Here is a 72,089-nt window from a genome sequence, read left to right on the forward strand (position 1 = left end):
AACAGTTACTTTCAAACCCTTAAACAGATCTCTAACAATCCAACCTCTAACTCCCTAACTCCTCTAACAGAATCAGAACGGAATCCTAACTGAAAGTGCCAACTCAGCCTAACTAACTCTAACAGTTACTAACCGATTTCTCTAACAAACTCAAAACAAAAATTTCAGAAGAGAGAAAGGGGTGAGAATCAAACCTGAAACCTATATATTCTGCTCCTCCTCCATTCAATCATGGACACGCCATTTCCACCAATTCTCATCTTCATCACCTCCATCTTTTTCTCTTCACCACTTCCCCCATCACCTTCATTCATCTTTGCAATTCTACCATCTTCTTCACCATTCATTCATCTTCATCTCCCTTCATCACCTCCAACTCTTTCATTCTTCAATTCACTGCAAAATCATCACCTTCTGAGTAGTCCCACACAATTCTTCATCGATTCATCTTTAAACTCACCCCTCCAATCTTCAAATTCTTCAACGAGCTTCAAGAGTGCCTCACACCGTTCTTCATCTTCATCACTGTAACTTCATGATTCTTCATCGCACATCTCCATCATCTCCGTAGATTCTGCAGAAAAGAGAAAGTGAAAAAAGAAGGGGAAATTCGAATAGAAAAGAAGAAAAAAAAACGAAGAAGAAGGGAACGATTGAATGCGTTTACCGATCGATGTGAAAACGAAACGAATCTGAGAGAGACTCCGATCGAAGAACGAAACTCGAATTGGAGAGATGAGATAAGAGACGAAGTCGGAGAGGCGGAAGAGAGGCAGTTGTGTTGGTTGGTTCACGGAAGCGTTGCCGGAGAGGGATGAGACTCCGGTGCCGTCGCGAATCCACGAAGAAGATGAAAGTGAGCAAAGCGAAGGAACTGATGATGAGAGGAGACGTCGTTGATTCGTAGTGTCATCCACGAATGGCGCCTTGGAATCTCGTCGGAGAGAACTCGCCGTCGCCGCTGTTGAAGGAGAGTGAGGAAGATGAGTCTTCAAGGAAGCTGATGCGTCATATGAGTAAAACCCTAAATCCCTCTTTCATCCATAAATTTATTTAATTAAATTCTTTTTTTTTTATAAAATAGGAAATCTGATAGTTGGATCAACAACTCTGGGCTGTGTACGAATTGCTAGACCCATACCCCTTGAGCCCAATGCACCTCTGTTTGATACAAAAGTTATACAAAAATCACCATTGGGCCAGTTATAGATGGACCCTACGCCTGTTTCTAACCTCACCATTATTTTCAATTTTCACCCCCTGAGCCCATGCTTAAGTGATAGATTTTAGGGTTTTTTACTTAGTTCTTTTTGTTATTACATTTTTTAGATAATAAAAAGCATGTAAAAATCATAATTTTCTCATTAGAATTTTTAGATAATAACAACATCTAGAATCATAATTTTTGTTCGATTTTTAGGTAATAAAAATGACATAGAAAACTCATAAAATAGTAGTATTTTTTAGACTAATTTTGTACTAACACCTGAATAGTTTCTTTTATCATTTCCATGTTATTTTTGTATGATCGTTGTGTGATTTTGTTACTCGCTTTTGGCCATATTTTTGGCCTATCTTGTTTATACCATTTCAATGCTCCCTTTAGAATTTAGTCACCATGTTAACATTAGATGTAGATTTAGATTTGTAAATGACAACTAGATTAGAGGATAGGTTAGTTCCCCTTGTTCATTCTTTTCTTTTTCAACGTTAAAAAACTTAATAATTACTGATAAGGATCATACCGTTTTGTTTTTGTGGTAGGAAAGAAATGATGGGGGCGTAAGCCCCGATGTACGTTCTTTCCTACTTAGCGGAAGAGAAATGATTGAGGCGTAGGCCTCGGTGTATTTCTTAACCGCTATATAGAGAAACGATTGTGGCGTAGGCCTCGATGTGCATTCTCTAAATATTCAAAAAATGTATTTCTTAACCAATTTTTAGAGAAACGATTGTGGCGTAGGCCTCGATGTGCATTCTCTAAATATTCAAAAAAAATGGCATTTCTTAACTAATGTTTGGAGAAACGATTGTGGTGTAGACCTCGATGTGCATTCTCTAAATAGTCAAAAACAAAACTCTTTTTCTTGGTGTGATCTAAGTCGCAAAGTAAATCTCCCTTAAAAAATACTCAACCAGAAAACATTCAAAATGATTAATAAAGGCTTTGACTTAAAACAGAGTAAGGAAGCGATGCGAAGCCCTGTAGAGGGTCTTCGTCATCGTGGAATTACAATAAAAGACACAAACCAAACTTTTGCTTTTCTTTTGCCTTGTTAGGCGCTTAAGAACAAGTTAAGTCCTTTCCAAAAGTAGGCGTATAAGTCTCCAAAGGTCGAGCATCGTGGATTGCGACATTAACCTCTGTTCAACTAAAAAACACAAAACAAATGGAAACTATGGAGCCGAACTACGGTCGCTCTGATTCCTTTTAAGGGATACGTAGGCATTGGGTCGCGGGGCCTAAGCGAGCACACTTGTAAATAATTCCTTCTTTTCCCCGTATTTCTTTTGCATGCATTCATATTTAGGTTTTAGACATAGATACACCCTTTAGATAGAAACAAACATAGGTGGATACCATCGAGTACGATGGGCGTGAGGGGTGCTAACACCTTCCCCTCGCGTAACCGACTCCCGTACCCTATTCTCTGGTCGAAAGACCTTGTTCTTATTCCGAGTTAGGTTTCTGATATTCCTTTCCCTCGATGGGATAAATATATTAGTGGCGACTCTGATTCCATTTTTCGCGGGTAGCGACAGCTGGCGACTCTGCTGGGGATGTGCTAGACCTGTTGCTGGTCCATCCTTAGCGAGTTGATCCTAGCCTGCGTTTGTTTGTTTATTTACTGGGTGTTTATTTGTTCTTATGTCTATACCTTGTACTTGTATATATGTTTGCATGTTTATTCTTCTGCTTGCATATCATGTTTATTTCTGTCTGCACATCATGCATATGGATTATATTCTGTGTTCCTTGGGGTCTTCTGTTCTGTTTTGCAGGTTGGGTGGGATGTTCTATGAGGTAAAAGGCCCAATACCCAGGCCAGAGTGACACATAGGATACCTAGGATAGAGTGGATAGTCATGACGCCGATGAGATGTCAGGTCTTGTCTAGTGCGATCATGAGACCCACGCCCAGTCGAGGTCCAAATGGGGTATCATTGTTGGCATGTAGATGCAACAACATTGGTGCCTCAGGAGGACTGATAACGCTGGTTGCCATTTTGACCTACCCTGACCTAGACTACACCTGTGAGTGGGGAGGGATATACATGACAGGTACCGTTGGTGACCATTCTGTTATGATGGTGACTATTGTTCCTATGGTTCCATGATACAAGGCCGAACCTTTGATCTCATGACATCTAATTTATATCAGTTATTCAGAGAATTGTACAATGGTTACTAAGATTATATGGACCTTGATCCCATGCTTTTGCATTGCATAACATCATTGCTTTATCTACTTCATTTGTGGGGGATTCTAAAGTCTATTTCCAAAAAAAAGAGGAAACGGAAAAAAGTAGAAAAACAAAAAAGATGGAAAAGAAAAAGAAAAGAAAAGATACTATATGCAACAACAAAAAAAGAGAGAATAAAAAATAAATAAAAGTTGACGAAAAGACTTTAGGATCCCTTGGAAATGAAACATGCATTCATACTATCATGCATTTCATATTTCTCTCAGAAGCTTATGGGGGCCCTTTCTACTCAGATTTTGACTTCAACAACAAATTGACTTCTCACCGCTACGTGCTCGAAGATTAATGATGGAACAACTCCGTGAGGACTTAACTCATATGAGGACAGAAATGGGGATTAACCTGAATCAGTGTATGGAGGCTATTCAAGCCCTTGCTTTTAGACACGAAGAATTGAGACAGATTCTTCAGAGGCCAGATACAAATGTTAATCTCAACACAGGAGAAGGTCTTGTGAATCAGAATGTTAGAAACACTGTTGAGATTCCAATTCCTGTTAAGGAGACTTCGCATCATGAGAATAATTCAGAATTTGAAGCCTTCAGGTTCCCGATTGACGAGTTTGAAAAAAGGTTCCACCTCCTGGATGAAAGGTTGAAGGCCATGGAAGGTCGTGACTCCATTGATTTAGATGCTGCTGGTTTGTGCCTAGTTCCTGGTATTAAGATTCCTGCTAAGTTCAAAGTCCCCAACTTCGAGAAGTACAAGGGTACCACGTGTCCGATAGCTCATGTCAAGGCATTTTGCAACAAAATGGCTCCTTATGCTGAGAATGACAAACTGTTAATGCATTTTTTCAGGATAGCCTCAGTGGCACATCTCTTGAGTGGTATAATCAACTCGAAAGAACCGATGTCCAAACTTGGAAAGAACTAGCAGAAGCCTTTGTCAAGCGTTACAAGCACAATAGCAACATGGCGCCGACCAGAATGCAACTCCAAGCTTTGACTCAGAAAACTGACGAATCGTTCAGAGAATATGCCCGAAGATGGAGAGAATTAGCTGCTAAAGTTCAACCTCCACTCTTAGAGAAAGAGCTCATGGATATGTTCAAGGATGTGATGGAAAGTCCGTACTACCAATGTTTGGCTGCATGTAAAGCCTCTGATTTTGCAGAATTGGTACTCGTTGGAGAACGAATGGAGCATGGTATTAAGAATGGTAATGTCCAAGTTTTTGGTACTCCTTCTGAATTCCATAAGCAAATGAATGAAGAGACTAATGCAGTTTCTGATTATGAAGTGGAATCTCCTGATTATTCTCCTGATCATATCTCTTGTCAGGAAACAGTGGCAGTAACTCCTGTTCAGGATGACCCACAAATTTGTGTTGCAACTCTCAATCATCCTCCCACTCAGTTTGGTCAACAGAAGCTTATCCCAAATGATCAATCAGGTCAGTATGTGCCACAAAGGCAGAATTATCAGCAGATTCGTCACCCACATGGTAAACAGAAGCATAGAAGGCCAAAAAGAGTGTATGATCCCATTCCTATGACTCGTGATAAGTCGTTCTCTCACTTGATCAATCTTTCCTTGGTAGAACCAAAGCAGTTGAGGCCTGTTTCTTTCCCGTATCATGAGGGATTTGACCCTGATGTTAGTTGTGGCTACCATGCTGGGGCACCTGGCCATTCGATTGAAGATTGTCAACCATTCAAAGACAAGGTTCAAGACTTGATTGATTCCAAGGCTATCACTTTCATACCCGAGGGACAAGATTGAAGTTCTCCGTTGACTCAGTGGATCTTCTGAAGCAATAAGTCCATACGGAGTCAAGTCTCCTCAACTATGGCAATCATCATTCCATTTCCGTATTCTCATTTCAGTACTTCCTATTTTGTGAAAAGCTATTTCCTTGTTTGAACTGGTTGGTATGATAATATTAAAAGCCCCACAAATTCTCAAGCAACTTTGTCAGAATCTTTTCAAAAAAAGGGAAATCAAGAATGTTTTGTAGAAGCATCTCTCATTCTCAAGGTTCTTATGCTCAGTTGTATCCGTGGAGATTGGTGTTTCAGTTGGTGTTTGAGCTCTCTTCGCAACAAGTAGTCTCTCTAAATTTGGTGACCACGCAAGGTTCCTCCATGTTTGATGGCAAATACTTCTTCAACGAATATGCTTGGGGCTCCCGCATGAGGGATAAGCAAGACGTACTCTTATCTTGAGCGTTGCCTCACTCGCACTGCTCAAATCCCTAAAGTAAAAAAAAAAGGTAAAAAGAAAATAATAATTACAACTCTTGGGTGACTTCGTTGAAGTTTCCTTTTGAAGTAATCTGAAGTGTTTGGAAGGAACTGCAGAAAGTATTCAAGATCGACAAGTCCATACGGAGTCAAGTCTCCTCAACAAGAGCATTCATTTAGCTCTACTGCATTTTCATGTGTAATATTTCTTTGTTTGTTTAAGCATTGCTAGCATGTAAAAATTTGTTAATTTGTGAATGAAAATCATAATGCATTGTTTATGTTTGTCTTGAAGTAATCCTTTCGTTTTCACAAAAAAAAAAAGAAAAGAGTTTTTGGCATTACGATACCAACTTTTACTAATCACTTGCTTAGGCAACGAGCAGAGGGAGAATGATGATGAAAAAATGCAAAATCCCTAATTGTGTGTTTTTGAATAAAATCTTGCTGATGATGTACAGGCATTGTTTCAAATCCCCAAACACCGGAGATATAAGGGAGATAGACCCTCGTTAACCCCTTTGAGCCTTGAAGTAGGAGTTTCTTTTCTGATCAGGAAAAAACCTTTATTTTTAACCCTGGGGCAGGGTAGTGTTCATTTAACTTGATCAAGTGTTCAAAACTCACCGAATGATATGCATCTAAGGATATAACAATGGTTATCCTTCAAAAGGTTGAGGAAATTCAAAATCGTGATGGTTATTCCTCACTTACCAAGAGGTCAAAAGATGACGATACCACAATGGAATGAGGCAGTCGCGATCACTTCCAATGAATCAAAGACAATGTGAGGTCACGCGACTTGTTCAAAAAAGAAGAAGAAAAAAGAAAAAAAAAAGAAAGAAAAAATGATGAAAGAAAAATATAGACATAAAAAGAAAAATAATGGTGAAAATAAAGCAAGAACAAAATCGTGTGACGATAAATCTAAAGAATAAAAGGTGAGCGACTGCCATGTCCGAAATACCTCATTGATTCCTCAACCATTTCAAAAAAATTCCTGGTGAGGGACGAGCACTCATGTTGAGTTAACTGAACTTAGGAGTGGAGAACATCACGAAGGGGGTGGGCACTAAATAATTTTGAGCCTAAAAATCCTTTGTTTCAAAAAACCATGAACCCGGCCAAGTTACAACCCTTAAAAGTCCTAATTGAAGTAGGGTTTATTTCGAAAACGCACTCCAATGAGATAGTGTTTACTGACTCTCAATGAAGCGTAACACATGTATGTTGGTATTGTATGCCCGCTTTGCATTCCATTCACAAGAGGTTGTAACCTCATTGCATAAAAAGTTTTAAACTTCAAGACTAGCATGGGCTTTGCATTAGAATTACCATTCCTAGAATTAACATTCTTTTGCATACAAAAATTTGCTTAAACATCAAGGAAATTTCTATGATGGGAATCCATAAAGAGCTGGATCATTTCAAAGTAAAAAGACTTGAGAACTCCGTAAAGCAAAGAAGCTATCATTTCAGAGATCAAAGCAAGTTGTCTGAATATTCTATTGAGCATGAGCAGTGGATACTCTCTTTGTTTGATTACCCTAAAGGTTTTGAATACCCTTGTGAGTATGGTAAAGTTACTTCCATGATTTGTAGGATCCTAAGGGAAGTAAACAGGAGGAGTCTGATAAGATGCGCATAATCAGGGGCAATCACGACGAGGGATCTCTCTCGTGAGTCCAGCCTATCTGGGGCAATTAATTCGAGGTTTGACCTCTCAAATTCTACCAATCAGGGGCAGTCACGACGAGGAATCTCTCTCGTGAGTTCAGCCTATCTGGGGCAATCAAGTCGAGGAATCTCTCAAAATCCAGTCAACTTGGGGCACGATTTTTTGGGAATCATCATTCACTTGTACTGTGACCATCACATAATGGAGAAGTGTCATAATGATTTCCCCAACAAGTTACTCTCTCCCCAAGCATAGGAGTTTATTTCTCCTGAAAGTCTCTCCTCAAGCATAGGAGTTTATTTCTCCTGGAAAAGTCTTTCCCCGAGTATAGGAGTTTATCTCTCCTCGGATTTGTTCCACTCATCCCATAAAGAGTTCCTTATCCGGATTTCTCATTCCCAAGATGGTAAATTGAGGGAATCTCCTCAAGCTAAAAATTCCCCGAGCTATGGCGCATGGTGAGAAGCCAAAAGTATTCTTCAAGTCAAGAAGAAAGTATATCTTGCAAGTTAAAGTCCAATTCCTATTGGCACCCCCACAGAGTTCTTAACACCAAGAGGATTCTCTCTGATGTCTACCTCTCACAAGGGCAAAGATGAAATATTCCCCGAAGGAACCCCAATGATTTTTGCTTCTCTATCACACTGTTGCCTTTATTTGGCGCTTTGCATATAGTAATCATTGCATTCACATTGCATCTACAAAAATGTGTAGCATTTCCATGAAAATGGAGCATTACGCTAAAGAAAATTCAAACATGCATCAATGCATAAGCCAGTTTGTGCGCGCTCTGAAGGCACAATATAATATATCCCCAGAAGAAGTCACGCCTTTTCCCTCCAGTATGGATGGGATACAAAGTCTTTCTTCATCAAGATCACTGTCTCATTGGTTATTTCCCATTTGCAGAGATCAATCATTTGGATAAACCATACTTTGTGTGTGGCAATCCAAGTGACTGTCATTTTTGAAGAGTACACCCCGCCTTTGGCCTGAGGGATCCATGTAACTCTTATGCTTCGCAAGCATCGATATCTCTTTCTCCAATGATTATTGGCATCTCTTTACAGTCCCGTGGTTATGGGCATCCTTTCAAGGTCTGGTTGTTATCAGCAAAAGTCCTGTTGTTACAGGCATCCTTTGGTCAGTTCTAGTTGTTACTAGTCTGTTCCTTTCAAGTCTCGTGGTTATGGGCATCCTAGTTTGTTCCTTTCAAGTCCGGTGGTTATCGGCATACCCCTTCAGATCCAGTCAAGATTCCAACCATCGAGTTGTGAGTCCTTTGTTTTCCGACCTCGAGTCGTGAGTTTCTGATTTTTGTCGTGAAGATTCCAACCATTGAGTTGTGAGTCCTTTGTTTTCCGACCTCGAGTCGTGAGTTTCTGACTTTTGTCGTGAAGATTCCAACCGTCGAGTTGTGAGTCCTTTGTTTTCCGACCTCGAGTCGTGAGTTTCCGACCTTTCGTCGTAAAGATTCCAACCATTGAGTTGTGAGTCCTTTGTTTTCCGACCTCGAGTCGTGAGTTTCTGATTTTTGTCGTGAAGATTCCAACCGTCGAGTTGTGGGTCCTCTGATTGTCCAACCGTTGATTTGAGAGTTCTGAGATTCCAACCGTTGAGTTGTGAGTTTTGGGGTTTCCGACCTCGAGTCGTGAGTCTTTCAATCTTTGAGTTGTGAGTTCTGAGTTTCCGACTTTTAGTCGTGAGTGTCCTAACCTTCGAGTTGTGGACGTTTGTCGTATACTCCCCAAAAAGTGTTCTGGCAAACTAATCTTTTGCACCTGCCTATTATAGGCATTACAAGGCTTTTTCTTTCCTTCGAGGAAATCCTACGGGAATATTACAGTTACTTGCTGAAGCTTGTTAAGTGGAGGCATCCAAAAAGAAAAAAGAAATGATACAAACATCTGTCACCTGGAGCGCAAATTTTCTGGTACTTTGGTATTTAATCTTCTTCTACCTCGAATGTTCAAAAGGCTAACGCCAATCTCACCTTCAGGTTTAAGACGATTAAATAGGGGCAGCTGTTGCACCCCAAAATTTGCCCATCTCTAACTGGCTTAGGCTTTTGCATCCATATGCACATTTCCATTAGGGCATCTAACATTCATGCATTCATTAATCAAATAACCTGGCATTGGGATTAGGGATTTCGAAAGCATGAGGCGTGTATTGAAATTACAGTCTAATTCTTCTGATGTTTCCAATAGCAAAGTATGAAATCAGGGTTAAGGGTTTATTTCCCTATGGTTGACCAAAGGAATTGTGGTTTGATTCCAGGACCACTGTTGAACCATGGTGCAAGATGAGGGACCTGAAAATCGCATGGTACTTGGGGCATTATTTGTGCTAATAATATGCGAGTTTGGTTTGAATTGATGAATCGAATTGAATTAAAAGAGTTTCGTTGAAGATGTGAGTTTATGGGAATTTGTTCATTATACTTGAGGCGGATTTAATTCCAAGAGTAATCAAGGTGAAATAAAATTCTCGAGCATTTGTATGAGATGCCTTGGTATTCGGGTTACAAGATTTAAAACAATTCACCATTATTCATCTTATATCTAAAGCTTCCTCCTTCTTTCTCATAATCGAATATGACCTTTCGTTTATCATTCAAAATTTCAAGATTGCACCAAGCCATGTCCATACATTCCGATTCAAAATATCCATTCATTTCAAAATCCAAATTCAAATACACAAAAGTCAATATATTACAAAAAGCTCAAAATCCCATTCATGTTCATGGTGAATCATAAAAAGTCAAACTAAAGTTCCATTCCAATAAAAGGGAAGTCAATTACAAGACAAGGAAAAATCCCTACAAGTACAAATATCTTGTTATTGCATTACAAGATTATATCTATTTCCTAGATCCATTTTTCTCCAAGTCTTTGAATCACTCCACCTTGCATAGTGATTGCATCCAATATGTGAATCTCTTCAAAGCCTTTCACTCATCACCGTACATACCATAGCCCTGCATAGTAAAACAAAACAAAACAAAACTTGTCACATTCAAAACCAATTGCAATTATCCTTCAATCATCACTACAAAATCAAAACAATCATAATATTCCCTGCATCTTACACTCCATATTCAAACCGCTCCTGCAAAGAAAATCAGCACACTCATGTTCATACTATTCAGAATTCAACACAAAGAAAATCGGTCCAAGGAAAACCAAAGCCAGTCCATCAATGAATTCAAACAGTCAGCACAAGGCAAAGTTATGCAGAAAATTCAAGCTGACAGTCTGCAATATCTCAATTGGAGTATTCTGTCCCATAGGGTATTCCTCATGTGCAGTTCAGCTTATATCCATTAAAGCACAAAGTTATTCATTCCAAAACCAATCACCGTTTCATTAGCTTTTCTAACTTTCTAACCTTCCCTAACTGTTTTGAACAGAATTCAGTTTCAGTTACAACTAGCTAACCCCCTAACAGTTTCATAATTAACCATTCTTTTAAGCCTAAGCCAATCTCTAACTAACCTCTAAACAGCCCCATTTCAACTTCTAACAAACTTCTAACTGTCATAACTTTCATACAACCGACATAACCACTTTTTTTTAACTAACTTTCAACACATAACAGAAAAAAACAGTTACTTTCAAACCCTTAAACAGATCTCTAACAATCCAACCTCTAACTCCCTAACTCCTCTAACAGAATCAGAACGGAATCCTAACTGAAAGTGCCAACTCAGCCTAACTAACTCTAACAGTTACTAACCGATTTCTCTAACAAACTCAAAACAAAAATTTCAGAAGAGAGAAAGGGGTGAGAATCAAACCTGAAACCTATATATTCTGCTCCTCCTCCATTCAATCATGGACACGCCATTTCCACCAATTCTCATCTTCATCACCTCCATCTTTTTCTCTTCACCACTTCCCCCATCACCTTCATTCATCTTTGCAATTCTACCATCTTCTTCACCATTCATTCATCTTCATCTCCCTTCATCACCTCCAACTCTTTCATTCTTCAATTCACTGCAAAATCATCACCTTCTGAGTAGTCCCACACAATTCTTCATCGATTCATCTTTAAACTCACCCCTCCAATCTTCAAATTCTTCAACGAGCTTCAAGAGTGCCTCACACCGTTCTTCATCTTCATCACTGTAACTTCATGATTCTTCATCGCACATCTCCATCATCTCCGTAGATTCTGCAGAAAAGAGAAAGTGAAAAAAGAAGGGGAAATTCGAATAGAAAAGAAGAAAAAAAAACGAAGAAGAAGGGAACGATTGAATGCGTTTACCGATCGATGTGAAAACGAAACGAATCTGAGAGAGACTCCGATCGAAGAACGAAACTCGAATTGGAGAGATGAGATAAGAGACGAAGTCGGAGAGGCGGAAGAGAGGCAGTTGTGTTGGTTGGTTCACGGAAGCGTTGCCGGAGAGGGATGAGACTCCGGTGCCGTCGCGAATCCACGAAGAAGATGAAAGTGAGCAAAGCGAAGGAACTGATGATGAGAGGAGACGTCGTTGATTCGTAGTGTCATCCACGAATGGCGCCTTGGAATCTCGTCGGAGAGAACTCGCCGTCGCCGCTGTTGAAGGAGAGTGAGGAAGATGAGTCTTCAAGGAAGCTGATGCATCATATGAGTAAAACCCTAAATCCCTCTTTCATCCATAAATTTATTTAATTAAATTCTTTTTTTTTTATAAAATAGGAAATCTGATAGTTGGATCAACAACTCTGGGCTGTGTACGAATTGCTAGACCCATACCCCTTGAGCCCAATGCACCTCTGTTTGATACAAAAGTTATACAAAAATCACCATTGGGCCAGTTATAGATGGACCCTACGCCTGTTTCTAACCTCACCATTATTTTCAATTTTCACCCCCTGAGCCCATGCTTAAGTGATAGATTTTAGGGTTTTTTACTTAGTTCTTTTTGTTATTACATTTTTTAGATAATAAAAAGCATGTAAAAATCATAATTTTCTCATTAGAATTTTTAGATAATAACAACATCTAGAATCATAATTTTTGTTCGATTTTTAGGTAATAAAAATGACATAGAAAACTCATAAAATAGTAGTATTTTTTAGACTAATTTTGTACTAACACCTGAATAGTTTCTTTTATCATTTCCATGTTATTTTTGTATGATCGTTGTGTGATTTTGTTACTCGCTTTTGGCCATATTTTTGGCCTATCTTGTTTATACCATTTCAATGCTCCCTTTAGAATTTAGTCACCATGTTAACATTAGATGTAGATTTAGATTTGTAAATGACAACTAGATTAGAGGATAGGTTAGTTCCCCTTGTTCATTCTTTTCTTTTTCAACGTTAAAAAACTTAATAATTACTGATAAGGATCATACCGTTTTGTTTTTGTGGTAGGAAAGAAATGATGGGGGCGTAAGCCCCGATGTACGTTCTTTCCTACTTAGCGGAAGAGAAATGATTGAGGCGTAGGCCTCGGTGTATTTCTTAACCGCTATATAGAGAAACGATTGTGGCGTAGGCCTCGATGTGCATTCTCTAAATATTCAAAAAATGTATTTCTTAACCAATTTTTAGAGAAACGATTGTGGCGTAGGCCTCGATGTGCATTCTCTAAATATTCAAAAAAAATGGCATTTCTTAACTAATGTTTGGAGAAACGATTGTGGTGTAGACCTCGATGTGCATTCTCTAAATAGTCAAAAACAAAACTCTTTTTCTTGGTGTGATCTAAGTCGCAAAGTAAATCTCCCTTAAAAAATACTCAACCAGAAAACATTCAAAATGATTAATAAAGGCTTTGACTTAAAACAGAGTAAGGAAGCGATGCGAAGCCCTGTAGAGGGTCTTCGTCATCGTGGAATTACAATAAAAGACACAAACCAAACTTTTGCTTTTCTTTTGCCTTGTTAGGCGCTTAAGAACAAGTTAAGTCCTTTCCAAAAGTAGGCGTATAAGTCTCCAAAGGTCGAGCATCGTGGATTGCGACATTAACCTCTGTTCAACTAAAAAACACAAAACAAATGGAAACTATGGAGCCGAACTACGGTCGCTCTGATTCCTTTTAAGGGATACGTAGGCATTGGGTCGCGGGGCCTAAGCGAGCACACTTGTAAATAATTCCTTCTTTTCCCCGTATTTCTTTTGCATGCATTCATATTTAGGTTTTAGACATAGATACACCCTTTAGATAGAAACAAACATAGGTGGATACCATCGAGTACGATGGGCGTGAGGGGTGCTAACACCTTCCCCTCGCGTAACCGACTCCCGTACCCTATTCTCTGGTCGAAAGACCTTGTTCTTATTCCGAGTTAGGTTTCTGATATTCCTTTCCCTCGATGGGATAAATATATTAGTGGCGACTCTGATTCCATTTTTCGCGGTAGCGACAATGGGGCACCTGAAAAGGTCCATATCCCTCTTCCATATGACAGACGAAGAGCGGTCTCTCAAAACTCGTGATTCCCCAAGCAGCTTAGGATGTAAGGAAAGTCGAGCAAAATCATTTCATCCCCAGCAGGGCTATGTTCCAACCCTCAACTCAGTTACCAATAATCTTTGGTACTGTAGGGTTCCAATATCAATTCACGATGATGGCTCAAGATCACAAGCAACGGACCCCAATGATCCCTCTCCGGTTCCACCAAGGGCCTTTATTTGGCACTCTTTGCATATAGAATCCATTGCATATAGCATTTGCATCCTCAAAAGCGTAACATATTCGTCAAAAGCGGAACATTACGCCATAGAAAAAGTCAAACATGCATACAAAGCGTGAGCCAGATAATGCAAATCATCCCTCAATCAAGACAATGATCCATCCCCGCATAAAATGTCCTTACAAACTCCAACTGATATCTGCTACTCCATTACAAATTTCCTCCACCCACGGTGCCGATACTTGGTCTTCTCAATCCCCAGCCTAAGTGTTTTCAATAATCTTCTCTTGCTCCAACCTCATTGTTTATCCTCATCTTTTCCAATTCTTGTGGATCGTAGGTCCGTTGACCTTATCCTCATCTTTTCATTTCTTGTGGATCGTAGGTCCGTTGACCTTATCCTCATCTTTTCATTTCCTGTGGATCGTAGGTCCGTTGACCTTATCTTCATCTTTTCATTTCCTGTGGATCGTAGGTCCGTTGACCTTATCCTCATCTTTCATTTCTTGTGGATCGTAGGTCCGTTGACCTTATCCTCATCCTTTGCGTTCTTGTGGATCGTAGGTCCGTTGACCTTATCCTCATCTTTCATTTCTTGTGGATCGTAGGTCCGTTGACCTTATCCTCATCCTTTTCATTCTTGTGGATCGTAGGTCCGTTGACCTTATCCTCATCTTTTTCACTTCCTGTGGATCGTAGGTCCGTTGACCTTATCCTCATCTTTTTCATTTCCTGTGGATCGTAGGTCCGTTGACCTTATCCTCATCTTTTTCATTTCCTGTGGATCGTAGGTCCGTTGACCTTATCCTCATCTTTTTCACTTCCTGTGGATCGTAGGTCCGTTGACCTTATCCTCATCTTTTTCATTCCCTGTGGATCGTAGGTCCGTTGACCTTATCCTCATCTTTTCATTTCCTGTGGATCGTAGGTCCGTTGACCTTATCCTCCTCTTTTTCATTCTTGTGGATCGTAGATCCTATCATCCTATCAAACCCATATTTTCCAACCACAGTTTCATACAACAATCATTTCCATTGAGAACCTTGTATTGGCACCTTGGCTACGTTACAAGCTATCACCATTCAAATCCAGTTATTCGCTGTATATTTCTCCACCAGAAAATCAAAAATTCTCTTTCCCCAGCAGATATCAAAACAAAAAATAAGGGTAACACTTACACCACCTTCCCTCTAGGACAAATTTCTGGTACTTTGATATTTAATCTCCTTCTACCTCGAATGTTCGAAAGGCTAGCGCCAATCTCACCTTCAGGTTTAAGACGATTAAATAGGGGCAGCTGTCATACCCCAAATTTGTCCTACCCCTAATTTATTTTTATCGGGCTTAAGCTTTGCATTTCATCTGCATACCTCCATTAGGACATTAACATACATCATTCATCGTTAACTAATAATACAACATAGGATCGAGGATCTTGGAATGTAGCGTTTTGTTCATGATCACCGAGAACTCTCTGCTCATCAAATTACAAGGCTGTTATCTTCATCAAGGTTGATTTTAGGGCTTTGTATGGTCGTTATGCAGTCTATTTCAGTATTCGAGGTTTCACCTGAGTTTATCGTCAAAGCAGAAATTGGCCCGTCTGATTACCTGTGTTACGAGTCATATATGCTTTGGATTTGATGCAAGAGTTTGGTAAAGAGGGTTATGGTGTTCTAAAGTCACTTCTAAGTTGGAATTAACTTGCTAAGAAAAAGATGACTTTTGGTCAAAGTCAACCATGGAAGGCTGACTTTTGACCAAAGTCCATGTTGAGCTTATTTTGGTTTCCATCTTATCGGAGGTTCATCATAAGGTTCGTCATTGTTTGCAAAGGAAAGAGAATTAATTCAACTTTGAAGGAAGATTTTGACCAAACTTTAGGTCCCTCTTAGTCCTTTTTGGGACTTTCATCATATCCATTCAATAGAAGTGTAAAACAGAAGCAAAAGGCTGGAAACCTGAATTGAGTCAGCGAGAACATGTTTAAAATTCAGAGTTTATTACAAATATCATTATCACTTTGTATTAAGGAGTTTACACCCAAAGTTACAAACATAGCCTAACACCTAAGTCTCTCCTTGTTGCCTCATACCATTGAAGCTTCACGACAACCATGCTCTTCATTTCATGTCCATCATCAAGTGGCAAGCTGAACCGAATCCCTGCAACAGATCTGTATCATCAATTCTGAACCTACTCATTCAATATACAATGTCAAACTAAAAAGAACTTCCATCATACACATGTCCAAAGCTGCCAATCTTCACACTTGCATACACTAAAGCCTACCACGTCCCTGCACATACAGCAACCAATACAAGCAGCCAGCACCCTGCATACAATTCATTCAACCACACAAAACCAGTTCATTCAACAGTTTTTATAACAGCTACTAACAAAGTCTTTAACCATTTTTACTAACTGTCAACACAGCATCATACCTGCCACCATGAAAAAAGCTGCATCAGTACCATAGTCATGATAATAAACACTATGCTAAGAGATCCAAATATATTCCATTACAAACATCATCCATACAAAACCGTGTCATGCCAATTCACATGTATGATTCATTCCCACTTCATGTCATTTTCAAACCAATCCAAAAAAACAGTCAGAATAAGCCCCTGCAACATTCAAATCCACACACTCAACAAGGTAAATGCCATACCATAAAGTCTGCAAAACCAAAACTAATTCAAAAATTCAGTTTATACCTGTACCAAGTCAGTTCAGTGCAAGCTCAGCTTCTGAGACCCTTAATTAGCTCCATGTAAATCTTGCTCCCAAAGTTTGCAAAGCCTTAAACAATCCGGTTCCTATCGGTGCTCCTTCCAAGCCATTGAAGAATTTGGTCCCTGCATAATTCACCATCGCCACCTACATCAATTCAAACAAAGTCAGCCTCAAAGAAATATCACACCAACATTTCTCCACCAAGATTCACGCAACCTGCAAGTGTGGTTCAAAATAGCAAACCATTTCGTACAGAGTATGCCAACCTACTGCAGCCATCACTTTTGAAGGTATCAAACCTGCTACAAAGCAAAACAGAACTCAGCTCATAAACCTTCAAAACAAAACCTGCAAATTCCCAGTTTTGATTCAATACAAAAAAAAAGAACCATCCTAAATAACTAACAGGAAACCAGAAAAATCAAAAGAAACATATTAGTCCCACATTCAAGGAATTGAAAACTATGCTGCAATCATATCAGTCCCACATTCAAGAAATTGAAAAAAACCTTACAAGCTATGATCCTGAGTCCCACATCTAAGAGTTCATACTGATTGCCCAATCATTGCCCTATAAAATCAACTTCACCCACCTAGAAGTGGACACCTAAGCACTATCACCATCATTGTCTCACTTGCAGACTTTGAAGGAAGGATCGTGAAACCCCAGTTCAAACATTCTCACTCCCTGCAACCTCATTTCCCTCACCCTCTCACCAAGAGCTCTCACACCATAACTGTTAGAGTTTCAACATCTGAATCTCTAACAGATGAGCTAAACCACATCGCACAGTACCACGATCGTCTATCGCTCTCAAGCACAGAAATCACAACAACGCAACTCGCCACACACAGAAATCCAGAAAGAAAATAGAAGAAGGTGCAAGAGTAATTCACAGAAAGAAGAGGGGAAGATTACCTGGAAGCTAGTTATTATCTCATCGCCGGACTTCTTCTATCTTCACCATCGTTGAAAGGCCACCGGAGCTACTCCGGCAGGTAAGTCGCTCCTCGATCCTTCTTTGATTTTCTTGTGGTAGTATGGTAGATTGGCTTTCTATGATCATTTTCCCCAAAGTCTTGATGCTTCCTAGTTCACCGTCGCCATTGAATTTGAACTTCTAGGCATTTAGGGTTTCTAATCAGACTTAGATTTAGGTTTTTAGGCTGAATCCAGGAAAACCGAGGCTGTTTGGTGGTTCATGTTGAGGAGAGGAGGCGAATAAAGGTTTGATTTTGGGATGTGGCCGTGCTCCGCCGCCTTCGGCGTGGCGGAGCGATGTCCGGCAAGCTGTATGAGGGTAAGAACGAGTTTGAGAGAGCCTGAGGGAATGGGAATCTGAATCGTTACGAGACTCCATCCGAGCCTAAACGCACCGTTTTCTTTACTCCCCCTTTTTTAGTTTTAATTTTTGTTTTGTTTCTTGATAATTGAATAATAAACTACTTGGGCCTACGAATTACTGATCACACTCCCCACTGGCCCATCACACCACAGTTTTGGCAATAAAATAAGTCTGTGACAAAAAAGGCAGTGCTGGGCCATTTCTTTTGGGCTGGTGCGCCCTTGTTTCTACCTGCACCGTTGATCTCACATCCACACCCCCTGGGCCCATTTTGTTTCTATTAAATTTTAGGTCTTACATCTTTTGGTAATAAAAAATCAATAAAGAAAATACTAGTTTCTTGATTAGATTTTAGGATTTAATTTTGACACTTAAAGGAATTCTTTCGCAAAAAACCCATAAATATGATAGATTTTTAGGTTAAATTTGACACTTTGATATTTTTTGCCTTCATTAATAACTCACAAAAATAATAGTATTTTTAATTCATTTTTGTGATATATTTTGACTTGTTCTTTTTCATGCCATTTTCAATATTCCACTTACCGCTTTATTTTTCATGCTTCTTTTAAATCCTAACCTTAGGTAGAAACCATGATAATAATAAGTAGAATTCCCCATCCATATTAGGCTAGTTTTCTTAGGCTAGTTCTTTTTCTTTTCAACTTTAATCCATTTAAAAATACTTGAATAAACTCCCATAAAAAACACCAAGAAAACTCATAAAAAATGACTAATAAATACTTTGACTAATAAAAAGGGAATGGAAGCTTGTAACTTCTCTTGCTTAAGGGATGTTCGAGTGCTTGGAGCTCCCTTGCTTAAGGGTTCCATTCAGGCGTAAGTTCCCAACCTTTAAAAAACACAAACCAAAGAGTAATTCGAGTTTCCCTTGCTTAAGGGATTTCCTCGAAACATTCAAACTCTCTCTCTCTCTTCTCTCGCTTTCTTAGGGGCACCGTTATTTCCGCTCCGTTGCATCCTAAGCTATCCCCTTGTGCAAGAGCGCGAACGTTAACGCCGCCCAACTAAAAAACACAAAAACAAACAAAACTATGGAGCCGAACTACGGCGCTCTGATTCCTGAAAAGGATACGTAGGCATCAAGTCGCGGGGCTTGAACGAGCACATTTGTAAATATTTCCTTCTTTTCCCCGTATTTCTTTTTGCATTCATTCGCATATAGACATTAGACACACCCTTTAGATAGAAACAAACATAGGTGGATACCATCGAGTACGATGGGCGTGAGGGGTGCTAATACCTTCCCCTCGCGTATCGCAAGACCCTGTTCCTTCCTTTGTTAGGTTTTCTGATATTCCTTTCCCTTATGGGATAAATATATTGGTGGCGACTCTGTTCATTTTTCGCGAGCGTGCGACACCTTTGTAAGATAACATAGGTAGCAAGCTTTCCCCCTTAGCTTAGGTTTTCCTCATGCATTCTTTAAAACACAAACCACACTCTTTGATTTTTCTCTTCAGAGCTTGTTATTTCCGCTCCATTCCCAAGCGTAAGACTCCAAAGGTCGAGCAGCATAGTGCGAATGTAACTCGTTCACCTAAAAAACATAAAACAAACATAAATTAGTTAGCCGAGTTACGGTACCTCTGATTCCTCAAAAAGGATACGTAGGCAGCGGGGTAGGGCCCGTGCGAGTATAACTCTTTTTTTCCCTACAATTTGCATTCATACTAGTTCAGTTTAGGCGTAGATTTGTTACACACCCATATTTTAAACACAAGCGTGGATACCATCGAGTACAATGGGCGCGAGGGGTGTTAATACCTTCCCCTCGTGTAACCGACTCTCTTACCCTTTTCTCCGGTCGTGAGACCGTTGTTTTGTTTTGTGGTTTGCTGGCATTCCCTTCCTTTTCAGGATAAATATGTTAGTGGCGACTCTGTTGATTTTTGCGGTAGCGACATATGGTCCCAGAATGGAAAAGGTATCATGGTTAAAGAGGGCAAAACATACATCTTTCAAAAACAAAATCATTTGAAGTGGTGGAGTTTAAATTTAAAACCAATTTAAATTAAAATAGAAAATCAATCTACAAAATCTAAAAATTGTATAAAGTTAAGAAAATGTATTATATTTGGATGTATTTTCATGAAAACTTCTCGAATTGAATTAAATTTTAAATTACTTTTTAAAATTAACCAAAAAAGTGAGATTGATTGTGTTACTTCTAACACAAAAATTGTTTAGGGAAATGGTTGAAGCACTCATTTTTTGGATTGATTCTTGGTGTAGTCCCCCCTTGTGAATCTCATTCAAGATCATGATGTTATTAACACCAACACTCTAGTTTTTTATTTCTTACATAACGGTTCTTGAAACTTGCCTATTCACATGACCTGCTTGATTACTAATTAGTTTTTAATTATAGATCAGGTTAGTATTCCTTTGGATAGAATTGTAGATAGCAAAGTTTGGATTCACTCTTCCTCTGGTGAACTGACTCTAAAAATGCCTACGTTTCCAAGTCTGATATCATTTCTTCTCTTTTGTGGGCCAAGAAGAATTGGAATACTGATATTCCCCCTTCCAAGGCTTTCATTATCTGGAAGCCCTTTCACAATCGATTGCCAACTGGTGATAATATATTGTTGCATGTTTGTCAGATCCCGTCGATGTGTAGCCTTTGTAATTCCCATCAAGAATCATCGTAACATCTTTTCTTTTTTTGTCCTTTTGCTTTGCATATCTGGCATTGGTTTTTCAATATGTTTAAGATTCCTCTTGCGTCTAATATTTTAAGTAGGGTTAAATACTATTCACCCCCTGCCAAAGTAGCGAGATTCGGTTTTCCCCCTTATTAAAAAAAAAATTTAGCCTTCGCCCCTTAGAAAACAAGATTCTGTTTCCAGGAACCCCCTGTTCCATGTTTGGCTGACTGGGCTGGGAGAATCTTGCTGACTGGGCGCCTGATTTCCTTGTTTGGCTGACGTGGCTTGCTTATTGAATATCATACAATAGAAAATAGCAAGATGAGAACTTTGGCAACTTTGCCAAGTGTCATCTTTCTAGGTGCCATGCTATTTTCAGAGTTTCCATTTTAAGCAAATTTCCTATTTTTGTTTTAATTACTTAATTTTATTTTTTATTTATTTTATTTCCACAAAACATTTAATGTAAATGTAAATTAGGATACAATACCCTATTCCCTATTTTGTTGAGTTTTTCAATGCACAGGTCGTTTTCAATTTATTTATTCTATTTATCATTTTATTGTATTATTTTATTTACTTATTATTTTATTTGCTCATTATCATTTTTCATTATTGGGAATCTGAAACATCTTACTTTTCCTCTTCATACGCAAAATGCCTTTCTCATATACCCATTCAAATCTCATCTCATTCTTCAAATCAACATCACACGTAGCAGTTAATATTCCCAAGTTCCAATTCATCATTCATGGAGCAGCCATCATCATTCATCGATTTTCCTTCAAATTTATTTTTTTCTCATGATTTGGATCTTCTTCCCAGGTAAACAAACCTTTCAGTTGGTGTTTATGATTTTTTTTGAATTTCAACCTAATTCAGTGTATAAATACGTAACCATTGATAAGGATTTGTCACATATTTGTTTCTGTTTTGGCGATTTTCATTCCTCTTCATTGCTCCTCTTACATTTTTTCATCTTTCTAATATCCTTTTCAATCTTCCCCTTTCGGTATAAACCCTTTTGTTCAGATTTGATTTTTTATAACCCTTTTATATTTTACTGTTAGTTACATGACAAAGATGTGATTTTTATTGGTTTTTGTAGTTGTGGTGTTTACTAATTATTGAATCTTTCTTCCTCTTCTTTTACTGATTATTGTTTTTCATGGTTGCTTCCGTATGCTTGAGATTAATTTGAATTCATGTTTCAATTAGGGTGGTGTTAAAGGGAAGTTTGATGAGGCGTTGAAGTAGGTGCATGAAATAGAGAAACAAGGACTGATATATTATCAGTAGACACAATCTTGATATGCTGGCAATGTATGATTTAGATTTTTATAAGTGCGTGAGATAGAGAAATGGGTTCGGATAAGCTTGCCAGCATCTAAGAAGGAATTAAGTGATACACAATCCTGATGTGGTGAACATTAACAGGCCTGCATTGGATCAAGCTGTTGTAGTGTTGACACATATACGAAAAAAGTAATTTTGTTGTATATTTCAGAATTTCCTTTTTTATGTTTATAACTGAATTCTGTATGTTAATTTGTGACACACATGAGTTTGTATCCCTGCAGCTTCTTCAAGAGGTAGGCTCATATGTTGGTGAAGTTGTCAAAGTTATCGGCAAAAACAAAGCATTGGTCAACGTCAGCTAATTTTCTGTTCTAATTTGGATCAGAACAATTTACCTCACACTTCGATGCTATATATCAATCTATCTTTATAATCTGCTGAATGTGGTGAACATTAACAAGCATGCATTGGATCAAGCAGTTATAATGTTGACGCATATACGAAAAGGTAATTATGTTTCTATATTCCCTACAGCTTCCATTTTATTATCAACTCATTGAAAACAATTGGTTTACTCATTAAAAACGATTGATAAAGGTTTCTATCATGTTCATCCTCAAAGGTTAGGGCATTTTGTTAAGTTTTCTCTTTTCTGCTGTCTTTTCTTCATTGTGTTTCTGCTATGTTATGCGTTTTTCTTTCTGTTATGTTTATTGAATTTGGTCTATGTGTCCTTTATATGATTTTCATAGTTTTTCCATTTAAATTGGTCCTGGTAATTGATTCAAAAATTAATAAGAAAATTAATGATTGATTCAAAAAAAAACTTGGTTTTTCCTTTTATGGTAAGTTGAATGCATTAGTATTTGATTTTGTGATATAGTTGATTGTTATTGATATGCTGACATTATAAAACTTATTTCATTAAATGCATATATATTTCTAACAAATTTGTTTCACTAAATGCTGATATGGATATTTTGTAGGTGATTTGTTCAACCCGTGTGTATAATGACGTTTGATGTTGAATCTCTCTTCAAGAATGCAACAGATATTCTTTCGAGTTCAACCAATTGTATGTATATTATCATTCATTTATTTTGAATTTTACTTATGCACTTTTTAATTAGTTGATTATTGCAGGAATATCATTCAAGTCTGGGAACAATTAGACAACATCTAATTATGTTCAACTAGCTTCTACAATTATTTGGGTTCATATCATTTACCTCAAACTACTGTAGGATGACGGATTAGATGCAAAGGCTAATAATGATAAGGCTTATTGGATATGAGAATTGTCTATGGCAGGGATACATAGTCCTTAATAGGCCATGAGAATTGTATATGAGTGCATGTCATTTAGTTTCTAATGTTATTTATGAATATTCTTGATTTTAGGAATTTTTTTAATTTGATTTGAAAATATAATAGGAATCCCTTAAGAAGATTGCTTCTACTTTGATGAATGTTTCTCCCGACAATAAAAACAAGTTCCTGAAACTGATACAGCTTTTGGATGGGTTCTTGAAATGTAATTTTCTTTCTCTTCTCTTATTATTTTTAACCTTTCATAGCCTCACAACAATTTGATTGACTTTTTAGGCTATTTTGAATCATTGGTTTAGGTATGCTTATGTCATTTCTTCTGCTCTTCATAATATTTTAAGGACTTTATGATTCAGGTTCAATAAGGTTCTCTTTTTAGTTTTTTTTTACTGTCGTGTGTGTTATTAACATTTTGATGTGCTGAGAAACTGTCATACTTCAGTCTCATATCAAACATGATTTGAGAAGAATATTGCACAACTATGTGATATGAGACTCAAGATTTTTCAGTGGTTCTATAATCTGTATTTTTGGTGTAGTTCCATTTAAAGGATTTGGTTGTTATAGGAGTTATTTAAACAATTATCACATTTGATTTCGTTTCCTTTTAGTTTTTTTTATTAAAAACAGTCCTAATTGTTAGTTAATATCAACAGTTTGATTTGGTTCTCAAAGAATCAGTTCATTTTAAAAGCAACAGGCTCACTGAAAAGATCCACATGAAGTGACATTATGTCTGAAATATATTACTTGTGCAAAATCTTATACATATATGTTTATAACTATCGCTTGGTTTTATATCAAAATTAATTAATGTCCTGTGTCGATGGTTTTCAGAACATTGCAAAGGATAGTGACATCCGAGAAAACTTCAAAAGGCAATGTCAAATATAAGATGTATACTTCTAATGATTCAGGAATACTTCAAAGGTGGACTTTGCAATGTCTGGTAGCTGCAAATTTGCTTCAGTGTATATTTTTTTAGCATCTGCAGATTTAGTTACTTATTGTGAAACGATAAAGCTAGCTTATATATGAAATGAAATTGAACTACTTTTTATTTCAATTAGCGGCAGTGAAAATATGATAAAGTATTGCATTTAAATAGAATAAGTTAAACGGTTTGTTGTAGTTTTTTTTTTTAATACATTTGTATGTGGCAGTTATTGAATTAGTAATTAATTAAGGAATGAATTTTTGTTTTTTAATTATGGAATGAATTGATATCATGCTATTACAATTTTCATGTAGTGACATCTTTCAAAATTAGTAGTTACTTCTTTACCAAAATTGTTTTTATCTATTTCCTTTCCCTTCTCCATGTTATTATTTATTTTGAAATAAATCAGTCTCTTTAAGAATGGATTTTTTTTACAATTTTCTGGAATTTAACTTTAATTAAAATAAATTTATTTTGTTCATTTGGTTATTTGATTTTTATCAAAACCATGTAATTTAGTCTTTCAATTTAACAAATAATTTGTCATTTATACAATTTCATTCTACTTTAATTTTTTTGTTTGTTTTTAAATAAATGTGTGTTAAGTTTGATAGATTAATTTCTTTGATATAATTTTTTATATATTAATAATCTCAATTAGTTATCATGTTAATATAAAATATAATAATAAAAATATACTAATAGTGATAGTGGAAATAATTCATCACTTACACAAATTTATTCTATTTTAATTTTTTTTCCAACATGCTTATTGTCTTTTCTTTTTTTTTCCTTAGGTGTGTGAAGTATGGGGTTTTTGAGTGATAGAGCTATCAAGTTCTTTGATATGATATTATTTATATCAATCATCATTGATGTTACTCAATTCCAATGACATTTTAGTTTAAAAGGAAAATCATTAAATTGGTATATTTTCTCATTCACACTATTCATATTTAACATTTTAGTTTAAAAGGAAAATCATTAAATTGGTATATTTTCTCATTCACACTATTCATATTTATTTATCCCAATATATATATATATATATATATATATATATATATATATATATATATATATATATATATATATATATATATATATATATATATATATATATATATATATTGTTGCCTATAATTTTAACCCTTTGAATAATCCAAACATTGTTGTAAAGAGAGTGTATATTTTATCTCTATTAGAATTAAAATTGTGCTATTATACTATAAAATAAATATATTATTTATAAAAGACCTAAATAATGCAATGAGTTTAAGTTATAAACTAAAAACAAATTAATATTTTATGTTGTATTTAATATGATGAGGAAAAAAACAATACCATAGATTTATAAATGGTGAAAATAAATTTGAAGATGACAATATCATTTTTGATTTAGCCAATTAAGTATGATTTATTTTATTAATTTATGAAAAAAAACATGAGACAATTATAATAGTTGAATTCACATATTTTTCCTGTCTACCAGTATTTTGTTTGCTTTTCATATTTTATTTTTTCTAAAATGTAACTCAGTGTGTCTCCATTTTAAAAAAATAGAAACATACAAGTAATATCACTATTGCATACACCAATTATCTAGGTTGATTAGTATAATTGTCGCATACACCGATTAATTAGGTTGATTAAGGTATTTTTTATAGAGACAATAGTAAATAATAACAAACAATAATACTAATAATTCTACTGCTTGATAATATAATAGTTATAGACAAAAAAAATAAAAACTAAAATAAAAATAGAAAATGATTAGAATTTAATAAAATAAAAAATGTTTGATTTGGTCTTTATTTTTTAAGCTAAATAAATATGATGATATCTTAATTAAAAATTGATGTCATGGAGCGTTCTCTTTTCTTTTTTTTAGATTTAATTTTTTTGTTTTTTAGTTTTATTTTAATTTGATTTTTATTTAGTAGGGGATATTCATTAATTAAATAATAATTAGTCAAAATAATGGAGGCTTTTGTTCCTTTTTTTGTTAAGTTTGTTTTTTATTATTTTGAAATAAAATAAAAATTAAATCAATTTTAAATTATTTGTTGTTTTTACTAAATAAAATTTAGTTTAAATTTTTTTTAAGGAATGAGGCGCTCCTTCCCCTTTTGAAGGATAATTTTTATTTTATTTTATTTATTTGTTATTCATTTAATTTAATTTTTTTAATAAATTTTAATTATTAATTAATAAATAAACCATAATAGCTTTGGATTTTATATTTTATTTTCTTTTTTAAAAAATTAATAATTAAATAATAATTAAACTTTTTAGAATCCTGAGCGCCTCTTTCCGTTTTGTCCCGTGCCTCGCACGGGTATAAATACTAGTTATGCTTAATAACTCTAAAAAAATTGTCTCCCATGAGAATTGAACCCATGAGCACATGGATATAAACCAACCCCCAAACCACTAAACCAATTCGTTTTAATTGAAATAAGATTGCTCTTGTTATACTATATGTAAAGCTGAGTTTAAATGTGTTATTTAAAGCTGTACATATATACTTAAAAAAACTGTATGTTAAATAATTATAAAAAAACGTAAATTAAATATTTTAAAGTTTTTTTTATAATTATATAATATAATATATATAAATGTTAATTAAAACGTTTTTTTTAATAAAGTTGAATAATTTTTTTAAAGTTGAATAAAGTTTAATAATTAACGTTTTTAATTTTTTTAATAAACTTTTTTTTTAATAAATATGTACAGCTTTTTTAAAAAAAAATTAAATAAATTTAAAAAAAACGTTAAAATGTATTATTTAATTATATAATATAATATAATATAAATGTTAATTAAAATGTTTTTTTAATAAAATTGAATAAAGTTTAATAATTAACGTTTTTAATTTTTTTAATAAACATTTTTTTTAATAAATATGTACAGCTTTTTTTTATATTTATATTATTAAAGTTTTTTTAATTTATATAAACTTTTTTAATAATTTTATTTATATGTTTTCTTCAGTTATTTTATAATTATATAAATGTATTATTTAATAATTTTAATAAATGTTTTTAATTAATGTTTTAATTATATAAATGTTTTTTTATAATTATATAAATGTTTTTTTAATTAACGTTATAATTATATAAATGTATTTTTAATTAACGTTTTAATTATATAAATGTTTTTTATAATTAAAAACGTTCTAATTATATAAATCTTTTTTTAAATTTTTTTTTAAAAGTTGGATATTATTACTTTATTTATTATTTTATTTATTTAAATCTTTATTTAATATTTTGTATATTACTTTATTTATTTATTTTATTTATTTATTATTAATATTAGTTATGTATTAATTAGTTATTATTAATATTAATAATATTTATTTATTACTTAATTATTTATTATTAATATTATTATTAAAAAAATGTTTATATAAATTATTAAAAAAATGTGTATGAAAATTATTAAAAAAATGTTTATATAAATTATTAAATATTACATTTAAATAAAATTATTAAAAAAACGTTTATATAAATTAAAAAAACTGAATAAAAAAAACATTTAAATAAAATTATTAAAAAAACGTTTATGTAAAATAAATAAATAAATAAATAAATAATACATAAAGTAATATATACATATTAATAATAAATTTATAAATAAATAATACATTATAAATATGAATATATACTTTTATTGAAAAAAAAGTAGAAAAGTAGAAAATATGTTACATATACAGATCCTTCCATATGTAAAACATGAAAGCTTCTATAGCTTAGTGGTAGAGGGACTGCATGTGAACCCCTTGGAGCTGGGTTCGAATCCTGGGTTGTGCAACTTATTTATTTGCTATTTTTCCAGCCTTTTCAAAGGAAGCCACGTCAGCAGCCAAACAAAGAAATCAGGCGCCCAGTCAGCAAGATTCCACATGCCCAGTCAGCCAAACATGGAATAGCATGGAACAGGGGGTTCCTGGAAACAGAATCTTGTTTTCTAAGGGGCGAAGGCTAAATTTTTTTTTAATAAGGGGGAAAACCGAATCTCGCTACTTTGGCAGGGGGTGAATAGTATTTAACCCTTTTAAGTATTATGGATATTTGCGTCAAGAATGGAAGCCCTCAGGCCAGAGTCATTATTCAAACTTTCGTTGTTCACATTATCAATGGCATTTGGATGACCCGTAATCATGTCAAATTCCACAATGACTTTAAGCATTGAAAGAAGACCCTTAATCAAATTAATATTAAGGTTGCCTTCATAGGAAATATTACTTCCAAGATGGCTAACTCCTCCATCCATGAGTTCACTATCATTAACACCTTCAATGTCAAGTTGCATTCGCCCAAGACTCCCAAAATCATTGAAGTTATTTGGAAGCACCCTACGGATGGTTGGTTGAAGTGCAAGCGGCTCTTCCTCCACTGATATGGCTTTGTGTGGCAATTTGTTCATAAACGGTGATTTTATTTTCGTCTTTGCAGACAACCTTGATTGTTCTTCCTCAATTCATGTTGTGCTTTTTGGTGTTATTAAAGCCATTGATTTTACATATCATTTCGGCTGGAATAGTCTTTGGCTCGAAACAGATGTAAGTACAAGCCTATACTCACCAAGGAGTTTTCGATTCATGGCAAACATCATAAGTGAACAAGCAACAAGGCACAAGCAAAAGAACTCAAGGAAAAGCAAGTTTGGCTATTCAAGACAAATCAGGTCGACCTGCTCTGCATCTAGGTCGACTCAAAACAAGGAAAACAAGGAAGATTCAGAAATGCCACAGATAGGTCGACCTACTCACACTCCAGGTCGACCTAAAATGATGAAATTTACACACCTCTCTGTTAGGCCGACTCACATAACATCTAGGTTGACCTAAACTGAAGAAAAGTCCCAAGAACGTATTTCAACTGACTTTAGGTCGACCTAAACCTTCAACAGGTTGACCTAACTGGCAGCAACTGACTTTAGGTCGACCTAAATCTTCAACAGGTCAACCTAACTGGGAACAATTTCAACTCAACTAAATCTGCTTCTGTTAGGTCGACCTAATAGGTCAACCTATCTGTTAGGTCAACCTAACAGGTCAACCTATCTGCTCAAAAACTGCCAAATCGTATGTGTTTTCCTGCATCACAAACCCAACTCCTATATATATATATATATATATATATATATATATATATATATATATATATATATATATATATATATATATATATATATATATATATATATATATATATATATATTCCTTCATGTTAATTATTGTCTTTCTAACACCAACAACTGAAAGAGACACAAAGGCTTCTCGTCTTCGATCTTCTTCTCAACTCCAACACAACTACACACAATCATTCTTGCGTTGAGGGTTGGCGATCAAGATCGATAACGTCCATGGAACGGAATTGAAGATTCCTAGTGGGTGAACATTTGTGGGGTTTTTGGTGAATAAAATCTGCGGGTTTTTTCCTCCAAGATAGGTGATTCTTTGGGGGTTTTTATCAAGAGGTTTCATCAAGGATCCAGCTGAGTGTGAAGATTGAAGAACAAGGGTTCAAGCAATTCAAGACACTGCAGAAAGGGATCAAAGTGAAGCTCTTGGAATACCTTGATCTGGCTCAAGATTAAGGGGGAAGAAGATTCAAAGGATCGACATAATTGGTTTATCGTTTATTGCTTTGTTATCTTCTTTGTATAAACTGCTTTCAATATTAATGGAAGACTTCCCAATTCCCGTTTGGAATTGGGGGCAGATGTAGTCGTAGCGAGGACGGTCGACGAACTGCCTGAACAAATATCGTGTTGTTATCGCTTTTATCTTTTCATTTACGTTCTGTTCATATTTGGTTATAATTGCAAATTGATCAACAATTCAAGTGTTAAAATTGTGTATTAAGAACTTTCGTAAACATCACAATTCACCACACATTGAATCACCATCAATTTGAATATTATCATCAAGTGTTTGTCTTTTTGCTTCATTCATTATCAAAGCATTGCAAACAAAGTTTATCAAAATAAAAGTTAATCGTTTTTCATTGGTGCAACGAATTGATTCAATAGTATATCCTTTCATTGTCAATCTTAATTATTTTGTGGTTTTATCACATATACAACCTTTTCAATAGCGGTCCGGAATAGACGCGAGTCAATTCAGAACCGCTTTCGCTTAAGTTTGAAATAATTCCGAAAAACTCTGAGAGATCTATTCACCCCCCCCTCTAGATCCTTAAGCCTAGCGTCTAACAAGTGGTATCAGAGCCTGGTTTATTCCGTGCTACGTGAAACACTTATTGGAAAGATGGCTTCCGGACCTAAAGGGGCTCACAATAGAGCTCTAGTTTTCAACGGTGAAAACTATGGCTATTGGAAGGATTGTATGTGCGTTCATATCAATGCTATTGATAGGAACATCTGGACAGCAATTGTCAATGGTCCCTTTCAGATCACCATGACAAATGCAGCTGGTGCCGTTGTTCCAAAACCAGAAAATACTTGGGATGCTAAAGATGAAAAGAGATACGGATACGATTGGAAAGCGAGAAACATTCTAATCTCAGCTCTAGGAGTTGATGAATATTATCATGTTTCCCATTGTAGATCCGCTAAAGCTATGTGGGACACATTGCAAGTTGCCCATGAGGGAACGGATGATGTCAAACTAGCTAGAATCAATACGTTAACTCAAGAGTTCGAACTCTTTCACATGGAAGATGGTGAATCCATCGAAAACATGCAAAAGAGATTCGTACATTTGAAAAACCGTTTAAATTCTCTTGATAGACCTATTTCCAATGCAGTTTCTACTAACAAAATCTTGAGATGTTTGAACAGGGAATGGCAACCCAAGGTTACGGCAATAAAGGAAGCAAATGATCTAAATACCTTGGACATTACCACTCTCTTCGGTAAACTAGAAGAACATGAACAACATCTTAAATGCCTTGACATGCATGAGAAAAGGGCAAAGAAGGATAAGAACATGGAGAAAGAGGTAGAGAAGAAGTCAATAGCTCTAAAGGCTTCAAGCTCCAAGACCTCAAAGCACGAGCTAGAGGATAGTGATACAAGTGATGATGAAGACTCGAATGATGAGGAAATTAGACTGTTCGTGCGAAGATACAACAAGTTCATAAAGAAAAATAGAGCAAAACACTCCGGCAAAAGCTTGATTAATCATAGCAAGCAATTCGACAAGTCCAAACAAGATGATAACAATAAAAGAAAATCCAAAGGCCCTTGTTTCAATTGCGGCAAAGATGGTCATTACAAACCGGATTGTCCATATCTCAAGAAGGAGAAAGACAAGAATCAAAGCAAAAGTCACAACAAGTCTAGAAGAGCCTACATAGCATGGGAAAGTGATTCCTCAAGTGAAGACTCATCAAGCGATGAAGAAGAATCGGCAAACCTATATCTTATGGCTCATCAACACAAGAAAAAGAAATGTGTAAGTCATCTTAAACCTGAACTTGTAGATAAGGTATCTCATGCTCAATTAAAATTAGCCTTTGAAGAACTATATAGAGATGCAATTGAAGCTTTCAAACTTTTGGCCTCAAATAAGAAAAAAATTTCGTATCTTGAATCAAAAGTTGAGAAGACCGAAAAGGACATGGAAGCTTTGAAACAATCTATGCTAGATATTCAAAAGGATAAAATTGAGGAAGATCCTACATCATGGTTTGGTTGTGAGACATGTCATATTTGGCAAAAAGAAGTAAGAGATCTAAAGGCCAAATTAGATAAGGCTCTACAACCAAAAGTGACTTTTGCGGTTGATCCAAATAAGTTCAAAAAATCGTATACTCCTTTATATAGTAAATACACTTTTGTACCAAAAGTATCAACTAGCAAAACAGCATACTCTCATCATATTACTTGTCACTATTGTTGCAAAAAGGGACATACCACTGAAAAATGCAAATTTAGGAGAATTTTAGTTCCTAAAGGAGTATTTCAATGGTTGCCTAAGTGCAACAATTTGTGTACTCACCACCTAGGACCCAATGAAGATTGGGGATCTTCCACTCTAAATTAATTTTGCAGGAAAAGTGTCTTGACATTGCCGAAAGGTTGTGGTTCCTTGATAGCGGATGTTCAAGACACATGACGGGAGACATATCACTCTTTGTTGAGTTCCACGCAAAGAAAAAGGGGTATGTCACCTATGGAGACAACAATCGGGGAGCTATACTTGGTAAAGGAAGTGTAGGTAACCCGTCTACCACAACTATAACTGATGTGTTACTAGTAGATGGTCTTAAACATAATCTCCTAAGTATTAGTCAATTGTGCGACAAAGACTTCAAAGTAACTTTTATAAATTCTGGCTGCACAATAGAACATATTAAGAAAAGAGGCATCATGTTTAATGGCATATGAGTAAACTACATTTATATGCTAAAACTTGGACAAAGGCATTTTTTTTTACTTTCAATCTAGTAAGGCATATAGGCATATAGTTTCTCTCAATTTATTTACTACTTATTGTTGAAGAATCAGTTCATGTGTCCTTTGATGAATCTTACTCAAAATATGTCGAGAAAGGTATATCTTTTGATAGTGCAGGCCCATCTACTGAAGACATTGTCAAAGAAAGGGAAGACGAAAGTAAAATTGTTGCAAAGGAAGATGCTAAGGAAGAGAAAGATGAATCTCATGATAATGTTGAAAAAGAAAGCATCTCAAACAACGAAGAACTTCCTATGTCCTGGATATACGCAAAAGATCATCCAATCGACAACATAATAGGTGACATCTCAAAGGGCGTTACAACACGCTCCAAGATAAGTAACTTTTGTCACCACTTCGCTTTTGTTTCACAAGTTGAACCGAAAAACGCAAAAGACGCATTACTTAATGAGCATTGGCTAATGGCCATGCAAGAAGAATTAAACCAATTTAAACGGAATAATGTTTGGGACCTTGTCCCTCATACGAGAGATCATCAAGTAATCAGTACTAGATGGGTTTTTCGTAACAAACTTGATGAAAAACGAGTTATTACTAGAAACAAAGCTAGATTAGTTGCTCAAGGTTACAATCAAGAGGAAGGTATTGATTATGAAGAGACATACGCTCCCGTAGCACGTCTCGAAGCTATTCGTCTCTTACTTGCTTATGCTTGCTCAAAAGACTTCAAACTATTTCAAATGGATGTTAAAAGTGCCTTTCTAAATGGCTATATAAATGAAGAGGTCTACGTTGCTCAGCCACCCGGATTTGAGAATTACATAATGAATTTGAGATGAGTCTCATGGGAGAGTTGAACTTCTTCCTTGGTCTACAAATCAAGCAACTTAATCATGGAACGTTCGTAAGTCAAACCAAGAATTGTACAGAGTTGCTTAAAAGATTTGGAATGAGTGAGGCAAAGGAGATTGACACACCTATGGCAACAAATAGTAATCTAGACAAAGATAAGAAAGGTAAAGAGGTTGATGTGAAATTGTACCGAGGCATGATAGGTTCTCTATTGTATCTCACAGCTTCAAGACCGGACATCATGCTTAGTGTATGCATGTGTGCAAGATACCAATCTTGTCCAAAGGAATCACACTTAAAAGCCGTAAAAAGGATTCTACGATATCTACGTGGAACTACTACATATGGCCTATGGTATCCTAAAGGTAATGAATGTTATTTGGTGGGATTCTCCGACTCAGACTTTGCTGGATACAAATCCGACAGAAAGAGCACCAGTGGGACATGTCATCTATTCTCAAATTCATTGATAAGTTGGCATAGCAAGAAACAAGTATCAGTTGCATTATCTACCGCTGAGGCAGAATACATAGCTGCCGGAAGCTGTTGTGCTCAGATATTATGGCTCAAGCAACAACTCATTGACTTTGGTATTAAACTTGATCGTATACCTATCATGTGCGACAACACAGGTGCCATAAACTTAAGCAAGAATCCTGTTTTACACTCACGAACCAAGCATATCTAAATAAGGAATCACTTCCTAAGAGATCATGTCGAAAAAGGAGAAGTTATCTTTGAACACATAGAAAGCAAGAAGCAACTAGCTGATATTTTCACCAAACCTCTTGCAACCGAGCAATTCTTCACCATTCGTAGAGAATTAGGGATACTAGATATCTCTAATTTGAGCTAAATGCGTTTGTTCACTTAATTTTATTTCTTTTACTTTATATATTGATTATGCCCAAGCTAACATTTCTCTTAGTATGAAGGCAGTTCATCATCAAATCAGGATCGTGCCACATTGACAAGAGGATTATACTCCACTCTACGCAATGATGACGAGATACCTGAAAATTGAGAAAGTGGTAACATGTTTGTTGTTCACTTCCAAAAATATTATTGATACTATAATATGCTATCAATTAACATGTTTATAGTGACTTCATATATGCTTCTCCATATATCTCATTTACATGTACATGTTGATCATCATTACTCATAACATACCATGTTTGGGCATTCTAATAAGTAGAATCAGCATGTATCTAACATCCATGAGTATCTCCATTGCATTTCAAGCATTTGAAGCATTTTTGGTCGACCTACTATGCCTTTGAGTCGACCTACTGAAGATTTTTTGTTTTGTTTGGATATTTTGTTCGCTTGGTTGTATTTTGAATATGTTTGGATATTATACTCTACTATTTTACTATTATGCTATGCAAGATATCTTTCTGTTAAAATTATTATGTTACTCTCTTCTACTATTCTCTTGTTGTCTATCTTTTGATGATGTCAAAGGGGGAGATATGGTGAGAGTACGGGGGAGCTGAGTACGGGGGAGCTTAGTACGGGGGAGCTTTCGCCATTAAATCAAATGTTTGCCATCATCAAAAAGGGGGAGTGTGTAAGTACAAGCCTATACTCACCAAGGAGTTTTCGATTCATGGCAAACATCATAAGTGAACAAGCAACAAGGCACAAGCAAAAGAACTCAAGGAAAAGCAAGTTTGGCTATTCAAGACAAATCAGGTCGACCTGCTCTGCATCTAGGTCGACTCAAAACAAGGAAAACAAGGAAGATTCAGAAATGCCACAGATAGGTCGACCTACTCACACTCCAGATCGACCTAAAATGATGAAATTTACACACCTCTCTGTTAGGCCGACTCAATGAAGAAAAGTCCCAAGAACGTATTTCAATTGACTTTAGGTCGACCTAAACCTTCAACAGGTCGACCTAACTGGCAGCAACTGACTTTAGGTCGACCTAAATCTTCAACAGGTCAACCTAACTGGGAACAATTTCAACTCAACTAAATATGCTTCTGTTAGGTCGACCTAATAGGTCAACCTATCTGTTAGGTCAACCTAACAGGTCAACCTATCTGCTCAAAAACTGCCAAATCGTATGTGTTTTCCTGCATCACAAACCCAACTCCTATATATATATATATATATATATATATATATATATATATATATATATATATATATATATATATATATATATATATATATATATATTCCTTCATGTTAATTATTGTCTTTCTAACACCAACAACTGAAAGAGACACAAAGGCTTCTCATCTTCGATCTTCTTCTCAACTCCAACACAACTACACACAATCATTCTTGCGTTGAGGGTTGGCGATCAAGATCGATAACGTCCATGGAACGGAATTGAAGATTCCTAGTGGGTGAACATTTGTGGGGTTTTTGGTGAATAAAATCTGCGGGTTTTTTCCTCCAAGATAGGTGATTCTTTGGGGGTTTTTATCAAGAGGTTTCATCAAGGATCCAGCTGAGTGTGAAGATTGAAGAACAAGGGTTCAAGCAATTCAAGACACTGCAGAAAGGGATCAAAGTGAAGCTCTTGGAATACCTTGATCTGGCTCAAGATTAAGGGGGAAGAAGATTCAAAGGATCGACATAATTGGTTTATCGTTTATCGCTTTGTTATCTTCTTTGTATAAACTGCTTTCAATATTAATGGAAGACTTCCCAATTCCCGTTTGGAATTGGGGGCAGATGTAGTCGTAGCGAGGACGGTCGACGAACTGCCTGAACAAATATCGTGTTGTTATCGCTTTTATCTTTTCATTTACGTTCTGTTCATATTTGGTTATAATTGCAAATTGATCAACGATTCAAGTGTTAAAATTGTGTATTAAGAACTTTCGTAAACATCACAATTCACCACACATTGAATCACCATCAATTTGAATATTATCATCAAGTGTTTGTCTTTTTGCTTCATTCATTATCAAAGCATTGCAAACAAAGTTTATCAAAATAGAAGTTAATCGTTTTTCATTGGTGCAACGAATTGATTCAATAGTATATCCTTTCATTGTCAATCTCAATTATTTTGTGGTTTTATCACATATACAACCTTTTCAATAGCGGTCCAGAATAGACGCGAGTCGATTCAGAACCGCTTTCGCTTAAGTTTGAAATAATTCCGAAAAACTTTGAGAGATCTATTCACCCCCCTCTAGATCCTTAAGCCTAGCGTCTAACAACAGACTCTTCTTTTGTGGTGTTAGTTGCCCATGATCTAACGCTTATACCTTGGAATATTATGACTATTTAGCTTAACTGTTTAATAAAAGTTAGGCATTTTAGATTTCATTAATCTCATATATACAGAGAATGGAACTAATGTGCGGATTTATTAGCATCTTTAGATATAATTTCTATTTTGCATATGTCTTGGAATAAGTCTCCAAAGATCATGATTCCTTTAGTTGTTCATAACAGATTAGAGCTTTTGTTAATCTCTAAGAGGATTTTGGTTTAACCCTCTCTCTTTTGTTTCTTTTTTCTTCTTTGAATTATATATATATATATATATATATTTGTTCCTACTGATTTTCTTGCAAGTTTTTTTGCGGATTTTAATTTTTAGGACTAAAACGAACGTGAAAGTGAAATATAGAGACTCAGACAAGACAAAAAAAACTTACAGGACGAAAATAAAAAATTCGCTAACTTATAAGAACCAAAAGTGCATTTCAGCCTATTTAAAAATTAGTATTAATGCATCATATTTGAAATTTCAAACATATGAAATGATAAAAAGATAAATATATTAAGGGGCAAAAATCAAAAATTCGTTAACTTAAGGGGCAAAAATACATTTAAGCCTTTTAAATATATTAAGTTACATTTTCCATAATTTTATTATATCTATATGAACTTCATTGTAAACACTCCTTTAAAATTGATTCTGAAAACATATAATTAAAAAAACCTATATGAACTTCATTGTAAACACTCCTTTAAAATTTCTTTCTTTCTGTTGATTCTGAAAACACATAATTAAAAACAAATGTTTTTTATTCTAATATCACAGGTCAGATGATTAAAACCGATATCTCTTTTCAAAAGATCTCAGTTGATTATGAGATATTAAAATCCAGAGTTAATTTTTCCATCATGATTACCAAGAGGGAAAATAATACTAATAAAAAATGAAAACCGTATATTATGTCAATTAATAAACAACTTGAAAGGAAGATTATTAACATAAATGAACCGAATCAATAATAAATAATAAAGTGTGTTTGAATGTTGAAAAGAGAGTGTTTCTAACCCTTCTCTATTATTTCCATACTAAAGAAGCAATTATATTCATTTCACGTTTTGGGTCAATTCTAATTTTTAGTTTTTTGTTAAATTAATTAATATTATGATTTAATAAACATATAAAATGAAATTTTCAAGTGTAATATGGACATTATAATTTTACATGCCAACTTAGGATAAAAAAGAGTCACATATTGCTTTGGAATTGAAAATAGTGAGAAACTTCATAAACAAAGAAATGTTGAAACATGGCTCTGATTCCATTAGCTTAATATAGACCTGTTACACTAATTCGTACTGATTGAAAGCTCAAAGAGCTGATTGAGTGCTCAAATGTTAACAAGCGATTGTGATGTGAATAAGCCCTAATCATTAACAATCAAACTTAAATTCAAAAAATTGGAAGGGCATTGACTCTCATAATATGTTCTCGACTCAAGATCAGATTGCGTCTGTTCGCAACACATATGAAGGCTTTTCCACTCATCCGTTTCTTCTCACTCCTTTTTGGTTGCTCTCTAGTACTCACATTTAATAGAGAACAAAACATTTGGTGTATGAAAAGAAATTGGTGCGAAACGTTTATGATAATAGTAGTGTTCCAAAAACAACATAATATTTCAGACAAAGTACATTCTCAAAACAGAACCAAGCATGAACAAAACAAAAAAGTATAGCAGTCAATAATGATAAACTAGAGACATAATCATAGATGCAAAAACAAAATTTAACTTCACTAGAGAATGCAACTAAGACAACATTAGTTTAATCCTCATCCTCCTCATCACCATCACCACCAGAAGCCTTCTTGGCAGCAGCCTTGAGGTTCTTTCGCTTCACCCTTCCAGGACGTCCACCACCGAGTGGACTTGTAAGTGAAAAGTCAATATGCTTCTGTGAGTCAACCCTCACCATGAAAGATGGGATGTTAACAACCTGCCTCCCAACCCTACAATACAAAGACAAAAATTACTGAGTCCTCAAAAATCAAAAGAAAATTAAGCAATTCTAATAGAATGGGTATTTTATGCAGAGATATGAATTTCCGGTGGATTGTGTTTGAATCACAAGTACGAAGCAAGCCTCCTGGCCCAACACAGATCAAAACCGTGTAAGACACAATTAACCTCCCGGGCCAGCCTCCTCACCCAGGATAGAGCACTGTATTAAACAAAACTATATACACCTTCCGGTAACTATCATAAGCAAATTTAACTTCTTTGGTACAAATTACTCAAACACTCAAGGCAAGAAACTCAATGATATAGGTCATGTCTCAAGAACAGCAACAAAATTACTAGAACAAAAGGATAAGAAATCATAAAAATCACTTTACAAAAATGGTCCCTATATTTAACCCTTTTAATAAAATTAATAACTAAATTTTAACCATTTAAAATCAACCAAGTGACTAATAATACTACTAAAGATTAATGAGTAAAACATTCATAACCCGGGAACTTATTAGAAACGACCCTTCAAAATCAGAAATCACAGACAAATATAAATTAAATTGAATAAAAATCAGAAATCACAGACAAATATAAATAAATTAAAACAAGGGAAAAGGGTTAAACCTGATATGCCTCTGTCTGATGAGAACCCTAGCATGATGAATAGACTTAGCCATACCAGATTTAAAAACAAGAGTCTGAAGACGACGCTCCAGAAAATTCTCAACAGTTAAAGCAAGAACATAATCAAGCTTATTCTGCGTCTCATCGAGCAATCCATAACGAAACATTCTTCGAAGCAAAGCTTCACCTTCAAAAATCCTGCGAGGATTCTTCTCATCAAGAGTAAGAAGGTTTCTAGCATTGTTCCTGATTCGACTCAGAGCGTACTGTACTCTCCAGAGCTCACGTTTGCACCTGAGTCCGTATTCTCCGACGAGCTTCAACTCTGCGTCTAAACGCTCCTTCTCGTAAGGACGACGGGGTTTCTTGAATGTTTTTCCATCTAGATAATTAACAAAATTAGGGTTAGGTTTTGAAAAGTATAGAAAAAAATGATGCACCGATTGATCATTGATCTAGAGAGACTTACAATTGCGGTAAAAGGAGACGTGAACCATTCTGGTGATGTTCGGCGGAGCAGATGAATGCTCTTCGTTGATCTCTCGCGCCTGTGAGCAGAAGAGTTGCGTTTCGTTCTGTTTTGGCCTTTTAAGGGATGATGGTGACAAACCCTAATTGCTTGCTATGGGTTTCAAATGCTTTTGTTGAAGTAAGCCCAGGCCCAAGTATGAATAATGCACGCCAGTCCAATAAGGTTTAAAGCCGGGCCCAAATGTATACATGTATTTCACTGCTATATTTGACACATATAACTTTCGTATTTTATTTAATGATATTAAAAATTGCATTATAGAGTATTATTCAGTGTTAATATACAATAGTCTTACATAGAGTGTATGATAAATTTAAAAAATAGATTTTTTTTTAATTTTTAAAATGATTTTATATAAATGTTTTTTAAAATGTAACATTTTTTATTATTTTTTTAAAATAGAAAGGCTAATTTTGACATTCTATAACATAAACATGCATTATTGAAGATCAAAACATAATGGAAATCGCAATTTTTTTAAAAAAATTGTATTTCAAAAATAATTTTATGAAGAATATTTGAAATAGCTTCAAAATTAAGTGATTTTTTTAAATTTTGATATCCAGAAAAAATTTCAATAAAACGATGAAATACTTAAAATAATATTTTAAGAATAACCATTCAAACCAAATTTCATTTGGAAATTTAATGAAAATTTTTTTTACACAAAAATATGTAATATTATAAAAATTATTTTTAAGAAAAAATCAAAACAAACAGCCCTATATTTTACTTTCTCTCTTATACTTTAGTCGTGCTCCAATTTAAGTCAATAATCTCATTTAAATTCTTTCAAAATAAATAAAATCTCTCTTATCAACTCACCATATTTGAACAACAGTACAACTTTCTGTTTAATATACAGAAATAAGATTAGATAAAAGTTGAATAAAAAACATAAAATAGTAGCATAAAACAATGGGATTAATGGTTATGCACTGTAAGTGTAAAACAGTCCATCACAACCATTCATAATTATTATTTTATATATAATTAAAATAAAAGTCAAACATAACTTAAAATCTGACGGTTACAATTCACTGACGGTGTAAAACTACTTTACACCGTCGGTGTATTCCCATTAAATTCTAAAATAATATCAAAAACATTATAACGAAATAGAAAAAATGAATGAAAGATTAGAGAAGATGAAAAAGAAAGAGCAAAAGAGATAAGGGACTAGAGAATAAGAGGAGCATTAAAAACTTAATTTGGAAGAGAGAATATTAGAATAAAAATAATAAAATGATAAAAAAGAACTTGAGAGATGAGAGACTAGAGAATATAAGGTGATATGTACTTGGAAAAGAAGATGAGAAAAAGACGTGACACCGCTAGGTGAGATTTGAGAAGACTTAAATTAAAACCTTTTGTGTGAGGAAGAGAAAATCATTCGTAATCGTAAGGCTAAGGCATGATAGGGTTGAGTTTGGGTTGGATGTGGGTTAAGTGAATGTTGGTTGTAACGTAATGTGGTTTGGTTTGGTTCGGTTTGTAAATTACAAATCGCAAATCGAATCACGCGGTTTTGTTAAAAAATGGTCCAAACACATCCAAACCAAATGCGCTTTTTGCGGTTTCGATTTGGTTCTGTTCGATTTTGCGATTTTGTATTGTGTCGGTTTGATTTTGAACACCCTAAACTTAATATTATCTATTACCATCTTATTTAACTTTGTAGTAAACACTAACTTATAATAAATTAAAATACATAAAAACCCACCTTATCAATTAAACACCCTCCATCTATAGGAGAAAATTAGAAATCATTGTTTCTTATGAATGGTGATTGTTATAGTACTTTTTAAAAAACAACTGAAAATTATTGGCACCATGATATATGAATAGGTGATGTGGTTGGTGTTAGATCATCAAATTTATGTGGGAAGTGCTTTAGATACAAGTGAATCGGTTCCTCACTCAAACCAAAAGTTTCTGATACCACTGTTGGGTCATCAAATCATGGAGTTAACATGAGGGAGCCTTTTTACATTAGTGATTTTTCTTTCAATGAGCAACACACCTTTGTGAGAGACACACCACATACTCACACAAAATCTTAAGGTGATAGGTGAGTAGGTTCTCTCACTTATAAATACTTCAGTCTCCACTTTTCTAATCAATGTGGAATTTCCCCACACATTTGTTAACTCACACTTGCTTTTTCTCACCAATTGGATATATATATATATATATATATATATATATATACCTCGTAATTCTCGAAGTCGAGTTATGTATCAATAGAAGTCGAGAAGGAGGAATCGAATGAGTCGGACATTTATTAAATAACAAAAGTTAAGTTGTAGCTCACATGCCAAAGATAAACAAGATCCCAAGTCGACAAACGAGGTCGGACGTAAGATTCTCGGAAACAAGTTTATGGAAGATGTGTTAGCAAAGGTCGGAGGTCCGAGTTGGAAGGCAAACGTAACGGAACTAGGCAGTTCCATGGTTGCATGAAAGTTACAAAACTTGTGGAAAAGACATTACATGATATAAATAGTAACAATGATGATGACGACAGACATTGTTATAGTTATTTAATCATGAGACTCAAAGGGACAGTTCTTAATGACCCCGTGAAAGGAGATAGGGGGTATAAATAGGCTTCTCGTTGAGGGAGATGAGCAAGCAAGAACCTAAGGAAGACAAACAATAAAAATAAGCAAGAACCTGAAGAAGACAGACAGTAAAAACAAACAAGAACCACATAATTCTTAAATCGTTTGTGGTCTCACGTGACTTACTTTAGGGAGATTAATCAAAAGTATTTATCAACATGTATATATATATATATATATATATATATATATATATATATATATATATATATATATATATATATATATATATATATATATATATATATATATATATATATATATAGGGGACGACTCAAGTGAGAACACTTAGTTATTATGAGAAATGAGAACAGTGAATCACGACCATTAAATTTTGATTTGTCGATTTTAAAGGACTGAATTGGTTTCTCTTTCCATGATCCTTAATATTTATTTTAAATCAATATAGAAAGAGAAACAAATCCAGTCCTTTAAAATCAACAAATTAAAATTTAATGGTCGTGATTCACTGTTCTTATTTCTCATAATAACCAAGTGTTCTCACTTGAGTCGTCCCCTATATATATATATATATATATATATATATATATATATATATATATATATATATATATATATATATATATATATATATATATATATATATATATATATATATATATAAAATGTTCACCTTTCATGATTTATAGTTAACTATTCACACATACAACATTTATGAGCACAACAAATTGATATGCATGTAAATATATTTTCCAAATTAAAGGCGGTGTTCAATCAATTATTACTTTCGGTCTTATTTATAAGAAAAATTGTACTTTTTAGATACATTGGATAACTAATATATCTGGATAATATATAGATCAGATATATTAATTATCCAATGAATTTAATTGTTGGGACAACAAATTTCCAAAATTCAACCCGCAACTCATTTACCCAAACCAACCATATTAATTCATATAATTTATATCATCCTAATCATAGAAATTAATATAAGATATTCAACTTCAAGAAAAAAATGAAACGACATTTGTGACATTCACAACCCATATGAAAAAATGAGAAAAAATATGAATTTTATATTATTACAAAAAATTAGTTGATGTAAATTAGATATTTTTTAAAAATATTGTTCCACATTGGTTTATAATGTATTTGATCAATCCAACTCAAATGAACAAGTTATTTTTCGGTTTGAATTTTATCAAAAAATTGTAAAAATTCAACATAAACTAATTCATATATTTTTAATCGGTTGAAGTATCGGATTCTCTCAAAACTAAACTAAATCGGCTCGCGAACACCCCTACAAAAGTTGTAATATTTCTTTGTTTTTTGTATTGTTAAATTTAAATTTGAGCATTCTAGATTTATTAACTTATTGCATATTAATATTTCATATTTGTTTTGTTAAATTTGAAAATACTCTTGAAATATAAGACTAATTATTATAAAAATAAAAAATATGATAAATTTTTTAAAAGACAAACACATTCTATTTAATTTTGAAAATAGATTATGTCTTGTCTCCTCTCTTTCTCATGTTTTTAGTTCTATTAAAATCTTAGTCATTGATCTTTTTTCCACAAATAGTATCTGGCCTACGGGGTCGTCAATTTGGTTTGGAGGTAAGTTTTGACATCAAGTAGTTTCGGTCCCCTTCTAATCACAGTTGCGGAAGATCGAATGGTTTTCCCTACTAAATTCAACGTCGATCACTACTTAATCAACTAATAATTGGTTAGTCGTTAATCTTCTTTAAATTCTCTTAAAATAAGTAAAAATCTCTCTTATCAGCTTAATATTATCTATTAACATCATATTTAACTTTGTTGTGAACACTAACTTCTTCTTAAAAAATTAATATATATATATATATATATTAAAGTCTCTCTTATCAATTAAACACCCTTTATCAATAGGAGAAAATTAAAAATCATTACTTCTTATGAATGGTGATTATTCTACTCTTTTTAAAACAAAAATATATATCGACACACTGATATATGAATATAGGATGGGGTTGGGCTTCAGTGACTTTGGGGCGCCAAAGTCACTGTGACTTTGTGTCTATGTCTCATTAGATTACATTCTTTTTCTGTCTTTTTTTCACTTCTCTTTCATCAAAAATAACTAAAATTGTCCAAAGTCACCAAAGCTAAAGTTACTGAATCTTTTTCCTCTAGGATGTGGCTGGATACTAGATTATTTGTGAAATTAATTTTTTTTTAAAGTAAATATAATATAAGTATATAAAAGAAAAGCCATAAAGGCCAGAGTACTGAAGAGGGAATTGGAAAAGGCGCGAGAGGTACCAAAAGAACCCAACTAAAAGAAACAGAAATGAAAGCAACAGAACAACACAGCCTACAAAACACCAAAACTAAAACAGCAAATAAAAACAAAGGGGAAAATAGAAATACAATATTATAGCACCATGGAAAGAACAAAAGCTAGATGTAACACCCCAATTTATTTTAATTAATTATTCGTAATTGATTTGTGTGATGTTGTGTGATATTAAGTGTTTTGGTGTGTTTGGGGGCCCTTCGGTATAGGGTGTAACCTTTAAAATTAAAAATAGAGATGTTTGAGGTGTATGGGTAAAAAGGTGGAAACATAGGGGTGGTGAAAGAATGTTGTTACTAGAATTATTTAATTAGATTTCAATAGATTAAATAATAATAGTAATAATAGGATTAAATAATTATTTGATTTAGTAATTTAAAAAAATAGAATAACATGATGCATAGAGGAGAAGGGACAAGATTGGCAATTAAGAGAATATTGAGGATATAATGGAGAGTTAGAGGAGCAAGTAAGGGTAGAAGTGGAAAACATTGAAAAGGTTTTTTAAAGGTGAAAATAGAGAGAAGTGAGGTTAGTTTTGTAGTATGTGAAAAGTGAAAAGAGAGGTGTGTTAGGGTTTGAGGAAGAAGAACCAATATCTCCATTAGAGGTCAAAGTTTTGCTAGGAATACCAAGGTAAGGGGGGATTCCAATCTTCTAAGGGTTTACATAATGAGATGTAGGTTTGGGGTTATGAATTGTCATAGTTTTCTGTTGATCATGTTCACGGTCTGCCCCTTTTGTGTGTTTGAATTGATTGGATGAACGTTGGTATGTTGTTGTGTATCGAGTGAATCAATTAATAAATTAAATTATGTAATGATATGTTATTGTTGTGTTCTTGAGATAAAGAGAATCCATGAATATTGATAGAATGTTGGATGAATTAGGGCATGCATCCAAGTAATTAAATCATGATAAAATTGATAGATTGATGTTAATTCCCATGATAGATCTGTTGTTATTGTTATATCAATTGCAGAGATGAATTCTAATCAAATTGGTACTAGTTTAGGGGTTAAAAAGAGATTCGAGTGAAAATCCCATAACAAAGGAAAAACTAGAATTTTTGAGAAAACATATTGTACAAATTGATTGTTGTTGGGTGCAAATCGATTGCACACTATTATTTTTGGAAAAACATAGTGTGCAAATCGATTGTGCATTGTTACTTTTGAATTTTTTTTTGTAAAATACCAGTATGCAATTGGTTGTTGCAGAATGCAAATTGATTGATGTAATGTCTTTTTTTTGTTGTAGTGTTTTTGAACCATCCAATGTCTTAACCATAACTTTTGATCCCTATGTCTGCTTGACGCACCACTAGAACCTGTGGAAAGCTAATACAGTGTACTTTAATGTAAAAATGGTTTCAAGATTCTGGAAATGAATTTAATTGGTGCATAATGAGCTTTTGTGGTGTCAGTGTATGTTGTAGTATGATGTCGGTGTTTGCATTTTCTGAAAATTTTACAAATTCATATTTTGAGTTTCGGGTGTCCGTTTGACACGCCATTTGAACCTATGGAAGGTTGAAACAATGTAATTACTTATAAAAATAATTTTAGGTTTCTAGAACTGCATTTTATGGTCTGTAGTTGCTTTATATTGTGATAACAGTATGTTATGGTATGTGAATAATGTTGGAATCGTGCATTGTGTGTTTGTTTGTTGTGTGATTGTAACTCGGTGAACTGACTTTTATTTTTAAAATGCAACAATGTTGCGGTGAGCATGAGTCGCCACCGACTTTTATTTTGTCAAATGTTAGGAAAGGTAAAAAGTACATAAAAAGACCTTTTTAAAAGAAAACGGGCTCGAGGGGTAAGTTATGAAAAGGGAAGGTGCAAGCACCCTTTTCATCCGTAGTTATCTACAGGCTCTTAACTTGCTTAGCTCATGTTTGTTTGTTTTAAGTTGAAAAGAGGTATAAGGACTTTAGCGTAAATGCGTAGCCTTAGATTTTTTGAAAGAATATGGAAAAGATTTTTATTGAGCTAGGCAGGTTACGAGAACTACCCTAATTAATTGGTCCTTTTCTATGCTTTTTACGATTCCCAGGATCATCCATACTATATAGAAGTAGGAAATCCTTGTTATATTGGACGTGCGGGTCATCGAAGGGTCATCGAGGTCGTTGAAGGCAACAGGTAGAGGTACCTTTAGCAATATTCGAAAGGGACAATCATTGTCTCGTAAGCAACCATTCGAGGGACTAGATCATATTATCGAGGCAACATCGCGGGTCATCGAGGGGCTTATGATCTTTACAATGATTTTTAATCGAGGGACTTTTGCTAATTGGTACCTCTACGTTCGAGGGACACGACCTTATTTCTAAAGGCAACCAAGAGGGGCGTACCCTAAGGGTGAGTGCGTGCATGTGTGTTGGATTTGATTATATTTTATCTTATATTTTTTAGTTAGCTAACGTCTGATTCAGTCTTACCATACATACCCTAAATTAAACATACATCTAACACAATATATATAAAAATGCGAGAAATAAAAAGTGCGCGAAAGTAAAGAGTTTCACTATATATTTACATTTGACCTATATACATTCTAATATCTTAAGTAAAATAAACCAATCATGCGTCATACACGGGATTTGGAGATGAGAGAAGAAATCTGGAACGATTAAAATAATGGTTAATTAGCAAATTAAAATTAACTTAAGACTACTTGATTAAATCTTAAATTTGAACTAATTACTAAATTATTTAATAAAATTAACTAAACTAAATTTATTAATTTAATTAAAATCTAAATAGAAAATTATATTTAAAATTATTAAGTCCTAATTTACTAATTGATTTAAATCCTAAAGATTAGTTAAAAAAATTTTGTGATGTTTTTTGTTATTTTTATGAGTTAATTAATATAATAAAACAACAAATAATAATAGTGAGAAAATGAAGAAAAACAGGGCGTTGATCCCCTGCATATCTCTCCTGTACGTCCATGGTGAGCCTTCATTTCTGTTCCTTAGATCTGGGATATGTTGCAATCCAAAGGTTGGATCTGAGGGTGTATCGAGGGCGCGTATGACAGGGGAGCACTCGATCTGAGAGTCACCATTTGTTAAGAAAATAAAAGGGAAAAATGGACCAGCGTGAGGATCGAACACACGCCCTCATATCTAACAACCTTGCCTTGTTACCAACTCTACTGCAATGTGAATTCGCCAACTAAGCAAACACCAAAACATAAATAATAAAACGTTAAACAATTGGATTTCCGCGCTGACTTTTTGACTGCCCTATTGCATGATGACACGTCTCCATCTCCTTCATCCTCTTCCCTTCAAAAACCTGCAAATTAATTTGCTACGAAAAAGCTACGAGTTTGCTACGTTTTTTAGGGCTTTTTCGTGGCTAATTCGGGAATAATTAAACCTGCATAAAAACGCTATTAACCAAAACACATAGGATCCAATCCTACATAAAATCATGCCCTGAGTTCATTGGAGCAATTATTTTGGCCTGAAAAGGCACGTATGTGCAGTTACGGACTAAAAGCTCTCACGAACTCATCCATGGTGGTTCGAATTTCTCCCGTCCCCAGCCATATGTAATGGTTCAGATCTGTTCTAAATAGCTATAGGAACACGTTAATGTAACCAAATCATGTTATCATGCAATAATTCATGGCATACAAAAATTACAAAGCTTAAAAAAAATGATGAACATGGTGTGAGTAACTATACAGCATGGGCCGTGTTCTTTGGTTCTTACCTTCACTTTAGCACCTGATGAACAACTTTAGATGATCAGCTGGTCGGGAAAGGGACTCCTTGCGTGAGAACAAGATTTTAAGTTTTTTTTTTTATTTTTCGAAACTTTGAGGCACCAAAGGTTAGGGTTTTTTGCGTAGAGAGTGAGGCTGCAATATTATCAATATATAGTAAACATATTAGGGTTTAAAAAAAATGGAAAGGAATCATGTCTTAACTCAAAGGAAATTTGATTTGATTCTTGATTTAAAACTTTCTTTTCTTGGTCAAATTCTATTTCCATGCCATTTTTCACGATTTGCTAGCCCTTGATGGAGATTTGGACTTGATTAGATGAGCGAGAAAATCACATGATATTTCTCATGATTTTATTTGATATTTTTTTGAATTTTAAATGAATAAATTCAGTAAATAAAAGAATAAAATCATGAATAAATATACATGGAATTTCTTTATGGGTCCCAACATGATTTTTAGCTTGATTAAAAAAATAAAAAAATAAACACATGAATTTTTATCATTTAAATATGATTTTATTTGGTTTTTATTTGAATTTAAATGAATAAATTCAAACTAAAAGAAATAAAAATCATAAAATAAAGATAAATATATTTATGGGCCTATTATAAACTTTGAATCATGTGTGGCATAAAATCATGGGCCCATTACTTAAAAATATGAAATTTGTCATGAGGGTCCTTTAAGGCATATGAGAGGCCATGGTGCCTATTTGGGGTCTCAGAATTTGATTATCCTTGAGAAAATTCAAACCCTAGTTCTGACCTTCATTGCTTAGGAGGAGAGTGAACATGTTTTCAGTCAGGGATCATATGAGCCTGTGGAGATTAACTGAGCTCAATTATCTTGAAATGTAATGGGCAAATTTTGGGGTATGACAGTGATGCATTGTAAAACTTGTTGCAAGTCTGTGATAGCATGTGCTTGGTGTTGGTGGCCAGAATTAACAGAGTATAATGGTCATTGGTGAAAGACAATGTAGTTGTTGTTGTTGCATGTTAACATGTATCATGCATCATTGGTGTGCGGAATGTGTTTGTTGGTGAGCCTCAATCTCTTTATGTGGATTGGGTGCTAGTAGCTAATTCCTATGGCAATAGATTAGTAAAGCTTTACTTAGTAACAATTTTGGACGGTGGTATGTGTCGGTCAGCCTCAATCCAATTGTGTGGATTGAGTGTGTTTTGGTGTGCTCTGTGCCTATGGTGATGGACGGATGCGGTGAAACTAAGTGTTCATAAAAATTGGTACCAGATGCATTTGATTCATTAGTGTTGAATCTCAATGTATTGCATAATTTTTATTGTTGTATGAATGTTGTTGTTACATAAATAATATGTAATTGGTGTTGTGGTTTGTGTGTGAATGGTGAATTGGGTGACTATGCATGTAATAATCTGTTATCTACTTGTTATTATGCATTCCTTTAGATTATTGTGATATCTCACCCTTTTAGTTTGAATGTTGCCTCCACGCGGGTAATGCGCAGGTGATCCGCAGTGATGGTGTGGATGAGTTTGAAGAGAGTGCTCTTCTTTACTACTTTCATCGGTGTCAGTGTCTGCTCTGATATGTAACACTGGGAGTTGATGCTTGTTTTGTTTATGTTAGGAGGAAAATATATGTATACATCTGTTGTTGGATAATTTTTTGTATTTGATACTTCTTTAGGATTATTGTTGTTATAACTACATTGGTTATAGTTATGTTTGGAATAATCATAAAATAAAGGTAAACATGATGATGTTTGTATTAGTTATTATTAATAATCTTAAAAGTTGTATGTGTTACATGTTACTATAAAATGAGTAGGTTTTGTATTGTTGATGAATGTGACATTCTAATTGAATGAAACTTTTAGTTTACTCTGATTTTTATTTAAACTTATTCAGGGGATAATTAGGATTTTACATAGTGGTATCATAGCATGTTGGTCTGTCCGGCCATGTTGTCTAATGTTGTTGTTCCTTAGTACGCGACATGTGTGTGAAACGCTGTCAGTGCACGCTTGTTTTTCTTACCACTTATTTGATGGACTGGGATTGAAACAAGTGAGAGAGAAGCTTTTTCTTCTCTAAGATGTTTCAATTGTGAAGTGTTGGTTCGAGGTGCTACTGATTGCAAGGGTGCCAACATTGTTGGAGTCGTGTTGTTTCACGAACCCGAAGAGGACATGGAATCGAGATTCTTGTATGTCAGTCAAATTGGGATGTCTTTGAGGGAGAATGATCAGGTATTCTTGATGTTTGCTTCTTGGAGAGTGGAGAGCAATGTGACGGCTAGAGATATGCCAATGGTGTGTATTTCCTGATGTTTTTCCTAAAGATATATGTGACTTGTGTAACACCCAGAATTAAGATTTAATTGTTTAATATATTATTTAGTTGTTTTGGTGTGGTTATATGATTGAGGTGGAGTACCTGAGAATATATGTGATGTTTATGTTGATGCATGTGGGGTAGTGTGAATTAAGGTGTTGGTTAGAATAATATAAATAATTAGAGTTTCTAACTATGCATTATTATTTAATTAAATAAATAATATAAGGATGAGATGTAAATGAGGGAATAATAGGAATATCATATTGGGGTCTTAAGGATAACTAAGTAAAAAGGGAAAAGAGAAAGAAATATTCATTAGATCGTGAAAATTTGGGAGAAGCGTGAAAGAGAGAGATAGATAGATAGAGAGAGAGAGAGAGAGAGAGAGAGAGAGAGAGAGAGAGAGAGAGAGAGAGAGAGCTCTAGGGCAACAAGAGGAGAAAAGAGAACCAACCATGGAACTTGAAACAAGAATCAAAGCTAGCTATAATCTAAGGTAAGGGGAGTTATCGTAATTCTTATAATTGATATAAGGTTTAAATTATTGTAGGTTGGGTTTATGTTTGGGATTTTGTGATGAATTTGGTGTTTATGATGAAACTATGATATCTAAGGATTAGATTACTGTAGGTAATAGAGTAGTGGTATAATATAGTGAAATAAGTGTGACTATTAAAGTAGTGGGTAGAGTAGTGGAATATGCGTGCTCACTATTATTGCTGAGCTGGCAGCTTGTTTGTTACAGTTTGTTAGTCTTTCTTCTCTGTATATAGCAAGCTCTTTGTATCTTTCTAATCATCTAATACAACGAGCATTTCTTTCATTCTTTCTATTTTCTCTCTTTTACCAAACTCTATCATGGTATCTTGAGCTTCTTCTTTTTTTCCGATCCATGGAGTCTCTTTTTCCTTCTTCTCAGGTGAAACTTTCCCACCTGATTTCTGTTAAACTTGATGACAAAAATTTCAAACAATGGAAGCAACAGATTGATGGCGTCATGCGTGGTCACCATCTTCAACGTTTCGTTACTGTTCCTGCGATTCCATCACCATCTCCTTCAGATCCTGCATCTCACGGTGCTTTTCTGGAGTGGGAGCAACAGGATGCTCTCATCTGTACATGGCTTCTTTCTACCATCTCTGATTCTCTTCTTCCCAAACTTGTTGAGTGTAAACACCCGTGGCAGGTTTGGACGGAGGTCCACCGCTACTTCGACACACTTCTCTCCACCAAAGCACGTCAGTTACGATATGAGCTTCGTCGTCTCATGAAAGGAACACTCATGATTGAGAGCTTATGAAGCGCACTCGTGAGATTAGTGAGTCGCTAGTTTCGATTGGGGATCCTGTTCCTCTTTGTAACCTAATCAAAATTGTGCTTGATTCCCTTCCTGAGGAATACGATTCTATTGCCTCCGTCAACAGTAAGGATGAGTTGAGTTCCTTGGATGAACCGGAGTCATCCTTGCTTGCTCATGAGTCGCGTCTTGAGAAACATCGCAAAGCTACCGTTGCGGAGCCGGCGATGATGAATCTCACTCAGGCTGCATCGTCCCCTGCGTCTGTCACCACTAATCAAGTCGCTACAGAAACGTTTCCTCAAGGAACGAGTCACGTCACTGCTAATGCTGAGAATCATGCCTATGGCTCACGTGGAGGTCGTTTTGGTCGTGGAAGCGGTCGTTTTGGTCGTGGTGGAGGCCGCTTCGACAAACAGCCATGTCATATTTGTCATAAATCTGGTCATGAGGCTTCAGTATGCTATTATCGTTATTCCAATTCCAGTGGTGCTGGTTATCCTCAGCAAAGAGGTCCATTCAATCCATTTCTTGTGGCTCCTCGTGCTATGTATCCTGTGAAATTTGCTTATGCTTCACCCAGAGCTGCACCTCCTAGATCCACTGCACCTCAAGCACCACAGGCTTTTTATGCAGGTACTGAAGCTAGCAACAATAATTAATGGTGGTACCCTGACTCAGGCGCTTCTCATCAGGTTACTCCTGAGGCCTCTAATGTGTCTGACTCTGCTTCTATGCCTGGATCAGAGCAAGTCTTCATAGGAAACGACCAAGGTTTGTCTATCAATTCTGTTGGTTCCATGACCTTCTCTTTACCACACACACCTCACCTGTCCCTCACTCTTAGGAATCTCTTACATGTCCCTCAAATTACCAAAAATCTCATGAGTGTGAGCAAATTTGCTCAAGATAATAATGTGTTTTTTGAATTTCATCCTAAATTCTGTGTTGTTAAATCTCAGGCTACTTCTAAAGTGTTGCTCAGTGGCCGGGTTGGAGATGATGGCCTCTATAAATTTCCCAATCCTGCTGCTTCTCCATTGTCCAAGTCTTGTCCCAGTCTTCATACTTGTAGTACTAGCAGTAGTTTTTCTTGTTCCCCTGCTATAAGCAGTTGTAATACTTCCAATTATATGTCAAATCTTACACCTTCTTGTAATGACTCTTTAAATAATAATACTACAAGTACTTTCCTCAATTCCTCTCTTAATTCTGCCACTGCTAGCACTGATTTACCCTTATCTCATTCTAATAGCTCTGCTGCTATAGCAACTAATCAATATGTTCTGTGGCATACAAGATTAGGCCACCCTAATCACCATGCTCTTGTTGAAATTTTAAAACTCTATAAACTGACTATTCCTTCTAAACTACCTACAGAGATGTGTCATGCCCGTTGTATTGGCAAATCTCATAGATTGCCTTCATCTTTGTCTACTACTGTCTATACACATCCCTTTGAATTAGTGGTGTGTGATCTCTGGGGTCCAACCCCTATGCAGTCTTCAAGTGGCTACACTTACTTCCTAACTTGTGTAGATGCTTTTTCTAGGTTTGTTTGGGTCTTTCCTCTCAAACTCAAGTCCGATACCATGCTTCAGTTCATTCAATTTAAGAAAATGGTTGAACTACAGTTCAATTGTGCCATTAAGTGTGTCCAAACTAATGGAGGATGAGAGTTTACGCCTCTCACCAAGTATCTCACAAACTTAGGAATTGTTCATAGGCTCACTTGTCCTCATACACACCATCAAAATGGTCTTGTTGAACGCAAACATAGACACATTGTTGAGACTAGTCTTACCCTTCTTGCTCAGTCCACTCTTCCTTTGAAGTTTTGGGATCATGCCTTTGTTACTGCAGCCTACCTTATCAACAGAATTCCCAGCCCTACCCTCAATAATACCTCCCCTTACTTCAAATTACTCAACAAACCTCCTGATTATTCCACTCTTAAGGTTTTTGGCTGTGCCTATTATCCATTTTTGTGCCCTTATAACACTCATAAGCTGGCTTATAGATCTCAACAACGTCTCTTTCTTGGTTATTCCTCCTCTCACAAAGGCTACAAGTGTCTTGCCTCTGATGGCCATATCTACATCTCTAAGGATGTTGTGTTTCATGAAGCCTTGTTTCCCTATTCTTCCTTATTTCCCAATTCTTCCAAAACCTCTGTCCCTTCATCAGTTTCTTTTAGTGCTCCATCTGTGCCTCCTCTTCCCTCTGCTGGCAGTCCGTCTACATCTTCCCTCTCTCAGCCCTCCTCTTCCAACTCTCCTTCCCTTTCTCCTTATAATCCTGCTGGCAGTCACAGTCCCATTCCTTGTTCTCCTTCTTCTTCTCATAATTCTGTTTCCTCTCCTGAATCTTCTGCCTCTGCTAGTCAGCAGTTGGTCACCCCTGTCCCTCAGCCTCTCACTGCCATTCCCACTTCCCCATCTCCTTCCATCTCTCTTGCTCTTATCCTCACTGATCCAGCTGAAACCAACACCATTTCCCCTTCTTCCTTTCACAATCTTTCTGAACCTATTGGCTCAAGCTCTAATCTCAGCCCTTCTCATTTATCTTTATCTTTCATTCACCCTCAAAATGTGCACCATATGCAAACTAGAGCCAAAAGAGGAATCAATCTACCTAGACTACATCCTACCCTTGTTTTAACCCACATGGAACCCAGTTCTGTTGGTCAGGCCTTGGCTGCTCCTCATTGGTTTCAGGCAATGCAAGAAGAGTATCAGGCACTAATGAGAAATCAGACCTGGACATTGGTGAAAGCTCCTATTTCTAGGAAGCCTATTGGTTGTAAATGGGTTTTTAGAACAAAGGAAAACCCTGATGGCTCTATAAACAGGTACAAGGCCAGATTAAGGGATTTCATCAAAGAGCTGGCAGTGATTTCTAAGAGACTTTCTCACCTGTCATCAAACCTGTAACGGTCAGAATCATTTTAACCATTGCTGTTAGTAACAAATGGACAATCCAGCAAATAGATGTTAATAATGCTTTTCTCAATGGCACTCTTGTAGAGGAAGTGTTTATGCAACAACCTCCTGGTTTTGAAGCAGTTGACAAGACATTGGTGTGTAAATTGAACAGGGCTATTTATGGTTTAAAGCAGGCCCCTAAGGCCTGGTTTGATAAACTGGAGAGTGCACTGGTTCAACTTGGTTTTCAAGCAAGCAGGTGTGATCCTAGTCTTTTTTTGATGCATCAAGGCAGGCTTCAAGTCATGATCTTGGTGTATGTTGATGATATTATCATCACAGGCAGCTCAGTTTCCTTTATCACCTCATTAATCAAGCATCTCAACAACAAAATTTCACTGAAACAATTGGGACAGCTTGGTTACTTCTTAGGTTTTGAAGTCTCTCATCTTCCTAATGGTTCTTTGCTTTTATCCCAAACCAAGTACATTTCTGACCTCCAGACCAAACTTAATATGCTCAATGCTAATGGGATGCCCACTCCCATGGTTCCCAGCAGCAAATTATCCAAAATTGGCTCAGCTGCTGTTGAAGATCCAACTCATTTTAGGTCAGTTGTTGATGCCCTGCAATATGCCACTTTAACTAGGCCTGAGATCTCCTTTTCTGTTAACAAAATTTGTCAGTTTCTATCCAATCCTTTAGAGGATCATTGGAAAGCATTCAAAAGGATCTTGAGGTACTTAAGTGGTACTCTACATCATGGTTTACTCATTTAACCTGCCCCTGTCCAGCAGCCTATGCAACTATTAGGATTCTGTGATGCAGATTGGGCATCAGATCCTGATGACAGGAGGTCTACTTCAGGGGCCTGTATCTATCTTGGTCCAAATGTTATTTCCTGGTGGTCCAAGAAGCAGTAGCTTGTTGCTGGATCCAGTGCTGAAGCAGAGTATGTAACACCCTTTTTATACCCCAAAATAAATAAGCATAAAATCAGAGAATAAACATGCATATAACAAAAGGGCGTCACATCGTTGTTTTCAAAAACTAAAAGCCTTTAAAAACCGACACCATTTACTTACAATATATGATACACCTGGTCATTTCAAATAACACCTCTCAATTAATCATATTTTATCCAGAATATGCATTCACAGCGAAAACTACTAAATACTCATGTGTTTCATAAAATGATTCATGTCCCATACCATGATCAAGTCTCAATAATCATATCAACATAAATTAAAACATAATTCGGAATATTTGGCTTAAGAGCCTATCAAACAACAAGTACTAACATATCAGGTTCTCAATTCAGATGTAATACATAACCGAATAGAAACATGAGTTCAAATAACTAGTCTACCAGTGTTACACGACCAGAGCATCGACTCACTACCTAATCTCCAAATAACTCGGAAGAAACTCCGACTAAGATCACACACGAGCTACTAACTCCAGAACCTGCATGTCGCCAAACGAGGGCAACATTAAAACAAAAGGGTGAGAATACGGATCATTATGAAGAAAGTATAATAAGATATAATGGTTAAATCAACAATTATAGGAATCTATCACACCTTGCTAATCATGTAAAATAATACTATTCCATATATTCACATATATTAAGCATTCAACAAGTATAAAAGTGTGATACTCCAATTTCAATACGATATTTTCCAACTATGCACATAACTATAATTATCACATATTCACACATTAAACCAAGTGTGTATCCAAACATCACCCATTTCAATTATCAAGCTCATACATGTATCACAACAACATCAATTTCACATATTCAATTATCACATAACTCTAATGTGACTCAATGCAAGATATGTGACACTATGCATGTGGTACCTCAATGTGAACCCAAAGTTTCACCGCTTTCCGATTCAATATCTAGAATCCAAGCCACGCTTCCGATCCGGACAAGATCAAAGCCACCACGTATGTTTCCAATTAAGGATCAACGTATTCTACGTCTATTTCCATTCAAGGATCACCGTCTATTACCATGTGAACCCACAGTTTCACCGCTTCCACCATAAAGCCGACTATGCCAGTTGTAAATCCAACTTCTGACCCTCTCGAATCTCATCTAGAATGTCTCACGTAAGCTTCGACATACCAAGCTTAACACATGAAGACGTCGCTTCATAAACCAAACTCAAGTCTCTAAATTGTTCCAACAATTCCAATTCTCGAATCCTCAACATAGACTTATGCAATGATTTCCTATTCAATGCATCGGCTACAACATTCGCTTTTCCAGGATGGTAGTTCAACCAAAATCATAATCCTTCAAAAGTCTACTCATCTTGTTTACTTCATATTCAACTCTTGTAGTCACTACACACCTCAAATCTCGATCCAAACAATAATGCCTCTTAAGTTTCAAAACAACCCAACGGCGGATGACATCCATTCATACATCGAATAATTCCTCTCACGAATTCTCAGATACCTTGAAGCATAAGCCACCACTTGTCGATTATGCATCAATACACTTCAGCTCAAAATCACAAACCTAAAGAAACCCTCTTCCTTTAACCAAAGCTCACATTCAGAAAACTTCGCATTTAACCCCCTTCCCTTTCAACATTGATAACACAATCCTTAATGTTCAGCATGTTCCTTGTCACTCTTAGAATCAAAACATCCTCAAAACATTACCTCATAGAACCTTATTTTCTTCTTACTCGACAAAACAGGCGCGACTTTATGACTATACACACAGACAATTGAACCTCTTCTCATATAACTCCTCAACTTGACCCCTTCAACTTCTTCCTAGTCGTTTTACACACTACCAAATTAGTAAGACAAGTCTATCTCGTCCAATACGATCTCGTCTCCTATCAACAATAGATTAAGGGTGATCAAGTCCTCAATTTGTCAATAGACAGTCCACAATCATAATGAAACATAAACCTCCATTACTAAACTACAATATCGTCCCTTCAGAAGTTGTACTAAATCAATTCCAAAATCTCTACCAAAGATGCTCAACGGATAATTCAACACACAAAGAAGTAGGACAAAACTCATAGCAAGTGTATCAATAACCATACTTCTACATATACAGATAAAGCAAGATCCAAACTCGTAGCATAATCCAAAGAAATGAAAGAATGCATCGCATCATTATCAATAATAAAGCACGTACCTCAGATTAGCTCATCCTTAGCAATGGTCTCAGCACCAGACAACGCAATCATTTTCCCTTCTGCTCGCTCCTTCTTTGGCTTGTCACACATGGCACAATTGTGTCCTTGCTCACGACAACTGTAGAAAATCCTACTCGAACCAACTCCACAATCAATAGTTTTGTGACTCGTATCGCCACACCTGTAGCACTTAATCAAAGTAGAATCTCCTTCCCCACTTGGCTTCTTGCTAAAACCAGATTGTTTCCTCACGTCATCATACGGTTTCCCACGGAATTGTTCTCTTCCTTGCTTCAATTCCAGAACTCTCACTTCTTTCTTTCCACGCACATCTTCTGGAAAATAGTTTTCCAAAAATGCATCACGGAAAAGAATCCAAGTAACTTCAATACCTTCCTCATCAAATCTTCGCACAATATTACTCCACCAATCCTCAGCTCCTTCCGTCAGCATGTGAATACCAAACCGTACCTTCTGTACATCAGTACAACTCATGACTTGAAAGATCTTCTCCATTTCTCTCATCCATGCATGTGCTTTGTCCGGTCCATACTTTCCTTCAAAGATCGGCGGATTGCAGCTTCGAAAGTCTTCAAAAACACGTAACTCATTATGTCCTCCATTACCTGCACTCTCATGCGGCGCTTGTCCAATGGCACCAATCCACCTCGTTACTGCTCCGACATTAATGTCACCATTCCTTCCTGCAACTATCGTCCTAAACAGCCAAACAACCAGACAAATAGTATTGATCGTGTCAGATACACGAATTAAATACAACATTATTAGAAAACATTAACGACTATTGACCAACTGGTCGACCATGCTCTGATACCACTAATGTAACACCCCTTTTATACCCCAAAATAAATAAGCATATAATTAGAGAATAAGCATGCATATAACAAAAGGGCGTCACATCGATGTTTTCAAAAACTAAAAGCCTTTAAAAACCGACGCATTTACTTACAATATATGATACACCTGGTCATTTCAAATAACACCTCTCAATTAATCATATTTTATCCAGAATATGCATTCACAACGGAAACTACTAAATACTCATGTGTTTCATAAAATGATCCATGTCCCATACCATGATCAAGTCTCAATAAACATATCAACATAAATTAAAACATAATTCGGAATATTTGGCTTAAGAGCCTATCAAACAACAAGTACTAACATATCAGGTTCTCAATTCAGATGTAATACATAACCGAATAGAAACATGAGTTCAAATAACTAGTCTACCCAGTGTTACATGACCAGAGCATCGACTCACTACCTAATCTCCAAATAACTCGGAAGAAACTCCGACTAAGATCACACGCGAGCTACTAACTCCAGAACCTGCATGTCGCCAAACGAGGGCAACATTAAAACAGAAGGGTGAGAATACGGATCATTATGAAGAAAGTATAATAAGATATAATGGTTAAATCAACAATTATAGGAATCTATCACACCTTGCTAATCATGTAAAATAATACTATTCCATATATTCACATATATTAAGCATTCAACAAGTATAAAAGTGTGATACTCCAATTTCAATACGATATTTTCCAACTATGCACATAACTATAAGGCTTAAATGCACCTTTGGTCCCTGTAAGTTAGCGAGTTTTTGATTTTCGTCCCTGTAAGTTTTTTTTGTTGGTATGAGTCCCTATATCTTACTTTTTGCTTGCGGTTTAGTCCCTAAAGCCAAAATCCGCAGGAAAATCTGCAGGTTTTCCTGCGAATTTTCCTGCAAATTTTGATTTCAGGGACTAAAACAAACGCGAAATTAAATATAGGGACTCAGACCCAAAAAAAAAATTTACAGGGACGAAAATCAAAAATTCGCTAACTTACAGGGACCAAAGGTGCATTTAAGCCTAACTACAATTATCACATTTTTACACATTAAACTAAGTGTGTATCCAAACATCACCCATTTCAATTATCAAGCTCATACACGTATCACAACAACATCAATTTCACATATTCAATTATCACATAACTCTAATGTGACTCAATGCAAGATATGTGACACTATGCATGTGGTACCTCAATGTGAACCCAAAGTTTCACCGCTTTCCGATTCAATATCTAGAATCTAAGCCACGCTTCCGATCCGGACAAGATCAAAGCCACCACGTATGTTTCCAATTAAGGATCAACGTATTCTACGTCTATTTCCATTCAAGGATCACCGTCTATTACCATGTGAACCCACAGTTTCACCGCTTCCACCATAAAGCCGACTATGCCATGAATGAATGTACAATTACCAACCAACTATGCAATTAAGATTATCTCATCAATCTTAACTTACGCATATCAAAAATAATTCAACTCTATGTGTGAGATATTGGATCGAACTCTAGTATTGTCGAAGGGTAGCTTCTTGGTTCGACAGTTCGACAGAGTTAAGCATGAAGTCGAAGGATTGTTCACATGCTGGTGTTGAAGTGTGCATGCTGTAGTCGAAGATGGGTCTAGCATGCAGATGTCGAAGATGCTAGGGTTGTTAGCATGTTAAATTAGGTTTTAGTGTTTAAACCCTAATTTGTTAAGTTAGCTTGTTTATTAAGTTGGCTTGTGTAATGGGCCTTGCTGAAAAAGCCCATTAGTTAGTATGTTAGGTTTTATTATAAATAGCATACTAGTCTCTCATCATTGCTAAGCTGCAAATCCTAATTTTGGGTGAGAGAGGTTATTTGTTATTCTTGTAAACTTGTAATCTTGTTCTAAGAGAAAGTGAAAGAATAGCACTTATAACCAATTATTGTGTTCCTCTTCTCTTCCCTAATTCCTATTATATTTTGTTCTTGACATCGTTTTTCACAACAAATTGGTGCGGTGAGCGTGAAGAAGATGCCTTCAACAAAGTATGAGATTGAAAAGTTCACCGGAGTGAATGATTTCGGTCTGTGGCGCTTGAAGATGAAAGCCCTACTGGTTCAGTAGGGTTGTTTGGAAGCGTTGAAGGGTGAGGCAGCCATGAATGCAGAATTGACGGCAGCGGAGAAGACGAATATGATCGAGAAAGCACACAGCGCAATTTTGTTGAGCCTTGGTGATAAGGTTCTCTGGCAGGTATCAAAGGAGACGACGGCATCAGGGTTATGGGTGAAACTTGAAAGTTTGTATATGACCAAATCGCTGGTAAATCGACTCTACCTGAAGCAAGCTTTGTATTCATTCAAGATGATTGAAGACAAAGTATTGGCTGAGCAGTTGGATATGTTCAACAAGCTGATTCTTGATCTTGAAAATATTGATGTGAAGATCGATGATGAAGATCAAGCCCTGTTACTATTGTGTTCTTTGCCTCGATCACATGCTCACTTCAAAGAAACTCTCTTGTATGGAAGGGAGTCCCTGACGTTTGAAGAAGTTCAATCAGCCTTGTACTCTAAGGACTTGAATGAACGAAAGGAGCATAAACCTTCGACTGTTGGCGAAGGTTTGGCCGTTAAAGGAAAACTCTTACAAAAGGATGGTAAGTTCGACAAGAAGAAAGGCAAAAGCCAGTCGAAGACTTACAGTGGCGAAGCATCTGGCATTCGATGCTACCATTGTAAGAAGGAGGGTCACACAAGAAAGGTGTGCCATGAACGCTTGAAATATCATGGAGGTAAGGATAATGGCAACGCTGCCATTGTTCAAGATGATTTCGAATCATCTGATGTTCTTGTGGTTTCAAGCAGTGACTCTAAGAAGGAGTGGATTATGGATTCAGGTTGCACTTGGCACATGACTCCAAATAAAGACTTGTTCGAGGAATTATGTGATCAAGATGGTGGATCAGTATTGCTGGGAAACAACAAGGCTTGCAAGATTGCAGGTGTTGGATCTGTGAGATTCAAGCTCCATGATGAGTCAATAAGGTTGTTGACTGAAGTCAGGTATGTTCCTGATTTGAAGAGAAATCTGCTTTCTCTTGGTGAATTCGACAAGAAAGGATATGTTTTCCAAGGAGAGAAAAGTATCCTAAGAGTCATGAAGGGTTCGAAGGAAGTCTTGAGAGGCGTGAAGAAACAAGGCTTGTATACCCTTGAGGCTGAAGTTGTAAGTGGTTCGACAAATGTTGCATCCACGAAACCTTTGTCGAAAACAGAAATCTGGCACATGAGATTGGGCCATGTCAGTGAAAGGGGTCTGGTCGAATTAGGGAAACAAAATCTGCTTGGTGGAGACAAAGTCGAAATGCTGAAGTTTTGTGAACCCTGTGTACTTGGAAAATCTTGCAGAGTGAAGTTCAACAAAGGCAAACAAAGAACACATGGATCCCTTGATTACATCCATGCTGATCTTTGGGGGCCTGCAAGGTGTCCATCACATTCAGGAGCAAGGTATTTTCTATCCATAGTAGATGATTATTCCAGAAAATTATGGGTATTCATCCAGAAGACTAAGGATGAAACTTTTGAGAATTTCAAAAGTTGGAAGACTCTGGTTGAAAATCAGACTGGCAGAAAGGTCAAGAGGTTGAGAACCGACAATGGCCTTGAATTTTGCAATGAGGCATTCGACAGTTTTTGTGCTGCCTCTGGTATTGCAAGGCATAGAACTACTGCAGGTACTCCACAGCAAAATGGTTTGGCTGAAAGGTTTAATCGAACTATTTTGGAGAGAGTCAGATGCATGTTGACTAGTGTGAGGATAACAAAGGAGTTCTGGGCTGAGGCTGTTTCGACAGCAACATATCTGATAAACAGATGTCCTTCGACAGCGTTAGATATGAAGACACCTGAAGAAGTTTGGTCGGGACATCCACCAGATCTCGACAAACTGAGAGTATTTGGCTGCGTAGCCTATGCTCACATTAGGCAAGACAAGGTCGAACCTAGAGCTATGAAATGCATGTTCATGGGATACCCTGAAGGAGTCAAAGCTTATAGGCTATGGTGCCTAGAGCCAGGTCACAGGAGGTGTATCACCAGTCGAGATGTAGTTTTCAATGAAGCTGAAATGGCTTTTAAGAAAACTGATGATATTGGTCGAAGTACAAAAACATCTGACGAAGAGCTGGAACAAGTAGAGATTCCTGTTGAGGTGGAGCATGTTGATGCTGAATTGCATATCCCAGATGAAGTCGAAGAAGAAGCAGAAGATGCTGAAGTTGAGGAAACTGACGATGACTACCTATTGTCGAGAGATAGGTCGAGAAGAGTCATCAAGCCACCTCAGAGACTTGGATATGCAGATCTTATAGCTTATGCCTTAATCTCTGCAAGTGAGGTTCTAGACGAAGAACCTAGAGACTATAAGGAAGTTATGAGGAGTCGAAATAAGACTGAATGGCTGAAGGCCATGGATGATGAGATAAAATCTCTTCATGATAATCATACCTGGGAACTGATCAAGAAACCTGCTGGGGCAAGGTTAGTCAGCTGTAAATGGATTTTTAAAGTTAAGGAAGGAATTAAAGGAGTGACGTCGAAAAGATACAAGGCAAGGTTAGTTGCAAGGGGTTTCACTCAGAAAGAAGGTGTCGACTTCAATGATGTGTTTTCTCCTGTTGTGAAGCATAGGTCCATTCGAATGTTGCTTGCCATGGTGGCATAGTTCGATCTTGAACTGGAACAGATGAATGTGAAGACTGCGTTCTTGTATGGTGATTTAGATGAAACGATCCTGATGAGGCAACCTGAAGGGTATGTCGAAAAGGGGAAGGAAGATTATGTGTGCAAGTTAAAGAGATCTTTGTATGGGCTGAAACAATCTCCTCGACAGTGGAATAGGAGATTCGACAAGTTCATGGCACGCATAAGTTTCATTAGAAGTCAGTTCGACCACTGCGTTTACTTCAGATTTCGATCTGGTAATTCATTTGTTATTTTGTTGCTTTATATTCTCATAGCAAGCAACAATGTTGAAGATGTGACGAGGGTGAAGGCTGAACTCAATAAGGAGTTCGATATGAAGGATCTAGGAGCTGCTTCCAGGATTCTTGGAATTGACATTCGAAGAGATAGAAAGAAGTCGAAGTTATGCTTATCTCAAAAGGCATATCTACGGAAGATTCTTGAAAAGTTTGGTATGTCGAATTCGAAGCCAGTTGTGACTCCAACAAACCCTCAATTCAAGCTGAGTATTGATCAGTGTCCCAGCACTGATGTCGAAAGAGCCTATATGAATAGCATTCCGTATGCTAATATAGTTGGTTCTTTGATGTATGCTATGGTTTGTACTAGACCCGACATAGCTTACGCAGTCAGTCTTGTAAGCAGGTACATGGCGAATCCTGGAAAGGCTCACTGGCAAGCATTGAAGTGGATTTTAAGGTACATAAATGGGTCTCTGAATAGAGTCCTAATTTATGGTGGAGCCTTGGGTGAAGATAGTAAATCAGTAATAGAAGGATATGTCGACTCTGATTATGCAGGTTGTATGGATTCCAGAAAATCTATTTCTGGATATGTTTTCACTTTGTTTGGCACTGCAATTAGTTGGAAAGCAACACTTCAGAAGGTTGTTGCTCTATCAACCACTGAAGCGGAGTATATTGCCCTAACTGAAGTTGTGAAAGAAGCATTGTGGCTTGAAGGTTTTGCGAAGGAGCTGAAACTTCAAGGTCGAGGTATCACTGTTAAATGTGATAGTCAAAGTGCAATACACCTGTCGAAGAATTCAGCCTATCATGAACGAACTAAGCACATTGATGTGAGGCTGCATTTCGTCAGAGGAGTAATCGAGCGTGGAGAAGTCCAAGTGCTGAAGGTTTCGACTGAAGACAATGCTGCTGATATGATCACCAAGACATTGCCGAGTTGCAAGTTTTTCCACTGTATGCAGTTGATAAAGCTGCATGAAGAAAGCTAGTTTGTTCCTTGACATTGTAGAGTTAGGTCCAAGGTGGAGATTTGTGAGATATTGGATCGAACTCTAGTATTGTTGAAGGGTAGCTTCTTGGTTCGACAGTTCGACAGAGTTAAGCATGAAGTCGAAGGATTGTTCACATGCTGGTGTCGAAGTGTGCATGCTGTAGTCGAAGATGGGTCTAGCATGCAGATGTCGAAGATGCTAGGGTTGTTAGCATGTTAAATTAGGTTTTAGTGTTTAAACCCTAATTTGTTAAGTTAGCTTGTTTATTAAGTTGGCTTGTGTAATGGGCCTTGCTGAAAAAGCCCATTAGTTAGTATGTTAGGTTTTATTATAAATAGCATACTAGTCTCTCATCATTGCTAAGCTGCAAATCCTAATTTAGGGTGAGAGAGGTTATTTGTTATTCTTGTAAACTTGTAATCTTGTTCTAAGAGAAAGTGAAAGAATAGCAGTTATAACCAATTATTGTGCTCCTCTTCTCTTCCCTAATTCCTATTATATTTTGTTCTTGACATCGTTTTTCACAACACTATGAATTATATATCAAATTGTACACAACATTCACAACACATAGATATCATTCATATATAAAGGCAAATAGTCAAATACGATTTAGAAAATCCAATTAACACTAGTAACCATACTATCTCATGTTAATTCACATTTGCCAAACATATATGAATACACACATTTCGCAATCAATCAACTAATCACTAGGATTCATGTCATACGACTACCCATAGAGAACATTCGCAAAACGACATAATTGGCATAGCAATATTTTATTCTCAACATAAATATTCAAGCCAAAATACAAATTCGGTCCATTTCACAAAATTCTGCAATTTACGGATAAACCGAATAATCGATCCAAGTCCGAACATAATCCAATCAAATCGGCTCAATGCAATTAATACAACTATTAATCATCAATTAATATCATCTACTACCAACAAAACTATTTTTATTAAAAAGAATGTAACGCTTGCTTTCTAACGCTTCAAACGGTACTCAAAACAGATTCACGGTTTGAAAGTTATGAATTTGTAAAGTTTCAACGAGAATGTAAACATTGACATCCTAAACTGACAACTCTAAACATATAAGAATATCTCTTATGAATTTAATTGGCTAACGGTCTGACCCGAGTAATAATAAAACAACTCTAAAGAGTCAAATATTTTCAATGTTAATTTTATGACTTATCGGATTTTATTCTAAACAATTAAAAATCAACCCTGATAACCCTATTGACAACTCTAACAGAATTGAGAATAACTTAAATTAACCAAATAATCCAAATATTTCTCTCTAACTCAAAAAAAAATTAAAAAAATATTATCCTAACAATATTAATTATTATTATCATACTAATAATATATATATTAGTAACATGAGACATGATGCTCCAAGATTAAAGAGTTGAAACATGATGTTCCAAATAATATATCAGTATAATGAAACGTGATGCTCTACAGTGCATTTTAATTGGGATACCTATCCATTGTTATTTACTCAATCATTATAATGAAGTAATATAAGTATTACTTTTCTCATTAATATATCAGCATTGTTATTCACTCAGTAATTTACACACATGGCACTATAACACATTGAAACATATCTATCAATAATTTTTTGCTCTTCTCATTATTACAAGTTCTACTATTTAGATTCTTCTTTACCGCAATAGTTGGCATAGGTAGGTCTAGCGTGGCACAGTAAAAAATTCAAGGATGTCTCAGTTTAACTACCAGTATGTCTCGGTTTAGAAATTATAGGATACCTATGGTCATTTAAAACTAACACGTAAATGACACAATGTTACCAAATTGTTATCCACAGTTATGAATTCAAACAACAATCCAAATACAACAACCATCACATATCAAACATTGTCATAAAACCTAATAAGCACAAAATCATGGGAATTTAGGGGTTTCACCCTAAACATGTCAAAACCTAAAAATTGAAGAACAAAATTCTTAAATCATGTTAATCTACCCATTAACCCAATCATACTAATCCATAATAATAAGGATTCTCCCCCTTACCTCTTCAATATGCTTCAAACTCTAGCTTTCACCCTTGTTGTTCTTCCCCTAACTTTTCTCATTTCTCCTCTCTTAGTCTCCTTTCTCCTCTTCTTTTGCAAATGAACAAAGTTATGATACCTCTACTCTTCCAACCCTTACTATATTATTCATATTGGGCTTAACCCATATAATTCCACTTCCTAACTAATTAGGCCCAATTGATGAAATAGAGTAGTTCAAATAAATAATTATGCTCCAACAAATAATATTATTACCCTTAATATTATTTTCCAATTAATTCAATTAAATCCGACTTTATCTCAATTAAATAAAAATCCAATAATAATATTATTTCTAATATTATTTCTCTACATATTCCACTTTATTAATTCTTCCATTATTCGAATAAATTCCAAATTCACTTAATAATTCGAACATGTTTCTCAATAACACCTACGATCCAATTAATTATCAAACTCCGTACAAATTAAGTAAATAAATCCTTATTTAATTTAATTAGTCAGTTAATTAAATTCGGGCTGTTACAGAGTACCGCAATATGGCTCAATTGGCTGCTGAGCTCATTTGGATTCAGTATTTACTTCAAGAACTTCACTGTTCCTGTCAGGTGCCTAGGATTCTATGTGACAACTTGAGCACTGCCACTCTTGCTCATAATCCTATACGTCACAACAGAACCAAGCATATGGAACTGGATATATTCTTTCTAAGAGAAAAAGTTCTCAGCAAACACCTCTTCGTAGCCCATGTTCCAGCTCAAGATCAGTGGGTTGACATCCTCACTAAACCCTTATTTACTGCCAAATTTGTACCTCTGCGTTCCAAGTTGCGTGTGTTAGAGAAAATTGCTTTGAAACACCCACCAGCAGATTCTAAGGGGGACTAATAGATTAGTGGTATAATATAGTGAAATAAGTGTGACTATTAAAGTAGTGGGTAGAGTAGTGGAATATGCGTGCTCACTATTATTGCTGAGCTGACAACTTGTTTGTTACAGTTTGTTAGTCTTGCTTCTCTTTATATAGCAAGCTCTTTGTATCTTTCTAATCATCTAATACAATGAGCATTTCTTTCATTCTTTCTATTTTCTCTCTTTTACCAAACTCTATCAGTAGGTTGGGTTTATGTTTGGGATTTTGTGATGAATTTGGTGTTTATGATGAAGCTATGATGATTGATGCTTAGGTTGTGTGTTTTGTATGAATAATGATGTTAATGATTGATAACATGATGAGTAGTAACATGAACTAGATTCAAATCCACCATTCCATGAGTTTGAAGGACTAGGGTTTTGATGATGATTCTTGGAAAAAACATGTTAAGACTAGGCTATTATGCCTTAAATCGCAAGAAAGTGGTGATTAAAATTTGTTTTGGAGTAGAAACTTTGTATGGGACGGATGCAGGTCGCACAGTGTTTTCTGCAAAAATTACAGATCCCACTTAGCGTGATTGGTCGCGCTTAGCGCGCCCCAAAAAGTAAAATACGGTTCAAGGCAGAGAGTAACACGCTTAATGCGGGAGAGGGCCTGCTTAGCGCGGTGGCATGGGATGAAAAATGATATTTTTGAAAAAATGATTTGGATTATGAAGCTTATATTTTACGCTAATTTCTGAGCAATTTTCTGGAATTTAATTAGCACGTTTAGATGGGTTTAGAGGGCTATTTTTTGATGACGTGGAACTTGATTACATGACTATATGTATGGGTTTATAGGGCTATTTGTAGTGAGTTACTGTTGTGAGAAATTATAGCATGATAAATGTGAAGTATATGTTGTGTTAATTGAGATGTTTGTGTAATTGAGAATATCGTATGATATGATAAGTAAATGAATGATGATGCTTTTTGACTAGTCGTGGTTGTTGATTATTATGACGTGTGCATCATACATTCATAGCATATATTGAGACGTTGGTCCAGTGATGTTGGCAGGACAATTGGTCTAGTGATGGCCTCAATCCCATCGTGTACATTGGGTGCAATATTATGAAGTGCTCTGGTTCCAAGCAGGAACCGGTCCTATTGGCAGGAATCTTTGAAGAACGATGACTGAGTCATAAGTGAAGATTTGGTACCACATTGTTATACCCCAAAATTTGCCCGCATCTTTTTTCAAGAAAACTTCAATCTAAAAATTAGGAGTTTCATATAATCATGGATTTTTATTTCATAAATATCCTGACATATGAAATACTTAGTTTTTAGAATTTCTTATACGGTATTTTGGCTCGCTGTTGGATTTATTCTTACGCAAACGCCAACTACTGTTTATTACTTCACACACGCTATTTATTTGATATTTATTTACAGATAAATAGTACTGACGCAATTGGTACAGAGTTAAATCTTTTGCAGGCGCATAGTCCGGGATTCAGACTGTACTGGTAACAAGTAAATTATTATTAATTTTTTGTTTCCCACTAACTTTTGTACTATATTCCATTATTTTCAAAATCTCTTTTCAAATCTCTTTTTCAAAAATCAAATCTTAACTTTATTCTACACATCTCTCTTTTTCCAACACTATCATACACTTTCTTTCAAATCTTTCTTCCACTCAAATTTTCCTTTTGTACGGAATCACTTCATTCCCCAACGTCTCTATCCTTCTTTTCATTCTATAAATACCTCTCATCTTTTCCATAAAATCTCACATCAAATTCTAACTCATCTCTCAAATTTCTACTTCATATTCATTCTCTCGTCCTCCCCGGCAAAATGGCGAAGCGGATGGAAACGTGTTTTCTTATGGTCATCACCATTGCTACGGTGATCATGTCCTTCTTCTGTCTGCATAGTCCTGAAAAATGTGGACCTGCGATGGTTACACTCCCGATCATCTATTTTCTGTTGGTCATAGCATGGGTTATTAATCGTCATTCTTAAAGTTTGCCGTATCTCTTATTTTCTTAAATGTACCGTTTACTCGTCGTACCGTTCATTATAGTATGTAATGTTTGTACTGTCAGTATTAAATGTTGTACTATTTGTCATACTGTTGCTTAATTATTCAGATAATATTTTGTGTGTTTTCTGCCAGTTAAATATTTATTTTTCTGTGCATTAAATGATTTTTAGGGTTATCGGTAATATTGCTCGCGTACAGTAAATATTAGTTATTTATTATGTCTGTGTTTTTAACAAGTCATGTAAATAAACTTTCATCTTTCACATAAAACAAAAACAACAAAAAGAAAATTAACTTTGACTGTTGATTTTTCACTCTAACTGCTACATTAATACCTGAACAGTCAGTTGACAGTCAAACCACTGACAGTGCAATTCTCCGTGTTTTGTGCCATCAATCAAATCAAACTTTTGCATTTCAAAATTCCAAGATTTTTGTTCTAGAAGTCTTCTGAATATCACATGATTAGCAGAGACTCAGCACTGCACAAAAATCAGGTACGCTTAACTGTCTCCTACACAAACAGTCCCTAATTAGGGTTTATTGTTTTTTTCAGGGAAAACAAGTTTTTGAGACCTCAAATGGATTTCATGGACCTCCATATATCTCAAAGTACCACCATACAAATTTTCAAACTTAAATTCACTCAGACGCACAGTCAGCAGCTCAAACAGTCAACAGACGACCCGTTTGACCAAAAAAGTCAACAGACAGTCAAAAATAAATTTTTTTGTCAACATCCATATTTTGTCAAAGGATTCATCATTTGATCATTGGATGATCATAATTCATCAAGGAAAGATCAAAAATCAACAAAACCCTAATATTCAAAATTAGGGTTTTCTCCTAAAAAGTCAACTGAACTTTGACTGGTCATAACTCTCTCATCCTTCATCCCAAAAATTCAAACCAAAGCTTATTGTGAAGGAAATTCAATTATCTTTCAAATGCAATTGGTCCCATGATCATTTGATTCACCATTTGAAAAATATGAACCAAGACATTACATGTCATTTTCAAAGTCAACAAAAAGACACTTTTTTCAAAAGGACACACAAGGAGCATCAAAAATCATTTTGACATGAGACCAAAGACATTGGTTAGAGGACTCTTTGAGGTTTCCAAAAAGTGCAAGATCTCCTTCATATGACAAAAATTGAGGGATTTACACCTTGTTGAAATTGGCTAAATTTTGGGACAATGCATGAAACCAACATTGATCAAAAATGTATTTTTTCCAAATGGGGCCAAGTTTTCATAGTTCAAACATGTTTAACATGATATAATGGGCCTCCCCCGACCAAGACAAAGCCCACATCATTTTTATTCATTTTTGGTTTAATTTTATCCCATTTAAAATTAAATTGAAAAAGGAAAATGGAAGGATAATGGATGGCTTAATTTCTAAGCATGACTCATCAAGGGAATCAATCAAACTCTGCCCCAAGCCAAAGTACAGCAGAAGTAGGGTTGAAAGTCAAGCCATGGTAGCTTAAATGCAAAGCCATAAGTGTTGAAAAAGTCAAGAATTCAACAAAAGCACTTAATGCTTTCTAGCTTAGTTCTTAAGCACTTCAATGCCTATATAAGAGCTATAACACTTCAGTAACAAAGGAGACACGAATTGAGAACCATTCTATGCTTGTAAACACACTTGTATCAATTTGAAATTTTGAAGGAAATTTAAAATTCGAATTTTAATTTCCAGCTTGTTTTAACACAAACTAAATACTCAAACACATTCCCTGACCCTCACTAAACGTAACCAGATCAATTGCAAGCCTTGAAACTCACTGAATCAAGCACTACAGGTCACGATTTGTTCAAACAAAAATCAACTCGTATCTCATAATACATGCATGTTTAACAAGATGTAGACATATATTTGAGTTTAGTTTGATGTCCTGATCGTTTCTGGACATTTAATTAAGGTTTGGTTGAGTATTCACGAAGCTACCATTTTAGGGTTCAT

General features: G+C 35.5%; 1 protein-coding gene and 1 long non-coding RNA gene across 2 annotated transcripts; one reads left to right on the forward strand and one right to left on the reverse strand.

Annotated features, from left to right (window-relative positions):
• Nucleotides 1-21,371: 21,371 nt before the first annotated feature.
• On the forward strand, nt 21,372-24,445 carry LOC131656866 (uncharacterized). Its single transcript, XR_009300343.1, has 6 exons — nt 21,372-21,565; nt 21,959-22,225; nt 22,321-22,546; nt 23,026-23,114; nt 23,183-23,573; nt 24,206-24,445. It is a non-coding gene; the product is annotated as an uncharacterized LOC131656866 (long non-coding RNA).
• A 13,924-nt stretch (nt 24,446-38,369) lies between these two features.
• LOC131662561 (small ribosomal subunit protein uS4y) lies at nt 38,370-40,014 on the reverse strand. The gene is made up of 3 exons (XM_058932376.1): nt 39,858-40,014; nt 39,389-39,770; nt 38,370-38,760 (listed from the first exon to the last, which is right to left on the reverse strand). The coding sequence occupies exons 1-3, from the start codon at nt 39,883-39,885 to the stop codon at nt 38,577-38,579; spliced, it is 594 nt and encodes a 197-aa protein (XP_058788359.1). The 5' UTR covers nt 39,886-40,014; the 3' UTR covers nt 38,370-38,576.
• Nucleotides 40,015-72,089: the final 32,075 nt, after the last annotated feature.

Source organism: Vicia villosa, linkage group LG3 (genome assembly GCF_029867415.1).
Source record: "Vicia villosa cultivar HV-30 ecotype Madison, WI linkage group LG3, Vvil1.0, whole genome shotgun sequence".
NCBI classification, from domain to species: Eukaryota; Viridiplantae; Streptophyta; class Magnoliopsida; order Fabales; family Fabaceae; genus Vicia; species Vicia villosa.

Bases quoted from the DNA above. Each gene is read 5' to 3' on its own strand.
- LOC131662561 (XM_058932376.1), bottom strand. From the start codon at position 39,885: ATGGTTCACGTCTCCTTTTACCGCAATT. The intron at 39,771-39,857 runs GTAAGTCTCTCT...TTAATTATCTAG, and splicing joins CGTCTCCTTTTACCGCAATT to ATGGAAAAACATTCAAGAAA. The intron at 38,761-39,388 runs GTTTAACCCTTT...TTTGTATTGTAG, and splicing joins ATCAGACAGAGGCATATCAG to GGTTGGGAGGCAGGTTGTTA.